The following is a 60,948-nucleotide window of genomic DNA, read 5'->3' as shown; positions in this document are numbered from 1 at the left end:
ACAAACGCAAGTTTCAAAATAATATTTAAAACAATTTTTATAACGTCTCATTTCAAAAGTTTGGCAGTTTGGTGGGAAAGCATCATCGACAGCCTTCCATTCAACAATCCGCGGGTGATATGCGGTTGGAATTCTGGCAAGACCCCGCTGTTCTTTTTAGGTGGGTGTTGGATCACCGTAAAATGACCAAACTACCCTTATTATTATTATTATTATTATTATTAAGGATAGTTTGGTTATTTTACATAAACAAAATTGAAAATTTTAACGGGGTTATCGTGTAAGAACTACGTAATTACAAAATTCATACATCTAGATCACCTTAGTAATAAGCTTATCATATTTGTAATTAGTTAAGTTTAAGAATCAAATGTGCAAAATCTATAAACCACAAGGAACAACTATCAGTTAACTCTTTGAAAAAATGCCTAAGTTTTCTTTTAAGAAAAAAACTCAAGAATGAAAAAAGAAAAATGTTCTTATTTTTTCTTTTTCAAGCCCTTAAATAAAAAACTCAAAAATACAGTGTAAAATTTAATGGTATAGAAATAATAATACTCATCTTATAAAAAAAGACATTAAATAATTTATGTTTGTTGGTGAAAAACAGGCAAATGTGTTACCCATGACTTCCTGAGTAAAATAATATAAGAATCTTCATTAAAATTTACTCAACTAAGTATTCCAACCAACTATATTTAGGATAACATGATATAACTAAATAAAACAAGGTATTAAACTTTGGACTAGTAGACTACCTTTCAGTATTCTCATCAACAATATCATTTGTAATCAATGACAACGACGATGACGCTGAAGCTAGTTCAGACGTTGAACCCTTACAACGTCTGTCAACTTCATCTCCTTCCACCAACATAGTACGTGAATCTTGTACTTCCACTAATATTTCCAACGGTTCATGACCAACGGGGTTTCTACATATAGGACAAGTCGAGTGCGAATGAAACCACATGTCAATGCATTCCATGTGAAACACATGTTCACAATCGGGCAATATTCGAGTTTTCTCTCCTTCCTTCACCTCACATAAACAAACCGCACATTGTAACCCGTCTTTGAACCTTTTAGGATCGAACGGTATGACCCCTATGGTTTCCAAGAATGTATGGTCAAGGCCTCGTGGTTCAACAACATGGATGTTGGTGTCTTGGATTGCTTGTGGACGCGTTTTGGAGAAGAAGTAGACCAATATGAAGAAGAGTACGATGAAGAATATCACTATGATCGACATTATAAAGATGTTCCGGGTTAATTCCATCACACCTTGTCAAAGTTATTGTTTCCCATATTTGATTTGGTAGCTAGCTAGATGATTAATGAGAAGTAGGTGATGGATTTAAGTAAGATGAAGACAGGGCTAGACTAGAACTATAGTCGTGTTATTCACTTTGTTAAAAGACTTTTTTAGGTGATAATGACCGATATGTCCTTTTGACTGGTCAATGTCGACAAAATGTTCATTTGACCAACCAATCCCCATCGTCAACCCGATCACTTTGTAACCATTAGTCGATAGTATTTTTAACAAACCAGATTCTGTCACGCGTTATAAACCGTCCGGTCGCTAGTTTTTAATAAAAAAAAATCGGAGACGACATGATTATTTAGGCGTTCGGCGAAATTATTACTGCTTCCAACAAGATCTATATTGGATTCTGACAAGATTTATTTTGGCATCCGACAAGAATTATTTTGGCTCCCGACGAGATTTATTTTGGCTTCCAACGAGATTTATTATGACTTTTAACGAGATTTATTGGACAAGTGGCAGAATCTGGTCGATTAAAACTCCCGTCAAGTAATGATTAAAAAGTGATAGGGTCGACGAATTTTAAGATGGTTGGTCAAATGAACATTTTGTCGACTTTAACCAGTCAAATAAGCATTTTGGCCATTTTCTCACTTTTTTAGACTTAAAAGTGTAATTGGTACTTATTCTTTGTTTGACTCATTCTTTGGTACAAACTACACGTATATTGACTTAAAATAGCAATGATTCATAATTGAGATCAACCATCCATCTCTCATTTCGATTCAACTAATTTGTTTTGTCAAAGTACCAAGGAAGGAAGGCATTATATCAAATACGACTTTAAGAGTTTAAGTCGTCGTCAACCCTATTATAGAGTATAGACGTATATGTGCATGTATGTCACGTTATCTTTTGTCTTTGGTCCGGACCAATTTTTGTTTGGGTGCAGACGGGTTGTTGTCTGAACCAATGTTGGTCCTGATGGCAAAGCGGGTATTGTTCGGATTTGTGAGTTTAATTGTACGAAACAAATGAAATTTTTTGAAGTTGTGACATCAACTAAATGTTGTTTAGTATGATTTTAGTAACACATGGATATCTAATATGCTCATAAAAATGATAATATCTTGATATTATTAGATTGTTTCTATGATTCATATGTGATGATTTTAGTTATTGCACGGTCGAATATTGGCCACACCAAAGCTAAAAATATCAAGTAATATTAATAGACATTGATAGTGTGATGGTGACATAGAAGTTGGGATGTAATTAACGAGTTAAATAGTTTGTTAGCTACTTAAGTTTGTTATATGAAGAGATTAGGAATTTAAACGAGCTCGAGCCTAAAAAAATCATTCACCCATCAAGATTATTTGTTAGGTTTTGAGCTTATTATTTCTATAAAATTAATAATAGTATATGGTAAAATATGTGTATAAAATTACGGGAACAAACTAAATAATATGTTATACTTTTCATAGTTTAAATAAAAAATGTAAGTGGGAATTCACCGTCGTTTTTATATATAAAAAAAATATAAAAATAGTTGAATATATTTCTTTAGTGGTAATTCACATATTTTCTAGAATAAACTGCAAATGTTACGGTTTATTCGAGACAACCGTCAATCTCCTAAAAACACAAGAGAAGAAGAGAAAATATACTCAAAATAACAATTCTTTCTTATTCTTTTTCTTAAACGAAATTACAACATTTAGGAAAACAAAGACATAAAAATAGAAAAAGATTAACAATAAGGAAACACAATTTAACTATAATAAAGAAACTAAATAAAAGATAAATTTAAATAATAATAAACTTATTAATATAATAGGATCGTATCAATTCCATACCCCTTGAAAACGTCTTTGTCCTCAAGGACGGAATGTCGTTTCAATGGCGGTCGCCACTTGAGTCGTACAACGACAAGTGGGGTGGTCTCAACGTAGCACCACAGTGGCCACCATTCGAGTTTTCCGGTGTTATTTGAGCCAATGTCAGCGGACCACCACAAGGGGCGCAGCACGGGTCGCCTTATTGCACCTTTTAACAGTGTCGGCGTCAACAAGCTAATATTATTGTTGTATATTTGATTGGCATCTTTATCAACCATCAAATTACCATTTTGTTACTTATATTTACCAGTTTCATGTCCACCTAAAGTTATATTTACCGGTTGCATGGTGTGACCATCCCCAAATAACCAATCCAACTTTTTTCTTTTGTTTTTTACTTTTATTTAATATATAATTAAGCTACAACGTGTGAGTTAACATGTGAGTTAGTTAAAGTCTCACTATCTACATAACAGTAAAATAACTTAACTAACTAGTAAACACTTTTTCACCAAAACCAGCCTAAAGGTGGATGGACAACGCTTATTCCACTCCCAATCCTTTAATCTTCTATACTTTAAATTATAATTGGTAAAAATGAAATGTTATTTTTTTTTTCTGAACCGGTAAATAAGGTGTATGGATTTTTAAACTATTATCTTTTGGTTGTTGCTGCTCTCAATTTATGAATTATTTGATAACGATCCAACATTTTATCATATTTGTTCCCAACAGTCTGCGACTAACAGAATGTTAACGTCGTTAATTGCAGGTCACCGGAGAAACGTTTTTTTGTCAGAAAAGTCACTTTTTTTTTGCCAAAAAACATTAGATTTTGAACAAATGAACGCAAATGTTCATTTTTCAAATAAACAGCATGAACATAAATATTCGTTCGATTAAGTGTTTGTGTTCATTCGATTCGTTTACAGACTTTCATTATTCACATTGATGAATACATCAGTCTTAATCTCTAGACTCTGCTGATTTAATTTGCGTTCGTTTGCGTTAGTGAACACATTCATTTCCTTAATGAACGAACATGAACATAAAATCCCGTTCAATAAGTGTCCGTGAACCGTTCGTGAACACATGATTTTCTTAACAAACGAACATGAACAAGGTTATTCGTGTTGGTTCGGTTCGTTTATAGCCCTAATCTTTATGTAGAGTGAATTGCGGTTTTCGTCTAATAGTATCAAATTTGCGATTTTCATCAATGTGGTTTCATTTCACTTACAATTAATCTGACCCCACTAGCCCGTCAAGTCTGGCCGTTAAACCCATTAACATGACCTTCACGTGGGGGGCAATTTTGCCCCCCAACCCCTCACGTAAGGGTGCTTGCAAATTAAAACGGGAGTTTATTTGTGGAGGAAGATAAAACTACCCCTTACGTGAGGGGCACACTGACGGGTTTAGCGATCAAACTTAACGTAGGTTAGTGAGATAAATTAATAAACAAAAACCGCAGTTTACAAATATTTAGACTAAAAACCGTTACTGGACTAAAAACGCATATTTAGACAAACACATAAACAAAAACCGCGGTTTACACCTTTACACAAGAAATCTTAAAAATATTTACAAAAATATGATCAAATTAATAAAATTAAAGTTAAAAAATAAAAATAAAAAATCTTTATCTTCCTGCTTCACCGGTGCGTGTGTGTGTGGCTATATTCCTGTGTCATCTTCCATCTGTAACAACCGAAACCCTAATCCTACTCAACTTTTATGTAGTTTACAGTTTCACACACACACACTCTGAATCCAATTATTAACTGAATGACCTCCTCATGCCTTTACTAGACATTGCTCCTCCACAATACTCAATCGGATTCAACCGAATTCATCATGTTTCATTTCTATCCAGCAATCCAAATACCACCAGATGGAGATATAGATACAGTTTCCACAATCCTACTAATATTCAGATGAACCGTGGCCGGTTAATCGTTAGAGCAGTTGCTACACTAGAACCTGTATCTACTGATAAGGAAAATAATAATAATAATAATAACAATAATAATAATAATAATAATAATAATAATAATAATAATAATGTTAATGCGTCACTGAAGACGGTTTCTAGTGATGAGAAACAACCGGTTCAAGATGAGAAGGAGTTGTTGAGACGGAAGAGGATATCGAAGGCGAATAAAGGCAAAGAAGCTTGGAATAAAGGAGTTAAACACAGTCCAGGTCATATATTGATTTTAAACTCAATTTACATGTTATTAATACTTTAGCCTAAGCAATTAATGCGGAAAAACATAGGTTATCTGTCAAGGACTGATATTTGAGAATTGAGATATCGGTAATTTTAACATAATGTAAGATGCATATATAAAGCAATTTAACACTAATAATTCAGTATACTCTCCTATGATTAACCTTTTGCAATTTCCAAAACACTAGCAATCGTAGCAAGTAGGAACTGATTTAGACTTAGACCAACTTAGACCATATGTAGTGGGGCACTTCCCACCCCCATAGCGCCGGGAACACCGCCCCCGGGGCGCTATGGGCACCATGGAGGGGAGGGGCGCTCCCTACACGACGCGGGGGGGGGGGGTTCTGATTGGTGGGTTTTTTATATGTTATTTTTTTTATAAATAATAATAATAATAATAAAATAGTAATAAGGTAATGATTGTTGGGGCTCCATCCACTACACCCCTTTTAGCCAAAAAAACCCCTATGCTGTCGTGGCGCCACATGTCGCACAACGCCCACAAAGAGGCTCCATCCACTACACCCCTTTTAGCCAAAAAACCCCTATGCTGTCGTGGCGCCACATGTTGCACAATGGCCACAAAGGGGCTCCATCCACTACATCCCTTTTAGCCAAAAACCCCCCTATGCTGACGTGGCGCCACATGTCACACGACGCCCACAAAGGGGCTCCATTCACTACACATGGTCTTAAAAGTTAAAACACTAGCATTGAACATTAAAACCTGATAACTAAGACTTAAAATGGGAATATCGGTGATATATCAGTCAAACATCGGTCAATATCGCCAATATTCTGACCGATATTTTATTAAGGGACCGATAACCAATATATTACCGATATATCGGTGATATCGACTGCATAGCTCTTAGCTAGTACATTTCTCAATTGTGTTGATAATTGTTATTGTGAGAGAAATCAAGTGAAAATTAAGTATAAATCTGTGATGATTATGTTACTGAGATGGCTCTTGGCAACAAAAGTGAAAGTTAGGATTATCATTGGTAAAACTGTGTGTATGGATTATTATTGGCCAGTAGGTCACTTAGGAATTAGGATTATTAAAGTCTATTTTTCTTTGTTTTTCTAATATGAATAATTTTTCAGAAACTCGACAGAAGATACGGGAGAGGACGAGGCTTGCTATGCGTTCTCCGCAGGTAGTTAATATTTTGATTTATGTTTGAATCCGAATGAAGAAGCAATCTGTAAGCTTGCAGTTTGCAGTTTTAATGCCATATATGTGTGAACCTGTGTACATGAACACATGTCTCGTTCGTTCGATCGTTTATGTCCGTTGTTGTTCGTTTATACAAGTTTGTGTATGTTTATCTATGTTTGTTACTTTATGCTTCTTTTTTTTTTTTTATTTCTTTCGTGTATATATTTATTAAAATTTTTTAGGTCCATTACAATTTAGTATAGTTTTATTAAACTTTTAGGCCCATTATGTTGATTTCATGTTTACTTTTATTTGGTCTTCACTCCTTATGTAGTTATGTTTGTTTATGCTCATTCTTATATGTGCAGTTATCTTCATTTATACTGTTAACGGACAAGCATAAACGAACACATACATGTACATTCTCTTAATAAAGGCATGCAAACAGAAAACTCTGTTCGTTTAGTTGTTCATGTTCAATCGTTTGTTCGGTTAAAGTTAAACAAACATAAATCGTTCGTGTTCGTTCTGTTTGTTTACAGGCCTAATTTGAGTTACCAAATGAACCTGTTTGCAAACATTTTTTGTAACCCAAATCAACCTGTTTATTAAAGAATGGGTCATGATTTTCACCCCTAATTACAATCTGTCATTGCAGGTCAAGATGAAACTGCTTAAGGGAATACATAATCAAACGTATGACCTTTTTCCTTATTATTCTTCAACACTATATCTTTAACCTTTTCACGTTAATGTTGATGTTGGCAGTTGAATCATGACTCTATAAAACATTTGAAATATTGTGCAGTCGTGAGACAAGATTAAAGATTGCAGCTGCAGTCAAGCTCACGTGGGACCGGAAGAGGTTCACCCGGAGGATGATAGCACGGTGCCACCGTGAGTGGCTTGACCTAATCGCAGAAGCTTCTAGAAAGGGCCTTTTTGGTGAAGAAGAATTACAGTGGGACTCATATGAGATAATTAACCAACAACTCGGTAAGGAGTTTAGAGAAGGCATCGAATCAAGAAAGAAAAAACGTGGGCCGGGCCCAGGCGGAAGAGCCCCCAAAACCCTTGAACAAAGAAGGAAAATCTCAGAAGCCATTGCTGCCAAATGGGCCGACCCTGTAAGTTTTTGTTACACATAATCGGCTCCATTTTGATTGATAATCTATGTATTATTAAAGTTTTTATTTTTATGTTGTAGGCATATCGCGATCGGGTTTACAGTGGAATAGCTAAGCAACGTGGCAAGAATCTTTCAGAGCCTAGAGATCCCGAATGGGGGACGAAAAAGAAGGAAGCTAAAAGGGTCAGACCCGTGAAGAAGAGCGATGGGTTATATAATAATATCAAGGGTAGAAGTCAACCACCTAAAGTCAAACCCGTAAAAGTGCCACAGGCGAGATTTAAAGATCCACAGGCAAGATACAAGTTAGAGATGATAAAGAGTATTAGAGCACAAAGAGCAGCTTCAGATCCCAAAATAAGTGAAGCTATCTTAAGAGCCAAGTGAGTTAATCTTTCAAATCACACCCTTTTTATTTAATGTTTGATCACTTAAACATGTAACGGGATGTTAAAAATTTATTATTTCTTTCAGTATTTTGATCGGTGAAGCGCAGAGAGCTGCAGAGGCGTTAGAGGCGGCTGCAGCAACGAGTCCAGTGGCTGAAGCGTCTTTGATTGAAACCAGGAAGTTGATTGCTGAAGCTATGAGTTATATTAAGTCTATAGAGACAGGTAATAGCGGAGCTTTAGGGGCCGGTTCTGATGAGGAGATAGCTGAAGGTGTAAACGAAATTGAGCGAGGAGAACGAGTGAACGGGTATCCATCTGTAGAAATTGCAAAGCTTGGCGAGACGGGCCTGCAGGCGAATGTTAATGGATCAGTGCATACTGATCTATCCTCGTCATCATCATTATTATCATCACCATCGTCATCTCCATTATCACCATCATTGTCGTTACGGAGTGATGGTGAGAAACAGGGAAAAGGCGGCAAGGGGAGACGATGGGTTTGTGGGAGGCTGGTTGAAGTTGAAGACGAAGATGAAGACGAAGATGAAGATGAGGACCAGTAGAAGTAGTAATAGTAGTTATTGTAGTTGTTTGTTGTGCAAGTATAATATAATTCTAGACACAAAAGCATATGATACATGTTCTCTTTTAATCCATGCTTCCATCTTTGTGCCATCTCACATTCTTTTCATATGGTGTGTATCTGGTTGTGTTTTATTTCTACATCACTTCACATTATAGGATAATAATATTAGTATAAGTTATGAAAGTGACCCAAATCGAATATTTTTATCGGGTCAAACAAGTCAATTTGAGTAAAACTGTGTCGATCTAGCAGCCTTCTTCCTCAAAGAAATAGATGTAGCATTAAGCGTTGTTAGCGCTTTAGCACCGTCATGTGAAAACGTTGCACATCACCTCCCCTCATGCGCTTTACTCACTAGGGATGTGTGTAGTGAGAACAAAGAGGGGAGTCGCCAACCACAACCAAGTTAGTAGCGTAGGGGTGCCACCCCATTATGTTGTCGCCAAACCTGGTGAGCCAAGGGGCGCCATCTCCCTCTCGCCAGGCTCTTAACGAGCATTTTTTTTGTTTAAGGAACAACCCGAGACATACACCAAAGGATGACCTAACCTTCAAACATCCAAACAGAAAACAAGTTGGGGGTGGGGGTGTAGAGATTTTAACAAACCCACTTTAAAAGTTAAAACCACTAAATCATTGTTAAGTAGTGGGTTAGTAAAGCCTCACTGTCTACGTGACAATGATATAATACTTTAACTTGGCCTTTAACTTGCACCACTACACATGGTCTATCAGAATGTTATCAAAAGTGTATTCTTGAGGTATGTAAACCAACCTCTTAGATAACTTCATTCACATATTTATATTTTTATTATATTTATTTATTTTTTAACAATCTAATTATTATAAAAAAAGGGTGAACTGAATTTTAATAATCTCAACTTAATGCAGTTGGCCGATAATAATCCCAACTTAAAAAACAACAGTCACCAGTCCCAACTTTCACACAATTTGATTTCATTGGACACCTGTTAAAAAAAACTTAACGACGTTACTTTTTTTCTAAATTTCAAATTGATGTTTCAGGGCTTTCGAGCAGAATGAGGATACAAATCAGTTGATGTAAAACTTACCTTCAAACGATGGTCCAAATGACTAAAAGATGCTTCAATTCCGGTGTTTAAACTTTTAATTAACAAAAATCAAGCTGTTTGAAGCGCCTTGAAATGAACGAGTTTTATCTCACCGCACTGTCGTGCCTTCGGGCGAGTGTTCACAGGCATTGGTCTTAGGTGGCAGTTTTCCCGGATTAAAATACGAGTGTATCCCGATATAGTAAATTTAGCCGTTCAAAGAAAACAAAGGGGTGTATTTGAAAACAACAAAATAAAATGGACCAATAATTAAAATACTTGGATTGCACTAAGCAGAAATAATCTCGCCGCTGCTTATACGCTCCCATCTTCACATTCCAATTCATATTCATTTCCTGTGATTCAACTGAATTAACAAACCACCAAATTCAGTTATTATTATTATTATTATTATTATTATTATTATTTCATTCCAATTCCATTCCACCATTGATAACAATCAAATTGACCGTGACGATTAATCAATCATCATGAGAGCTAGGTTATTAGTGTTTCCGATCAAAGGCAGGAGGAACTGGTGCTTCATTCGATCCGTTGACCGGTCAAACACACAATCTCAATCCTCACAGTCTCCAGACACCTTTAAACACCTCTGGGAGAAGATTTCGTCGAATTCGAACAAATCGGCTGCGGCTAATGTCGAGCTCTGTATCGATTTCGCAGCGAATAAGGCACACTGTTATTTTATGTTAATGATAATTTATTATTATTAGTTGTGTATTGATTTTGTTGTATTGAATTCTTATAGTTTTGTGGATTGTGTAGATGAATAAGGCGTGGTCCGGACTCGAGAAGGCGCCTCCGGGGAGTTTTAAGAGTAAAGTTCATAGGTAAAATAATAGCTATTATTATTATTATTATTTGTATTGTTATGTGATGTTGATGTTATTATGTGATGATGTGATATGAGGAAGTGATTGTGTTTTATTTTTGTTTCGAAAACAAAATATTCAAGTCGATTTCAGTATTAAAACTTCATGAAAATTTTAATTCATAGGTATAGTTGTTATTATTATTATTATTATGATTAATATTTTTGTGTTGCTATGTGATAATGTGATATAGGGAATTGATTGTGTTATTTTTGTTGATTGATTCTAACTGGCACAATCGAACTGAAAAACGAAATAATCAAGTTGGTTTCAGTATCAAAGCTTCCTGAAAACTTAAATATATTGGTACAATGATAATTACTATTATTAGTTTGTGTTGGTGTGTGCTGTTGATGTTATTATGTGGTACGGGCATTGAGCAACTGATTGTGTTATTTTTGGTGTTGGTTCTAACCGGCACGATCGAACTCAGAAACAAAATAATCATAGTCGATTTCAGTATCAAAACTTCCTGAAAACTTAAATTCATAGGTATAATTATAATAATAATAATAATAATAATAATTATTATTATTATTATTATTATTATTTTGTGATGTTGATGCTATTATGTGATATGAGGAAGTGATTGTGTTATTTTTGTTGATTCTAGCTGGCACAATAGAACGCGAAAACAAAATAATCAAGTCGATTTCAGTATCAAAACTTCCTGAAAACTTAAATTCATAGGTATAATTGATATTATTATTTTGTGTTGTTGTGTGATGTTGACTTTATGTTATTATGTGATGATGTAATATGAGGAATTGATTGTTTTTATTTTGTTAAGTCTAACCGGCACGATCGAACTCAAAAACAAAAATAATCGAGTCGATTTCAGTATCAAAACTTCTTGAAAACTTATATTCATAGGTATAATAGTTATTATTTTGTGTTCTTATATTATGTTGATGTTATTATGTTATTATGTGATAATGTGATATGAGGAATTGAGTGTGTTTTTTTTTATTTGATTATGATATGTAGTTTGGGATTAAAGCTTTTGTCACGTGTTAAGCCTTCTGAGATATTTTTGAAATTGATTCCGAAGCAGTTAACTGGTGTGGAGGTTGTCTTCCCATCAAGGTTTGTTTTGGTTTATCTTTATCATTATCATATTTTTTAGTACTCATAAGTTTTTGGATGTTTTTAACAAGTTTAAATGATCAAATTCGTATAAAGATAATGCTGGACATGACTAAATGCTGACTCTTTGTGTTTGATTTTGTTTGAAGTTTGAATCCGAGGCTTGTTCGACGAAGATTAAGACATATGGCTTTAAAGTAAGTTTTAGTACTATCGAAAGTTTTTATTGATAATTACAATTTTGTCTTGTTGTATTTGTTCTTGTTAATACAACTAGTCATTACTTGAAAAACATATTTACATGAATAACTATTTGATAGTTTGGTTTGCTATTATGGCAATTTGACGGATATGTCATTTTGTAGGTTTTAACTTATAAATGTATTCGTTAAATTGGCACCTATAATTTTTGTCTTTCTGTAATTAGTTTGTTTAATCCAAGGCATTGATATATTTTGATGTTGAATTTATAGTTTTTTTTTCTTTCTGATCTGCAGGGGGACTACTGTTCATAAGAATTACTTTTATGGATCTGTCACACTGCTCCCTGTTACCTCTGCTTTTGCTGTATGTATATCTATCCACAGCTGGCTCTGAAAATTAACAGCATACATAATTTCTTGTTCTGCAAAATTTGTATCACATAGATTTTAGATTTTCGAGATAAAATAAAGTTCATTTTTCGATATACTATCCATTCACTTTTAATCAGTGTTAAGCTGCTGTAAGGCTTGGTCTGTTTTAGTACTTCCTGCAAAGATTTACCCTCTTTTTTATTAGGTTCTACCATTGCCAAATGTACCCTTCTTTTGGATATTATTTCGCACCTATTCCCACTGGAGAGCTCTCAAGGTTAGTTAAGCTTCTAAAACCCTGTCAACTACTCTACGAGTCATTAGTTGCTTTGTTATGGTTCTTTAATGATCAGTTCCTTTGTTATTTGGTTAACCTATCCGTGATGTCATATTGTTATATCTCATTTCATATTTTTGCACGCTTTTCCAATTTTTTTTATTTATTTGTTTCTTTTTATTTTTATGAATTATGTTGTGATGTATATGTTGTGATGTGTGTACACTCACTTTGTCTATATCTTCAGGGAAGTGAGAAACTTCTTGAGCTGGTATCGGATTCCTCAACGAAACAGAACTCTTCTGGGAAAGACCATGGGGATGAAGCATCAGAAAATGACTCAGATGAGGAAACTCACCCTCCACTGGTAAATTACACCTCATAGTCTTTGTTTACCAAAGCTTTTGATCTATCAGATAGTGTTTGGTATTGTGAATAAAATGTTGGTAGAACTGTGCTGATACGGTAATAAACTGTTTTAAGGGTGTTTGGTATTACCCCAACTGCTTATTTGAGGGTGAAATAAGATGTTTTGGGTAAACTGTTTGAAGTGGCATATTCCAACTGCTTTCTTTTTAAAAGGCAATATGTAAATAAGCAACTTCATATGCCTCACCTCCCCCCCCCCCACCAAGGGGGGGAGTTCCTTCTGTTTACCTCATCTTCAGTTTTGTTTATGTAATCTTCAATAACAGAAATATGTTTAGAAAATCAGAACTTTAACTTATTTTTTCTTCCAACATTAGTTAGGAAATATGCTTCTATAATCCGAGTTACAGTTTTAATGGGCTTAATTATGTTTAATATGCATGATTTATATATAAAAAAGTCAATAACTTCTATTAAATATTGTATGAAGTAGAGATACATTTATACATCTTACATAATGTAAAAAAATACATGAAAAAACATTCTATTCCTTCAACTTAACATGATAATGAAATATAATGATCCATTCCATTGAATTTCTGATTTCATTACCTTGTCCATTCCAGTCAACCGACCAGGTTTTGATAATATGTTATTTGGGCATTTTAATAATATGTTATAGTTTTAATGATTGTATGGTTAAAAAATTTATTTAGTATTTTTATCTGTGATTTATGGACTAGTGTTTGTAGTATTTGGTGTAGAGTTGCATATTCGCTTATTTGACATCCAAGGGTCTTTTATTTGTACTTTTTATGCTTTTATTTTTTCAGTAAGCAAAATTAAAAATTAATATGTTGTATGCAATAATGTAGCGTGACTCCCTATAATTTAATGTTTTTAAGTTTAGATTTGCATATTATTAAATGACTTATTCTATTCATGTATATTTGATATAGTAAATCTGAAATAAAAAACATATTAGTCTTGAATTAAACACAAGAAACCATATGAAATCTGCGTTAACAAACCGGTTAATGAACACAGTGAGAAGCCTGCATTTTTTTTTATCAATTATTTTGTAACCTCCGTTAATGCATTATTATCATTTTACAATGAAATGTAAATGTGTGTGCAGGTAATGCAAGCGTCTAAGGAGCTTGAAAGACTGATCGGAGACGGAAATGATGTAAGCAAGTGTACATTAAAAGACATTAGCAAGGTCTTTGATTTGAATACAACGGATGTTCTAAAATACCATCAACAACAAAACTAGCCGCACTTATTTTAGGAAAAAAAGAATTAGATGGAAAAATTTTGATCTGTTCAGCCATGTACTTACATTGTTCCACAGACAGACATGGATCTCTTTAATTGTTTTGTTTCTCAAATTCATCACATGTTCAAGGATTATCAACGCTTTCGTAATTGCTGCTACTGTTGCTGCTTTATGTCATAAATCATTAGGAGGTTGTTTGGTTTCAACAACCCGAATGTTTAGTCGTGTTTCTGATAATAAATTAGCTGTAACTGAGTTGGGATTTTAGTTGTAGCCGAAAAGTGTGAACTGTCATAAATTTTAACAACTCTTCGGTTTGACAAGCTCGAATGGCGCACTTTTGAAGGGGAGTATCAGGGCCAAAATTAATCGCATATGTTTGCATGATAGATAGTACTCGTCTTGAAGTAAGCAAGTAGCAGAAATCAGCGGCTGGAATGTATAGGACGACGGTGATAGAAAAAGACTTGACTGGCAATACGCGTCAATATTTGGTTAAAATTATCAATCCTTAATATCCTCAAACCAGGTTTTTAATTTATTAAAACTAACGATAATTAACAAAAGTTTTTCAAAATATCATTACATAAGGTAGTCAACAAAAGTATTTTAAATATCAATACAAAAGATAATTCAATTTAAAATCTAATTAAAAAATAAAAAAAGTTAATTATAGTCAACGGTTAAATTGAACTTACTCAAGACAAAAACTTCCTAATCTAATAATCTAAAAATTGAGTTTTAAATTTCATATTTCAGACTGATGATGACTCATGAGTGCCAATAAACTAAAGGCATTATAACTATTCAGTTGCTAATCTGGACATAATTATTGAACGAAATGTGCTTTGTATATATTATGGAATATTTTTTTGAGTGGTTTTTGATCTTAATAGAAGACCCATAAAAAAGCCATAACGCAAAATATAAATAAAAAACATAAAATCTAAAAAAACTAAAATGTTTTCGCCATTATCATTGTTTAAAAAAAAACCTCTTTGATTCGTAGTAACTTGTCAAACGAACACATTAAGAATGTATTTGGATTTCAATTCTTCCCAATTCCAATTCCTATTGGAATGTTCAAATTATAAATCCAATTCATTCAAATTCCAAATCCTATCAAATTCCAATTCAAATTCCATTCCATTTCGTGAAACGAACGCGCCCTTAACTAATTAAATAAGGGGAATGTTAATGTACAAACTGAAAAAGCATGCTAACTATTTACACTACAATGTAATTATACTACGATGTAATAACACTATGTTGTATATATAATTACACTATTTAATATGCATATTTAACAGGTTAATTTAATGTGTATTTAGGTTCTGTTTGTTTTTACTTATAAGATCTGCAATGGACTTATGCCTGCGGGAGCGCAGACATAAGCCTCTAAAGACAGTTTTTTTTATATAAGATCTGAAAATTGTTTTTATAGTCTTAAAAAATAAGCTAATATCCACCATATTCACATTTCTTAGCATCCTACCAACACCTAATTTCCAACACCTCCATCATCACCACCCACCGTCCACCGACGCCGCCGCCACCACCACCCACCGTTCGCCGCCACCACCACCACCCACCGTCCGCCACCACCCACGATCACCACCGTCCATCACCACCACCACAACCACCGTCCACTACCACCATCCACCACCACCACCCACCGTCCGCTGCCACCACCGTCCACCACCCACTTCCATAGCTCGTACATCACCAAAAATTATTTTAGTAGTCTATAGACGTTAAATAACTTTTATCTTCTATGATATGTATAATAAGTAACTAATTTTCAGCTTATGTAGAAGATATCCAATTTATAAAACAAACAGTATTATATTTTCAGATTACAGACCTTCAGACCATATCTTCAGTTGCAGACATGAAATCATATTAGAGACAGTTTTTGTCTTAAAAAAATCAAACAACACCTAATAGAATAAATATATTCATACTTAATGCGTGCACGTCTCTATATTCATATATCCAAATTCCAAACACGATGTAATTATACGATTAGAGTCAACTCAAGTTGATGTCAAATATGTACCTAACCTTGATTTAATGTCATATATCCGATCAGTTTAAGTTGCCATTATCTTTTGCTGTTTCATACTTTACATATTATGACTTCCCTTCCAAAAGCAGATCACATCATGAATATCCCACTTGAGGACATAAAATTTGCCACCAACAACTTTGATGAAGAATATTTACTCGCAGAAGGTGGATTTGGGTCGGTCTACAAAGGTCAACTCCATTTGTTCGCCGGATCAAGTGAGCCAGGTACAACTGTCGCTGTAAAGCGGTTAGATGTGAAGCGCGGGCAAGGACAACGTGAGTTCAACACGGAGATTCTTATGCTTTCTCATTACAAACATGAAAACGTTGTTTCTCTACTTGGATTCTCTGACGAAGGTAATGAGAAAGTTCTTGTCTACAAATACGAGGATAATGGAAGCCTTGACAACCATCTGGCCCCAGAAAAACTTACATGTGAGCAACGCTTGCGTATTTGTGTTGGTGTGGCACGAGGACTCAATTATCTTCATTGTGGCGTGGGAAAAGAGCACAGGGTGATTCATCGTGATATAAAAAGTTCAAATATTTTGCTAGATGCCAATTGGGATGCTGCTAAGATTTCAGATTTTGGATTGTCTAAAATAAGTCCTGCTAATCCACAATTCACTAATGTTTGTGGCACACCTGGCTAAATTGATCCACAGTATTTGACTACAGGGATACTTACAAAAGAATCCGACGTATATTCTTTTGGAGTAGCATTATTTGAAGTTTTGTGCGGGAGAGTTGCGTTCATCAAGCATGACGAGCATAAACTTCTATCTAAGTCAGTGCAGGATCGTCAAAAGGAGGGTACATTACATGACATCATAATCCCTAATATGCTAGAGCAAATGAAGCCGTGTTCAAGAAAAGTATTCATCAACATTGCTCTCCAATGCCTGGCAGAGAACCGCAAAGACCGCCCAAGGATTGGTGTAATTGTCAAAGATTTAGACATCGCTTTAGAGCATCAACTTGTAAGTTATCATGATATTTTTAAACTTAGATTGCAAATAAGTTTCGATCTTGTTGGAATTTGAACTTTAAATCGCACACTTTGTGTATTGAATATTAGGATACACGGATAATCGATTCAGTCTCAGAAGTTGTAAGTTATCGCTCGTTTCCTTAATTTTTTATTGTAATTTTGCTGTGATAAAAATCACTAACTATGTTGTTGACATTGCCAGGGTCTACGTACCAAGTTATGGGGATCAATGACGGGTGGGTTTTTATTTTACTTTCGGCTTGAGAGCAATCAAAAGCTGAGGAAAATAAAGATAAATCATGGTGAATGGATTCATTCACTAACTTTTGAAGCGGAAGATTCCAATTGTTTGTTGCATGCTTCTAGACGATATGGTGGGCCCCATGACGGCACCGACAAGACTCAAATGACTCCGGTGATCAACTCTTGTCCCTTGCTTGTTTTTTAATGAAAGTTATCGTTTAAAAATAATCTGGTTTAGAAATCATTAGAGTTATCTCGCTATTAAAATATTTTGGTTAATGCCTCTCAAGGGTCACCCCAAAAAATTAACGGATTAAAATGGTTATTTAGGTCAAGCCATGTAGACTATAACATACTTAACTCTTTATTCAAGTACACATATGAAACGCCCCAATTAATTAAAATATATAATTAAACATATTGCGGAAAACAGGCTCACTTTTCTTTTTTATTGTTAAATAAAGAATTTCATTCACAATACCACCAAATATAATATTACCTAACATACAACTAATATAATACTCTTGACACACTTCAATTTTTTTTTATAAAATTTCAGCATGATCTGTTGGTAAAATAAACAACCCTTACGATACGTAAACCTGTTTAGACACCCAACAAAACCAATACAAAAGTGACCCAAACATACGTGGACACTCCGACTTTTATTAAACCAATATGAAGCTTATACTCCAAAACATCGATACAACTGCAATGTAATAGAAATACTTTACAAAATGACTATGCGAAATCATGCTTACACCAACTCCATGTCCCCATCCTGTTGACCCGGTACATTGACTTGATCACCAAAGCCTTTCACCATCCAAAACTATCACATGACATCACCCAACGATTAGTTGTTTCACAATCTAATATTTCGAAGGTATAATCACCATACATATACACATAAATATGTGGTTACCATCCAAACCAAATGAATGGATATGGCTTATTTATTCACTTATCTTTTTAGTCGGGTTAAGCCACTTCTTTGACCTTCTGTTACTCTAGCATCCCAGTTTAAAAAAATATAGAGGTTTACCTAAATTATACATATATGTATAATACTTATTTTTTAATTTTAAACATGGATGTACATATATGTAGACACATGTTATTTTTATACACATATATACAATTAAGATAAATGATAATGTACATATGCGTTTATTTTGTAACCGGAGATTAAATGATAATATACACGTGTAGATTTAAAGATTTTTTATGTTTTATTGTTTTTTTTCCTTGAAATTAAGAAGCTAGATAAACGTTATGATATTTTTCCTTTTTAATATTTTGTTGTTTCATTTTATAATTTTATTAAAACATATATAAGGATTAAATGATAATATAAACATATGTATACTTAAGGATTTTTTGAACCAGAAGGCTAGATAAACATTTTGATTTTATTTTTACTTTTTGTTTTTTTTATATATTTTTTTAAATTTTATTGAAGGAAAAGTTTTCAATTTAAAAAAATTCTCTTGAAATTCTCACCCTATTATATGTAGGGGTGTTAATCGGGTCAACCCGATCGGGTTTCGGGTTAATCGGGTCGGGTTAGTCGTTTTTTTCTTAAAAAATATCTAACCCGAAACCCGGCCCTATTAAGGTTCGGGTTAGTCGGGTTCGGGTTATTCGGGTTAGTCGGGTTGACCATGTTACTTCATAATTTTAAGTTGATTTTTATGTTTGTAACTCATGGGTTGCAAAATTTCTCACTCCACTCAATTTTCAATTTATTTCATAAGTAATTATCTTATTATTACATATATATTTGTAAACGAACCGAACAGACATGAACAAAGGCATGCCCGTGTTTGTTCGTTTAACTTTAAATGGATACGATCACGAACACTTAATCAAACAAATATTTGTGCCCATGTTCGTTCGTTAAAAAATGAACATGTTCGTGTTTTTTTAATGATCGTTCGTTTTAAATTTAAACGAATAGTTCACGAACATTAATGAACACAATTAAACAAGGATAAACGAACTTGGAGGAACATGTACATACATTAACGAACGCAAACATACATAAACGAACATAAATGAACGCATTTAAATAAACAAAAATATAAACATATTATGGTGATATAATTTCTAAATACAAATAATATTTAATAATTTTTTATTGATATGTGGACGAACATGAAAGAATGTAAACAAACTTAATGAATGATCATAAACGAGTATACACGAACATAGATGAATGAGTGAAACATTTGTTCATGTTCGTTCGTTTATTTTAAAGAACTTCCGGTCTAACGGTTCATGAACAAGTAAAATAATTAACTCATCCATAAAACTTTCAATATTGACTTTTTAGTGCTTATTTCACACTTTTATTATTGTATTTTAAGTAAAATATCACCACTAATCGGGTTATTCGGGTTAACCCGAAACCCGATTATTTTTCAAAAATAAACCCGAAACCCGACCCTATTATCAATTTCTGTTATTCGGTCAACCCGAATAACCCGATTAATACTTTTTGACCCTATTTAACCCGACCCTAATTAGCTTATTCGGGTTCGGGTCGGGTCGGGTCGGGTTAATCGGGTTCGGGTATTTTGGACACCCCTAAATTATATGTATGTATATAATTAAATACTCTTTCTAATACTTAATTTTTTAAATGTTTTTACATTTTGTTTTTTCTTAACCCAATACATTTTTTGTTCTTTTTAAATATAAGAAACCTAACAAAGTTGTGTTACCAAACTTTTGATTTAATAACATCTAGATTTAAGGTAAAACATAAATAAATTTAAAATAGTTATGACATCATCAAGTTATTATATCTTGTCGAGCTGGTCTAATAGTGAACCGATAAGACATTTGGTTCACTATTCGGTCTAGTTATAAACATTAGTAAAAAGTTAACGTGTTTATGTAAGTTAGAATATTGACGTGTAAGCTATGCAGTTAGTGCCATAAAATAGCGGATATCGGTTATTACAGTGGGATAAGGTGTATATAATATATATATATATATATGGTATGATTAATGTAAAAAACAATATTTTTGTGAGAAGAATAAGAATAGATCTAGGCCATTGAATCTATGATCTAGTGATTGAGATTGGTAGTTTCTAAATAATTGTAGTGTTTCATATTTACCTTGTATAGTGTCATATTTAGGTGGTTTATTTTATTTTAAAGCTTTTCTCACACTTCTCACAAAACAATTGTTTTTTATTTAAACTATTTTCTCTCTCTCTCTCTCTCTCTCTCTCTCTCTCTATATATATATATATATATATATATATATATTGAAAAGATCCAATACACTAATGCTTATCGTACAAATACGTACGCGAATTCCGTTTTTCACGAATCGATCCATGAAATAACATCAAAACATCTCAGAATCGTCAATACATATCCAATCAATCATTGCTTCACCGAAAAAAACAGTTTTGGATGGTTAATCGATCAATTTTTCACTTTTTTTCACAAAGACGGTTTTTGATCGTTTAACGAGCGTTTAATAAGCGTTTAAGGTTTTGTGAGCGTTTTAGGTTTTTGCCTTTGTTTTTTGCATTTGAGCGTCTCGCGTACCTACCGTACGTTAAGCATTAGCGTACAGTAACTGCACCCTATCTATCTATTCTAATAAATAACTACCTATTTTTGCCATTTGTCACTCTAATAGCTCTCTTCCTTTTTTTTCAACATTTCAATATTGATCCTTATATTTTAAGTCATTTCAATATATGAATTAAAGTTTATTTTTCTTGAATGTAAATCCTATTGGATTCATTCATTAACATTAATGGTGAAATATAATATAATAAGGAAATATCATAATTGAAGTTGCAGACCTATTAGAATAAAATTTTAAAATCATTGGTAATTAAAATCAAGGTAAACAATAACTTGTTTTTAAACTGTGATTTGAGCAACAATGCATAATTGTTTATATAATATTGGCTTTTGGATTTAAAATTTTCTCATATGTATTTGAACTCAGAAAAATGTGTGTTTTCTTAATTTTCTCCAACCATTTTATATAAATATTGCAAACATGAAGAATACATTTTATATATATCTCAGTGTTTAGCACTAAATCATTGAAGTTGAATATTATAATTATAATCCATATGAATAACGATTTACTATATGAACTATCTATCATTTATGTATATGATTTTTTTGTACAGTTAAAAGGTTTGCAACAAGAACATCAAGATTTAGTTTTCAATATTTTCTTTCATAACTCATGACAAAAATGCTCCAGAAACATATATTTTATGACTTGATTTATACTTTTTTTATACATTCAAATATATAAAATTTAATATGTCTTATAAGAAAAATTACTTAATTAAAAGAATTCAAATTTTTAAACAAAAAAAAATATGTTCCAATCCCTTTCCACTATTTTCGTTTTCCAAAAATCATTCAGGATATGAAAATCTAGAATATCGTTTTCATCAGTTATTCATTTAAATCATTTCAATATTATATTACTTAGTAACTTTATTTTTAGACAAATACAATGATTTGAGGTTATGTTAGTGTTACCTGTTGGGTAGTACATAATTAAAGTGTCTATTATAGTTTATTCAAAATAATAAAGCTACACACCAATTTTTTTTTTTAAAAAAGAGAATTTACTGTTATTTGAACATGACTTTAAAGTTAGTATGTTCTTGTCATTTACCATTCATGTGAAATGAAACAAATCATTTTTTTATATATAAATTTTTGGTTTATAATTATCTTGATTATACAATTGTTAATTTTAATATATAAAATTAATTAAAATTTGTCATATGCATAATATTAATAACAACAAATAATTTATCATGATCAATCAATTTCATAATCGAAAGAATCTAAGGATGATTATATCATCAAAGTTCAGGTAATCTGTTTTTTGGGATAATCATGTTTTTTTTTTGGATAAACATGAGCAAATGATCAAAAAGTATGCTATTTTATGTGTATGAATATTTTTTTGTTAGTTTCATGGATATATATTATAATTTATCTAGGGTCGCGATATGTACTTGAATAACCTTATTTGTCACACAGACAACTATACATGGCTATATCAAGAGTTATAAACAGACATATATGTTACCTTATAAAGAGTTAAAAGCAAAAAAGGACTAAAGATTTTGATTTTTGATAAACAATATATACCCACCAATACAATCACAAATGTAGTGTACAAGGAAGGTTAGTACTTATTTATAACATATTTGTATAATCTTAGTTATGTAATTTCTGTAACTTTCATATAAATTGTAATTGTATTAACAATATATGATCATTTTGTTGACTGTAATTCACTTAATGACTAAAGTTTAAAATTTTCTTCAATTACCAGTGTAATACACAGGGCTCAATCTAGTATATATATATAACACCATAAGTTATCTAATATTAATACTTAAGTCTTAATACCATAACAATAAAAGTCAACAGTTCAAAACACAAAATAACAATATTTTTAATTTAAGATATGATTTAATCAGTTAATCGAAAGCCATGAAATCATCCTCAGATTTAGGGCTTAAGGTTAAATCAAATGGAATTGGGCTCTGGGCAAAAAGAGGTAACGAGAATCATCTTTGGGCCAAAAGTCTAACAAATTTGGGTCAAAAATTTTGAACTGATAAACTCGCCGATAAATCCAATATATCGGTAGTCAAATAACAGCAAAATACCGGTAAATAGCGCTGCAAATATCGGAACCGATATTTGGGCCGCTATTTCGACCACTATTTTACAGACGGACCAATAACCGCTAGAGCACCGATATTGATAGCATAGCGTGTAAGTTAACGAGTGAGTTACAAATTAGAGTCCAATAGACTAACATACTAACATAAGGGTCAAGATTTTATAAATGTTTTGACATAGAAAATTGTTGTTTCCCACAGATTGACTTTGATGCCGAAGAAGAGATAATTAAGATCTACGGAACTGTGGGGAGCCGTGAAAACCTTTATTTAGTCACCACATTGTGTTTTGTGACAAACAAAAATGAGTATGGTCCTTTCGGTGAGAAGTGTGATGATGACACTCATTTTTCAGAATCATGGAAAATGGGTTTATTTGATGGGTTCTATGGGCGTTATGGATGGTACTTGGATGCTTTGGGTTGTTGTTTAAAGACCAACTAGTATTTTTGTCTTTGCGTGTTGCGGTAGAAACATGACTGGTTTGACTTTTGACAAGTTCGTTGAAGAATTTAATTTAAAATAAACTCGCGTTAAGACAATGCGCGTGTAACTTAAGAATAAGTATTAGTATTTTTATTATTTATATTTATATTCAACCATGAAGTTTCTTATGAAAGTTGAAAACCATTCCGTTTACAAATTTTATACATCATTGTTGTCATGTATTTACATATTCTACAATACCTTCAATGTTTGATTTGTTATTTATTTATCTTGTTTATGTATGTATTTTACTTATTCTTATTAGGGATGGCCGTGAAACCTAAATTTGATGGAAAACTCAAAACACAACATAATTTGGACGGGTAAATTTACCCATCAGGGTTTGTAATTAGTTTTGAAATTTGAGTCGGTTTGGAACGGTTTTGGATTTGTAATATAGCCGATTACCCGGCCCAATTGATTATACACCCGATGTACCCAACATACCTTATATATATATATATAATTTCTTTTAGAAACCGCTTTGAGTTTTAAAAAACTCGAAAGAACTCAACGTAACAAAAAAAAATTGATTTTTTTTGTTTACATATATGTAATACATAGGTTACATATATGTAAAAGAATTACAGTATTTTTTTACACACCAGAACGACATTTAATGTGTAACCAATGATATAGTTATTCCATACCCAGTTAAATTTTATGTTTCATAAGCGTGACGCCTAACCCGATCATCTAGGCAGGGCTGGTTAAAAGATTTTTAAAATAATTTAAAGGCATTATAACTATAAAGTTGTTAATCTGAACATAAAAAGTAAACGATCGAACATAAATATAGAATGAAATTGATATAATTATTCCATGCCAGATTGCCAGCTTGCCTATAAAATAATTTCATTGAATTCAAATAAGCTTTGTAATAAAATAGTTATATTCATATTTAATGCACACGTCTCTACATTCATATTTCATATATCCAAACAAGATGTATTATATTTAGAGTCAACACAATTTGCTGTCAAATAATTGATTTAAATCATTTAATGTCAAATTTATTTATTTATTTATAAGTTGCCATTTTCTTTCCCCTTAAGATTTTGGCTGTTTCATTTCATTTTTGAAAAACAAAATTTACATATCATGACTCTCCTTCAAGAACTAGATCACTTGAGAATCCCATTTGAGGATATCAAATATGCCACCAACAACTTTGCTGACCAAAATTTACTAGGAAAAGGTGGATTCGTGCCGGTCTACAAAGGTCAACTCCCCTCTTACGCCGGATCAAGCGAGCTAGGTACAACTGTCGCTGTAAAGGGGCTAGATGTGAAGGGCGGGCAAGGAGAACGTGAGTTCCTAATGGAGATTGTTATGCTTGCGAGTTACAAACATGACAACCTTGTTTCTCTCATTGGATTCTCTGACGAAGGTAATGAGAAAGTTCTTGTCTACAAATACGAGGATAATGGAAGCCTTGAAAACCATCTAGACTCCAAAAACCTCACATGGGAGCAACGCCTGCGTATTTGTGTTAGTGCGGCACGAGGACTCAGTTATCTTCATGGTGATGTGGGAATAGGGCACAGGGTGATCCATCGTGACATAAAAAGTTCAAATATTTTGCTAGATGCCCACTGGAAAGCTAAGATTTCGGATTTTGGATTGTCTAAAGTAGGTCCTGCTAATCAACAATTCACTTTTCTTGTCACTAAGGCTTGTGGCACGTTTGGCTATGTTGATCCACAATATTATAGTAGTGGGATACTCACAAAATAATCTGACATATATTCTTTTGGAGTGGTATTATTTGAAGTCTTGTGCGGGAGAGTTGCATGTATTATGCAATATGAAGACGAGCGTAAATTTCTATCTGGGTTAGTGAAGTTTCATCAAAATAAGGGGACGCTACACAGCATCATAGTCCCTAATATGCTAGAGCAAATGGAGCCACGTTCGTTAGAAGTATTCGTCAACATTGCTTTCCGATGCCTGAATTACGATCGCAACCAACGCCCAACGATGGATGAAATTGTCAAAGAACTAAAAATCGCTTTGGAACATCAACTTGTAAGTTATCATGATATCTTTTTTAAATTAGATTGTTATATCAGTTTCGATCTTATTTGAATTTGAACTTACAATCTCAAACTTTGTGTATTGAATACTAGGATACACTGATCAGTTCACTCTCAGAAGTTGTAAGTAATCATTTCCTGAATTTTTTTATTGTACTTTTGCGGTGATAAAAATAACTCAGATTAGAAATAATTAATCACAACTTTTGTATGTTGTCCGATAATAATCACAACTTTAAAAATCACTTCCAGTTGTCCCAACTTTCAAATTTTTTTCTCAATGGACATCCGTTAAAAAAGCTTAACATCGTTAAGCTTTTTCCCGAGTTGCAAACCGATGTTTTAGGGATTCTGATTGGAAGAACGATGCGATTCGACTGATGTAAAACTTATCTCGAAACGGTGATTCAAATGACTTGATTTTTGTTAACTGGAAACCGTTTCGAGATAAGTTTTACATCAGTCGAATCACATCGTTCTACCAATCAGAATCCCTAAAACATCGGTTTGAAACTTGGGGAAAACTCAAGGGGCGTTAAGTATATTTTAACGGAGGTTCATTGAGACAAAAATATAAGTTGAAAGTTTGGACCGCTGATAATGATTTTTATTTTGGGATTATTATCGGCCAATACACAAAAGTTAGGATTATTTATTTCCAATTTATCTTAAAATAAATATCTCTTAACTGTGTTGCATGATGCTAGGGTCCACGAACCACGTTATTGGGATCAAAGACGGATGGGCCTTTATTTTACTTTCGTCTTGCGAGCAATCAAAAATTGAGGAAGATAAAGATAACTTGCAGTTTATGGATTCACTCACTTACTTTTGAGGTGGAAGATTCCAATGGTTTTTTGCATTCTTCTAGACGATATGGCGGGGATTATGACCGCGCCCACACTATTCCACCTAGTCAAACGAAAGCGGTGATTAACTCTTATCCCTCGTTAGTTTTACGCTATGTTTCTGAGTTCACTTAAATGAGAGAAAAGAAAAAAAATGGATTTTGTATTTTCATTTCTTTCCTCCTTTTCTATTTCTTATTTTCTTTCCATCTCTTTCCAAATTGAAAAGAAAACATTTTCTTTCATATGTTTTCTTTTACTTCCTTTAATGAAACCCATAAAGATAAGGTTATAAGGTATACTCTAACCCATCTTAACTAGGACTGTTCAAAGGGTAAGACCCAACCCTTTTATCTAATACCCTACCCGGACCCTTTACCCTTTTAGGAAGAAACGTGGACCCCAGACCCTACCCTCTAACCAATAAAAGGGTCGGGTATAAATAACGGTTTCAAGGGTCTAACCCTTTACCCTTTAAGACAATAATCATATCTCATTTTCTGCATTACTAGTTGCATATCTCATAAATGACTTTAATATATGAATCCTAGAACAAATATACTTTCATTTAATAACATAGTAAAGTCTAACTTCGAAAGTTTATCAATCATTTAAACTGATGCAAACAATATTCACATTCACAAATTACTTATATAGAACAATTCAGTGATTTCTTTATATATGTTCTCATTCAATAGTATGACCCTTTATTTTTATTTTTCTTAGTAGTTGGGAAATTCTTGATGAATCATATATGAAATATAAACCTCTCATAAATTTCAGATTAATCGTGAATTTGATGTATATCTATCTAGTAAACGGGTCAAGGGTTTGAAAAAGGGTCGGACCCTTGAAACCCTTTTACCCTTTTAGGTGAAATTTAAATACCCTTTACCTGACCCATATTATTTATTCGGGTCTAATTAAGGGTTGTAAGAGTCGGGTAACCGGTTTTCAAGGGTCCGACCCTTATCTTGCTCACCCCTAATCTTAACTTCACATAAGCACAACATCACTTATTTTTCTCTCTTTCACTCTATCTCACCCAAAGGAAATGGTTTAATCCTTTTAACCTCGTCGCACACCTATTAATTGTTAATTTAATGTGTTGGTATTTACCTTTTAACCCGTTAAAAGCATAATCCAATGCCCCTTTTTAACAATAACACAAGTGTGGAGTGGATTAATCCATCTTTAAAGTGTCATGTCATTTTAACCTATGTTGGGGTTAGAATATACCCCATGACCTAACTTTCTCTAATTTCATTTATTTTCCTTCCTTTAAAAACCTTTGAAACACAATTATTTTTTTCTTTCCTTTCAATTTTTTCCATCCTTAAATGAACTCAGAACACAATGTTAGTTTTTGAATGAAAACTAGTATTTACACCCCCGCGTTGCGGTGGAGGTGTAAAACCTTGTATTTATCCACTCACTCTAAAGCATGAAGTTATCACCACCACCGCCTTCGTTCGCCATCCCTTCTCCCGCAGTAAGTAACTTACGTTAACCATTAAGAAAACTGGACAAAAAGTAGATGTAAAAACCTTGAACCACACACGCTTATTGCATCGTGTTAACACACAAAAATTAGGCCGAAACAAAAAAAATAAAAAAAATATAACTAAGTCAACTTAACATCTACGCGTTGCGACGGGGCTGCTAAACGGGAAAATAGACATAACGTTCAACCACACACATGTGTTGCAACACCTTAACTCGTTAAATTCAAACGTAAACGTTAAACAAAAAATGTAAAAGATGAAAAGTATAGGGCACCAAAGTTGAAATTGGAAAAATATATTTTATGACATACTTGTAAACTATGAAAAAATATAGGGACCAAAAGTAAAAATATAAAAGTTATATAAAACTGAATATTACATAGTACAAAATTGGATGCATAATATACAAAACAATAATGCATGTTTCTCCCACTTTTATTATTATATAAATTGTCATTAAAAATAAAATCTCTTAAAAAAATCAGTAAGTTTTGACACATCAGCAAGTTATAACCTATTCATCCACTACCTCCATCCTAAAAGTTATTGGACTAAAATGGTCATAATCTGGGTCAAGACATATATAAACTATAACCTATTTACCACTTTAATCCAACAAATATTTTTTACCCGTGCGTTGCATCGAATCGGGTTAAATTCATTACATGTTCTAAAACTACCATGTATTGGGATGAGTTTGTGGCGGGAAGTCAGTTGGTATTGGTCCAATTCATTATGTCATAGGTTTTGAGCTAAAAGCCTCATTACTAAAGTTGAGGAGACAAAAAGTAAATAATTGAAACCAAAGTTAATGAGCCAAAAAATATGTACACAAAACTTTGGTGGAAAAAGTCTAATGAACAAACATCTGCAACTAAAGTTGCCAAACATTGTAGGGCAGTAAACGAACCAAACGTTCAATGAACAGTTCGTGAACTGTTCAATGGTAAGTTCGCTTATGTTCGTTCACTTAATAAATGAACGAACATGAACAAAGCCCTCGTTCGTTCAGTTGTGTTTGTGAACGTTTGATAATGTGTTCGTAAACTTTCATTATGTTCATTTGCATACGTTGTTCATGAAAGTATTTTGTACATTTATTTATTCTATCTAAACATTTTACATTCTTTAATTTATTACCCCTAAATAAAATAGAAAACAATATTCTCACATTGTTTTTGCAGTGCTTTCATTTCCTTTCTCATTTTCACATTAATGAATACATCCATCTTAACCTTTAGTACTCTCTGCTGATTTTACTTGTGTTCGTGAATACATTCATTTCCTTAACGAACGAACGCGAATATAAAATCTCGTTCGGTAAGTGTTCGTGAACCATTTGTGAACAAATTATTTTCTTAACAAATGAACATGAACAATGCCTTATTCTTGTTTGTTTGGTTCGTTTACAGTCCAACAAAGAATATACATTAAACTTCGATGACAAAAGTCTTATAAACCAATCTTTGAAAGTTGGTATTTAATATATATATATATATGATTGAGATCATGTGAGAATCATTTTGAAATTGAGAACTTTGTGAACTATTTTGGACTATAAAAAAACTTTTTTTAAGAAAAATAAAAAAAAATTATAAAACAAAAAAAACACGAAAATAAAAAATGTAAAAAAACCAAAAAATTGTATCTTTCATCCCGGTGTCATAAAAAATAAAAAAAAATCGGTTTAGCAAAATTATACATATATGTATAATACTTATTTTTTTAATTTTATGCATGTCATTCTTTATACACATATGCATAATTAAGATAAATGATAATGTACATAGATGTACATTATGTAAATGGAGATTTAATAAAAATATACATATGTGTATGGTTAGTATTTTTATGAAACCGGGATAAATAATAATTTTTTTTGGTTTTTTTACTTTTTTATTTTCGTTTTTTTTTTTTGTCCAAAATGATTCTCGAAATTCTCAATTTCAAAATGTCTAGTAGGATAATCATCATCATCATCATATATATATATATATATATATATATATATATATATATGTGTGTGTGTGTGTGTGTGTGTGTGTTTTTGTGTGTATGTGTAATATCTTGTCCTAAAATACTTGGGCATCTTTTGTACCTATTTATACCTATTGATTAATGAGTGATCATTAGGTAAATCATTCTATTATGGTATCAGAGTCATCTTCTCTAAAAAAAACAAAACCTAATTGGTTATTGCTCTTACTGCCGCCACCATACTTCTCAACCAACATACCCTATTCTCAATGATAGTTTGTTTTTCGGTCTATATTCTAAATGGTGCAAAGCATCCACCCCGCTATAACTATAACCATATTCACAACTTTACCCCGATAAAGTTGGAGATGGAAAGCAACCAATAGTCTAACACACATCTTTGTCTCAGTTATTAAAGAGTCGTTATACGCCTTCGAAGTCATTGGAATGCAATCCTAAGGGTTGGGTTATTCGCCCTTTAAAGCGATATGTAAGTTGGGTTCGGAACAAACATCTTACAAGACTGTCGTAACTCTCATGCGGCTTGTCTTGATCACAAATTCAAGTACTCTCAATGGGTGTGTTCTCGAAAGTTTAATAAAAATCTCACTTTATACTCTCTAATAAAATGTAAGGCCATTAAACCGTTAAAAAGAGTTTCATTCATTTCAACGAAAGAACATTGAAACATTAATTACATAAACCAAACGTTAACTTGTCTTAAAAACATAACGTAAACATTCTAATAAGAATTCCAATCGATTATTTCGATAGCCGACAATAACTCCAAGTTTAGCCCAGTCCTCTTGCACTAACCTATAGGTGCATACTAAAAGTTAGCTACACGGAGTGAGTTCTAGTTTAACGTAATTATTATGTTACTATTACTCATATTTTACCATTGACTCGACATAACTTATCATCTTAATAATGTGCACATTATAGCCTAACGCTACACACTCAATCATTACACATTAAACATTTGTATCATAAACATTCCATTTGTCTCATAAGACCATCAGCCTTGTCGGGGAGATGACTGTCATCATAATCATCATTCCACATCTATCATATAAGCCATTACATAATATAAGCACATGCAAGCTAAGGGTCACATACCTTCCTACGTTTACGTTATCTATTCCACATCTTGTGTATGAGCCATTACGCACTATAAACACATATCGGGTTCGCAGTCCTTTCTTATGTTCATAGCAAACATCACACATATTCATTCCATAACAGTCAAGTGTATTACCTTAGCTACTTGTTATTTAATCATTACATAGAACAATATCATCCATTAACCATTACTCATTCGTTCATTTTCATTTAGGCAAGAAGCCAAAACTGTTATATCTTTTAAAGTCTTTATATATGTGAGTATGCATACAACCCCAAAATGTAACATGTAAAGGGTTTTAGAAACTCACCTGGTTTGCTTTAACACCTTAATCGAGTACCGATGTGATCGTACTCCTGAATTACCATACAAGGTTTGAATGTTAGAAGTATCTTAACATACTAAACATAATTCTAGGCACCTCGCATTCACATGGGATCACATTCGCAAACTGATGTGCGTGAAGTATATATATTTTTAATAATGATTTTTCAAGCAATTGGGTTTTAAATTTATATAAATGATTTTCATCTTAGAACTAAATCACGCAAACATAGGCAAGTCTCCCTATCATATATGTAGTATAGTATCAGTAAGAACAATGTATCAATCTATGGACACGAAAGCTCCTTATATAAAATCTTTGCTAATGTCTAACCGGCTAAAATCGCAAGTTGGTTGGTTTTAACTATATATCATGTAAAATATAACACAAAGGCAAACCATAAAGGAAGAATATCACTTTAATCTTGAATCCATTTAGCTCATAAATGACAACAATTATGGATACATCGCAAGATCATAAAACACAACTAGAATCTCGCTAAAGTTATCTAATCATGTGACTTGTTGGAAAGCTAGAAAGGAAAGATACAAACTAACCGCCTAAAGCCATGTTTTATGAAGATATGTGATTAATACAACTCTTTGGAAACATAACATGAAAAATACATAATCCACCTAAAGTTGATTAAAATAATCATGCACTTCTTCAACTTATGATGTTCATGTCAAGATTATGTAAATTAGAGGTTCGTGTTAACAACCCCTAGATTTGCATAGCACTTAACATGATAAATCATAACAAATACTTTGTCTTTCCAAACATAAGCATAAGAATGCACATTCAAGAGTTTATCATAAAGAATCAAGTCTTCATTAACCATTTCTAGCTCAAAAACCATAGGCTAACATAAACATATACAAATCTATGAATGGATGCTTAAATAATGAGTTTTCCAACATTACCTAATCAAACACCTACAAGTATTGGATATCATAATAAACCTTTGAATACACAAAACCATTGAAGAACAATCATTAAGTTAGTATAACATTAACATGATCATTGCCAATAATCCATATTATCACCAAAATGTTAGCACAACCTCATCTAAATCAAAGCGATAACCGAGAGTTTTAGCTCATCATGAGCCCAAGAACAACATAAAAGCTTGAAAAGATAACAAAATTCATGGAAAAATTAAGAAGAATCAAACCAAGAATCCAAGCTAGATGATGCTTCTCTTGATGTTGGAATCCTTCAAAGTTACCTACAAATGGATGGAAATCACCAAGGTTTGGAAGTTAAATAGTGGGTTCAAAACTAAGCATGGTCATGTGTGGTGTGTGGCATGGTCATGTTTAAGCAATCTAGAACGCTATTCCTTGTTGATTGAAAGTTACTAGACATGGAAATACAACTGATATAAGCTAGGTTAGGTAAGCACGAAACTCTGTGTTGTCGCTGAAGCTGGCGTGTGAATTCATCCAATCATATTGTGTTATCTCTGACGCTAACTGGGCCCAACCCTTCAACCCATGTCGGTCACGCCACCGATGAATTCACCCTATTGTCATTTGCGCCCATTGAATTCATCCATTCGCGAGCCAACCCATCAATCTTCTTCCTTTAGCCCAAACGACCACGCTTGCGGCGAGTGGTGAAGCGAGGGTACTGTTGTGGTGTCCGTGGCCGACGTGGCTCGCGCCACTCGCTGAAGCCGGTTCTCGCTTTGCGACAACGCATAGTCTTAGGGCATGGTTCAGGTTAAATTAGATCTAAAGAAAGGAGTGACATTATTATGTCATTACAAAGACACAGTCATGCGTGAATAGATGTGCTAGTAGGGTACTTTGTTAGAGCATCCACAACAGGCACTATTTCCCGAGGTTTGGATGAGGTGGCACTGCGGCAAACATCAACATCACAAACTTCATCGTTGTGGAGCCAAGTTTGTCTTAAGAAGTTTGTTGCTGCAAACATGCAACAAACGGATGATGTGGCAACCTCCCACACACACACACACACACACACACATATATATATATACACGTTTAATATTATTTATTGGGTTTGTGGAGGTTTGTTAATATGAAAGAAAGTTGGTTTTTAAGAAAAGTTTGGAATGTGATGCGGCTATGATGTGGCAGTTTGTGTTAGTTTATTGTTGTAAATGCTCTTATAAGCGTGATCATGTTTTGCTAAAGTGTAGCAAACACCACTTTTCCTCATTTTTTCCTAAAACATTCTCATAATTCAGCAACAAAACCTGAAAATTCACAAATCAATAAATAAGTATATAATATTGTGATATCTACGGTAAACATGCATGATATGGGGGTAAAATCAAGCAATAAATATGTGTAATTTTAAGCACATCACAAACTACACTGGATCGCAAACTATCTTGGCTCGCAAACAGTGGCGAAGTATAGTGAGGGCCCGGGCCCCTGTTTTTTGCGTAATAGTGTAAATTTACCTGTTTTTCATTCGAAATTTGTTATACATAGTGTAAATTAAGTCGTTTTCGACTGAAAATTTAGGCCGGACCCCCTTTTTTGCGCGGTAGTGTAAATTTACCCGTTTTTCATCCGAAATTTGTTATACGTAGTGTAAATTAAGCTGTTTTCGGCCGAAAATTTGAGCCCGGCCCCGCGCTTATAGTTTTTTAAAATACATTTTGAGTCCCCCCCCGGTGTCTTAGTCCAAGCTTCGCCACTGCTCGCAAACCAAACTGTTTTGCGAGCTAGAGCTAGAGCATTTTGCAAGCTAAGACAATTTTCAAGTTAGTATATTGTGCGAGCTAACATATTTTACGAAACTTTTTCTACCAATTTGATAACAAAACGTGGACCTTTCTGTGAAGAACGTACCTTGTGCGATTTCCTAATAAGAACCGATTGATTCAAGATAGTCCCTTGATGATTTCTAGATGGACGTGTCTATATCAATTTTTATAATAATGTTGATTTAATATAACATTTAAATTTTCTAATAATTTTTTTTTAGAATGTATAGTATATTAATCTAACATTAGTTCACTGTCCAATCCAGTTATAAACATTAGTTAAAAAGTTAACATGTTTATGTAAGTTAAAACAAATGTTTAACATGAAAATTATTGATTCCCACAGATAGACTTAGATGTTGAAGAAGAGATTACCGCCATTGGCGGAAGTTACGGGAGAGGCTTAGATATCTTCTTCACATTAGCTTTTTGGACAAACAAAAAAAAAGTGTATGGTCCTTTCGGTGATAAGACGAGGTCTGATACACTTAATAGCTTTAAAAGATCATGGGATGCGGGTTCGTTTGATGGGTTCTATGGACGTTGTGGCCAGTACTTGGAAGCTTTGGGTTGCTGTTTGAAGGAGAGGTAATCCCCTCGCTTTCCACATTGGACGAAATTGCTTTATTAAATTTTCGGGCAGCTGGAAGAAAGAGTCGAGGAGATTACAAGAAGATGATGATGATGAAGAAGAAAATTAATATTTTAATGGGTGTATTTTCATATATTTTTTTTCAATGTTACTTTCTCCTTTTCTTTTACAACTATTGCATAAATCTTAAGTAAACACTTTCTTTTAAAACTTAGACTTAAGTGCAAAATGCATACGTGTGGTTAACAGTCAACACCCGCTCGCTAAGGTAGATTTTTGCATGGTGAAACACATGCAGTATGCATTGTTTTTGCAATGTGAACTGGTCGTTTCCCCAACGTTAAAAGTGACCATTAAACTTCGTTTGACCCAGGGGTAAAATAGTAACTTCACCTTCACGTTGCAAAAATAAAAACCCACCATGGTCGATGGGGGTTCATGCATAGCTAAACCCTATTCATCCACACTATCATCAACAACATGAAGCAATTACACAAACAATCAATCGCAAATCAACGAAGAGACAGAAGAATCACAAGGGTTACGACGACGACCAGCTCCTCGTCCATCACCATACCATCACCCCACCAGCTCTATAACCACTGCAGGTTAAGTTCACTAAACTTTGTAACATGTTTGGTGTGCAAATTACTACTTTGTGTTATTTCAAACTTAACTAAAAATCTAAGTTTTCCGCATTGATAAACTAACATATGTGTATAAGTATACCGTAGAGCGTTCATTATCACTAGTTTCAAACAAAAATATCGTGAAAAACAATTTTGAAATGCATGTGCTTACAATTAAACAAGGAACATAAATGTGATTTAACTGCAGTGACATAAAGAAAATAAAATAATTAAAAGGAAATAACTACAGAAAGCAAAAGCAAAAGCAAGTTGACTTTTTATTTCTAATTTTTTTAGCCGAGATCCGGAAATGTATTTTGGTTCGACTTCACTTGTCGATCCAATCATTGAAAAGCAACATTACATAAATAGGCACATTGACCGCAGCAACAACCGAAAGCACTTGAAAAGCCCGTACCAACCTCCTAACCACCAGTCTTACCTTTGACTTACCGGTTTTAACCAAGCCCAACCTTGCAGCAGCATCTTGACCGAGTTGACCACTTACATCTTGTGGCATTACAACACTAATCTCTTGTGTTATCTGTTTCTTGGCTGCTGATCGCATTGTGGCGGTCCCCCCTAATGCACAAAAGAAAAATCGAACATGACATAGCTACAAATTAACACTGGGATATCCTTTTTGTAAGTAAATTACCTTTCTACCCTCTCGGTTGACCGTAAAGGAGCAATCTTTAACGGTTTCTTGATTAAATGCATTGACCCTTCTGCATCCCAAACCATCTCATACTCACAGCTTTCATCTTCATCTTTTTCTTTGGTGTTATTTTTAAAAACGCTTAACATATGACTCATGTTTTCACTAATATGTACACGAATGTTCAACCCGTTTGCTGGCCATAGGAGAGTCACAAGAAGAGTAACCACAAATAACAAGATATACCTGAATTATCACCAAATTAGTAAATATTAACTACTATGAATTTCATATATACCCCTACTAATGTCCAACCCAAGCATAAAATATCATATATACCCTTAAAAGTAGTTAAAATATCAAATTTACCTATTTCATTAAAAAAAATTAAAGAAAGGACCGTTTTAATAATTATATCACAAAATAAAAGATAATATATGTAAATAGGTTCGCGCGGTTTTGAAATAAATCTACATAAAGGGAATTAAATAGTTGAGTTAAAGTTGCTAAAAGTTTATGTCGGCTTGGAAAAGAATTTGTTGTTTTAATATTATTATGTTTCAAATATTATAAAGAAAATGAGAAAGTTAGTAAATCTCACATTTTGAGAAAAATATAGTTAATGAGTAAATATAGAACTAATGTTAAAATGGGAAAATATGAAAATTTAAAGTTTTAGCAAAATAAGGGTAGAAGGGTCATTACTTGAATTGTTTTAAGGAAATGGACATATATGATATATTAAGTTTCGGTTGGGTATATATGATATTTCATAAGTTTTGTAGGGCTATACATAAAATTCTAAGAAAATATATGGTTACCATATGTATATGAAGGTCTGTGCAGGAAGTAAACACAGACGAGTTGACACAGAATTCGATGCATTTAGAAATCTAATTTTACTCGCGGTTAGTAACATGAAATACGGGTACAAGTTCTCGCGTCGCCAACTAATCGTTCCTAGAGTTTGCTACACAAAGTCACATAAATAAATAAATAAATAAATAAATAAATAAATAAATAAATAATTTAATTTCATAACATCCAGGGAAACAATAAACACACATACCTCTACTACAGCCCCATGCTGAGCTTTGTGAGTAACAGTACACTGATCATGATCATGACCCGACAAAACAAATACCTGTTGATTTACATTTATACCCTCAGCTGTTTCATTTGACATTATCTTCATCAATCATGATTAATAGGTTTCATGGGAATGAAGAGAGAATCAGAGAACATACGGGTTTGATGGAATCCAGTATTTTATTTGCTGTTTCTTCTGTAAGAAAAGTTTGATACCTGCATTGGTGGCATTTTATTAATATTGCATCCTTAGTAAAAAGAAGATAAAATAAGGAGATAGTATTAAGAAATTACACTATGTCATGATCATCGGTTGCACGAGAAACTATCTAAACATGAAAAAAGAAAGGGTGAATACGAGTTAACAACACACACACAGAAAGTGAGAATCTGATAAGAAACAAAATTATAACCTGATTTGTGACAGAGGTAGAACATTTGGAACCACATGAAGTCGAGTTAGGTCGATAGAGTGGTATGTGAGTTAATAAAACCCTTGGAGGTGAAACAGAATCTATAAAAGACACAAGTGATGTTACTACTAGTCTACTACTACTACTACTAGTATTATTATTATTATTATTAAATTGATATTTACGAATCAGATTAACATGTATTCGAGTGTTACATACCCCTGGAAAAATTGCTAACAAAACTCCATGAAGCAGAGGTCTGGTTTTGTTGTGGATGACCTGAGGATAACACATTATCACTAATAATATATCACATTTTAATGTTTCATAAATTAATATAAATAATTGAATAGCTTATTTACCATCCAGTGTTTGGGCATCAACAGCAACAAATTCCATTTCACCTGCTGTGAAGTGATAGTTCCTTAAACCAAATACCTTTTCATAGCGCTTAATTACCTTTTAATTTAAAAAAAAAAGTCAAGAAAAACATGTTATGAACCATGATACACAATAATATGATGCAACAATCGTCTGTATATGAAAACATATAACGGTTACCTCGGGATTGTGAGAGTGAAATGCTGCATAACCAATATCACGGTTTCCTGGCAGAAAGTACACTTGATTATTTGTAACTCTTTCAAGAGTTTTAAGATTAAAAACATGCCTAAAACGGTTCAAAGAACCCTGCCATCTGGAACACCAAAAAGATTATGAACTTCAATGTCAGAAAGTTAAAATATTTACAACAAAAAAAAAGTGTACTTTAATCTTACTCTTCATCAGAAAGAACATGACCGCCATCAAAATAATCGCCCAAGAACAAAACCATATCAGGTTTAAAAGGCATGATGGAAGTCAACATCGCTCGGCGCATGAAGATGTCAGTATAGAATTGCATAATCTCCAGTTTTAGTGATTTAGAAGCTATATTAAGAGATGTTCTATCCACGAGCTGTTAAGAAAACATGGATATTGTGTAAAAAACTGGAGAAAAATGTAAATTACAGATAAAATATACAAATGATGAATACCTGTGGATCAGTTACTACAGCAATCTTCACATAATCACCAGGATTATTGGCTGCATCCATCTAGAAATAACATGAGAAAATGAGTCCCCTAAAATAATAAAAACGTACACACCATGTTGTAAGCAGTTTATAAAAGAAGATAAAAAGTAACTTATTTGATGTATAGTTATCGTAAGTTTCTTGTGGATTCAAAATCAATAGACTAGCTACTCTATATTAGGCGTGTAAACAAGCCGAGCCCGAGCTCGGCTCGATTCGAGCACTTTTGTATGGATCGAGCTTGGCTCGTGAGTCATTTTTTCAAACTCGTGCTCAGCTTGTTTATTATTTATTAATTAATATATATACACATTTAATTATTTTTATAGGTTGAGAAAAACCTTACACTAGCCAAAACTCGGTTCAAGCTCGTGTGCAGTACCTTAAACGAGCCTAAGCTCGGCTATGCAGTGTGAAATTAATACATAGAAATACATAAGAGTTCAAAGTTAAAAATACACAAAGGCTCGTTAAGGCTCGACGATCCTAAATGATCTGCCCATACAAGGCTCGAGCTAAGGCTCGAATCTCGATAACTAAACGAGCTTCATTTGAGACTCAGTCTCAATACGGCAAGGCTCGGCTCCGCTCGTTTCAAGCTTTATCAATCCAATCTCAAGTAGCTCGGCTCGTTTACACTCGTAGAGTACACAAGTAACGTAGATTGGTGACTTTTTGTTTTAGTTGCTGGCTTGTTGGTAACTATAACTATATGCAATAATAAGACCTACAATTTGGGGCTTTTTGTTAGGTTAATTGAACTAATAAGCATCCTCTAATATCAAATTCATAATTTGTTATGTAATCTGTTGCAATTGAATGTATTTGAATTCAAACTATCAACATGCAGAATTATGTTTACAACAATATTGCATTTGATAAACAAATATTATTAATTAATAATTAGTACCGGCCATGAGCAGGTGAAGTAAGATGGCACCATAAAAGCGAACTTCTCGCCGTAGAGAAGTGTGATCGTCCAGAGGACACAGAAGAAGACTGTTATATGTGATATCATCTTCTCTTATTATTATTATTATTATTATTATTATTATTATTATTATTCTCAGAATCGATTGTCTGTTTGTTTGATTTGAAGCATTCTGTTTTCATGGTTTCCTTGCATTTCGGCGGCACACTGGTTAGTTTCCTTTTTCCACTATAAAGGTCCACTTTGCGTAGAATTTTATTTTTTTGTTTTTTACCACGATTGGACCCGAGTATTTGAGTGAGTCTTCCTGAAAAAGTAGGGATGGGCACGGTTCGGTCCAGTTCGGCTATTAGGAAAAACCGATACCGAAACCAAAGTCATCGTTTTTTTGAATATACAAACTGATCGGTTTACGATTTTTTTCGATTTCGGTTCGGTTATGGTCGAGCTTTTTCTTTTCCCGATTCTGTGTAGAATTGTAAGAAAATTTTAAAAAATGAAAATGATGATTTTAAGCTTGTAAGAACGTATTAGAGTATTACATATATATTGAAGTCAAAAAACAAAAATAGGCGAGTGTTACGTGGAACCATACGAATACAATGTTTGCTAGAGTAGTATAGTTAAAAATTCAACAAAGTTTTTAATAAAAAAAATACTAAAAATTTAGTCACAATTTTCATTCATCATCTTGTTCATCTTCAAATTATAGTCTCAGTCTTCATCACCATCAATTGGTTTTTTTAAAAATGGATAACCGATCGAAACCGAAAATTATATTTGTCAAAAAGAAAATAATAATAATAACCATCGGTTAATACTTCGGTTCGGTTTTTTGGTTAAATCGGCTTCGGTTTGGTTAACTCAGTTTCGGTTCGATAAATTCGGGTTTCTGCTCACCCCAATGAGACAAAATGTCAACCGTCCATACTGATTTATACTCTTCCCGCCTGACTCAACCAAAAACACTATCAAAGAGAAAATCCGTCAATGGAAGAAAGCACCCTAGAGTCAAGTTTTGAACTTGTGACCTTACTTTGCGTAGCATTCTTATTTTCTTTTTCTTTTTTTTCATATAACTAAAAGGTAACTTTTGTATTGAAATGTTATTTATTGGTCTAGACTTTTATCAGCTTTAGGCTATGTGCGGCGTGTTAAAGTGACACGTCATTACCATATTAGCAACATTAGCAGTGAGATTCGAACTTGATAACCATTTCATAATGTTGAAGTAGTTTTAGCCAATAAATTAAATTAACAAAAAAAACTAATATGTTTACATGTTATTGGTGGAAGGTGATGGACCACTTTCAATTCCATCTTCACCCTCGTTAAACAGTGTTACTCTCTAGATTTGGATTGATATTTGGACACAAAATGCCTCGAGCGACCGTAGCATCAACCAAAGTCGTCATTTCTTTACGTTATAGACAATTTTGAATAGGTCGTTTATATACTACTCACGATTGATTCGTCAATTGACCGTGGGGCTTTTGTACACTTTGATTGTGGGCCATTCCTTTTGCCATCTTCGGTATGAGTTTTTGCTTTCGTCGTGACAAGGATATATTGTGAACACATGGTCATTTGTAAAAGGACATTTATATCACATATTATTATTTTTGTAATAATAAATATGATGCATTTCTAATAGTGATCCATGTATTAAACAAGCTTTTAGTGATCTTATCTCAAATAGCTCATGAACGGCTTCGTTGATTTACAACCTCTTATCATTAATCATATCCTTAACTCTAAAGTTGCATGCCTTGTTAGGGCCATGAGTCTTAGAACTATAAGCAAGGTTCTGTTTTAAAGAATGTTTATTTTTTTGTTCAGAATGTTCATGCTAATAAAAACGTAAATTGAATCCTTTTAGCAAAAGAACGATTATGAAATAAGGTTCATAGATAGATACCTTCGGGCAGAATAGTCATGGACTGGCGTTTAAAAGACGGACCTTCAAGCAAAAACTTATTGAATGGGACGAGGTACATACTAGGTTTGGGGCTGTGGATGTTAGGTGACCAGAGATATTTTGGCAAGTCAACTAGGGATGAGCTACGGTACCCGGTACCATTTGCTCATCCCTAAATCAACCTTCATCACCTATTTTTGTCATCAACCGAAACAAACGTATGTCACAAATAGGGTAGACCATCACTTTTCTAGGATCCAAACTTAGATAAGATGGGTTTTATATGGTTGGTAAGCCTTTCGGAGTCCTCAACAACACATGTTTTTTTAGCATAATTCCAATTCTAATTTTCGTATATTTCACAAAACAACGAGACCTTAAAGTATCTGTACAAAATGTTTGTGAAGTTAAACCATAAACCCACTTTTCCTTTTCTACCAAATTCTACATTTGTCTTTACATTACACAAAAAAAAAAGATATAGGCCCATAATCTCACATTTATAAGAGGATGCTATACCATTAGAACAATAGGTCATGAGTTGTATAAAAAAAAATCTAATGGCATAGAGCCTATAGTGAGAATTGGGGCATTTATTAATGATTGCTTATGTTAGAAGTGATCATACGTAATTCAGCAAACTAATGACAAATTACATTTCATTAACATTTCATTGTGTTTTAAACAATGTTAAGTAGGATTACAAGGCCGAGTATTCTCCGAGTACTAGCTACAAGGTATGTCGCCGTCAGCAAGTTTCTGTAAATCCGTCAGGTTACTAAGAATCGGTCAAATGTGGTCAACCTCAGTTAGAACCACATCTTATCGGTGAACTTGGACCGATCTTGACTAAAAAAAAAATCAAACATAATTCGTATTTCATTAATATTAAAGAACAAATATCATTTTTTAAAACTAATGATCGGTAATTTTTAGAATACTTTATTATTTAAAAATGTTTTTCTTTTATTTATATTGATATTCACCTATTTTGTTATAAATATTAGTAAACTTATGATATTTGACATATATATAATATCCAAAAATTAATTTTCTTTATATTTGTGACATTCGTAAAATTCGGGTCTCGTTGTATTCGTTTTATGATCCGTTTATCATGTAAACCGACCCGTTTTGTAAGCCGAGACTTATGATATAATCAAAATGATGGTTTTTATGTTACAATATTGTTACACTTGTTGGGTCTTGAAAACATCCTTTACGGGCCTTAAAGTGCGTTAAAAACACTAAAACGAACTTCGGGGGCCAAACTGTCATTTTTGAAACTTTGTAAAGTATCACTAGACCAAAATGTTTCTTATGTTTCTTGTGTTCCGTTGTTTGTTTTATCGTCCAACGAATTCGAGTTTTAACCATTAAACCTCTTGTTTAACCAAATTTAACTCTTCCTATAAATACAAGGCCATCTCTAACATAAATCCTTGCTCATAAACTTCTTTCTCTCTCAAATTCAAAGATTCTACAAGGTTATTTTCATGTTATTGTTGGTTTTGACTTCCAAAGTCAAACTTATGTTATTCTTGCATTTTAACTAACTTACTAACTCTAACTCAATACTTGAAGTATATGGTGGTACAACATATATATAATACACACCACTTGTTTCCTTTATTCGTTACTTCACCGACTCCGGTTGGTTAAGTTTCGAATGTCATAAGGCAAGGCTTCATGGAGGACTTCGTGTTCTTGATATATATATACACACACATAACTTATTATACATATCATTTATGCCTAACTTCTGCTCATTTTAGTTTGTTAGTCACATTTACAAGTCTTGGGTATGTGGAATCCATCTATGAACTCATTGTGAGATGGAAACCGAACTTTTGTTAAAAAAACTTGTTGTTGACCTTTTAGTTGTAGAACTTAAATATTTCTCATTTATAAACTATTATACAAGATCTATGATATTTGGGCATGTGGAGACCATCAAGGAACATATTGTGAGATGGAAACCGAACCAACCCGATTTTACTCGCTTAAGACACACAAGTGTGTTTTTAGCTATCAAGACTTGTATATTTCTCTAAAAATAGTTTACAAAATGAGTTTTATTACTTTCTTAAGTACTTGGAATTGTTGGGTCCAACTTGATCTCATAACATAGTTTGGACCGACAAAACCGAACACTCGCTTAACGTACGTTGTTAATTCTAAAACAATAGATCTACATACTTGCTTAAGTCTTATAAAGTTTTATTGAGTTATCTCATAACATTCATTATTTTGGAAAGTTGACTTTGGGTTTGACCAATTATCAAGACCCGATTTTACTCGCTTAAGACACACAAGTGTGTTTTTAGCTATCAAGACTTGTATATTTCTCTAAAAATAGTTTACAAAATGATTTTTATTACTTTCTTAAGTACTTGGAATTGTTGGCTCCAACTTGATCTCATAACATAGTTTGGACCGACAAAACCGAACACTCGCTTAACGTACGTTGTTAGTTTTAAAACAATAGATATACATACTTGCTTAAGTCTTATAAAGTTTTATTGAGTTATCTCATAACATTCATTATTTTGGAAAGTTGACTTTGGGTTTGACCAATTATCAAGACCCGAACCGACAACCCGAACACTCATTAAAAACCCGTTTTAGTATCTTTGTCCCAATGAAACTTGCATTTTAGCATTTTTCCCACCTTATTACTTAACATTGGTTAAGTAAATATTAAGGTTAGATACTTTAACCCGGTTTTGAGCAAACTCACATTTTTAAAGAGTTATTATTATAAATTCTTAAATAGTTACATTTTAAACCTCGAACTTTAAATTGTTTACTTATTGTAACAATTATTTTATTTAAAGATCTTCAAGGCAACCTTTCTAAATCCAAGACTTCTTTTATTTTAGGCTTCATACGTTAACTCGTCGTTCCGGCAAATCTCCAAATAATCAAACTTTCAAGTTTATTACTTGAACGTGAGTAACTTCATACCCCGTTTTCTACCTTTTATTTTGGGGGTGACATTTCATCTTATCTAAACTAAATGTTTTATACTTGTGTCTTAAACCACAAACGTTGTTGTATACTTTACTTGAATAATTGCTCGATTTGGTGTTCTATGCTTATTTGCATATGTGTTTATCGCTTTTGGATGGTGGAACTATAAATCCTAGACCATTTGGCAACCCTTCATGGCAAGGTGTCATTAACGTAATGCAATTAACGATAACTATAAAATCCTAAACTATTTAGCAACCCCTTATAGTTGGGTGTCGCTAACTTGTTAGCGATAACTATTTTATCCAAGTTTATAGCTATTATTTATGGTTTTGTATACTAGCTTTATGGCTTTTCATACTAAATATCTATTGTTCAAACTTATGAATTGCTCACCAACCTTTGTGTTGACAAACTTTATTTTATGAAATGTTACAGGTTTGCATCTAGGTTGATTATAGAGTTCGGTGAAGAAAACGTCACAAATACCGTTAGGATATTAGCAAAAATGAACAATATTTGATTTGCTATATTTTGTGATATTTTGTTGTATTTGACTTTTGAATATTTGGTTATGTGACATTTTCGATGTTGTGAAATGAAATGAGTTTGTTAAATATTGTCGCTTTAAATAGTGTCATGTGCTTATGGGCAATCGTTGCATCCCGGCATGTTCCGCTGCCTTTGGTCGGGGTGTGACAATATTTACCATTTCCGAGTACTCCCTGAGTACACCCAACTCCCCAGTCGGCCGCCTAGGGTCCGTCTAACAACTTTTGCAATCTTGGTTTTAAATGGATAAATGTCGTGACAACCACTACCGGTATCTAAGACGTCATTCGAGGAGGTGCGTTAAAGTCTTGCTTTAAAAAATAGGGATATTGGTTTTTAATACTCCCAACTTTCCCTCATTTGTAGATAACACTCCCAACTTTTGATTTGTCACCGACCACTCCCAACTTTCACCCTATTTTCCTGTACCACTCTCCGTCTAAATGAACATTAACCTCGTTAATGTTTTGGACTAAAAATGTCATTCAAATTAGTTGAGTGGGTAAAACATAAATTTTATTTTTAACACACAACCTCCATTTCCTTCGACTCATTTTTCCGGCGAATTTGAGTTTTCCGGCTATCTCGTCTTTCAGAACACCATATCTATCATTTCACCGAGCTTCACATATGAATTTGAGTTTCCGGCGAGTTGCAGATTTCCGGCGAACACCATATCCATCATTTCACCGCCCACCGCCCCAAAACCGCAACCCCCATCCCCCGCCACCACCAGTGTCTCACCCAGCCACCTTCCGGGATCGCCTGCGTGCCGGAAAACGAGTTGCAGGTTTCCGACGAGCACCATCTTCATCATATCTCCACCGGTGCACAATCTTCATGATCTCCATCACCTTTTTACACCTCTGAACCATCTCCATTTTCTGAAAGACGAAATAGTCGGAAAACTCAAATTCGCCGGAAAAACGAGGTCACCGGAAATGGAGGTTGTGTGTTAAAAATAAAATTTCTGTTTTACCCCCTCAACTAATTTGAATGACAATTTTAGTCCAAAACATTAACGAGGTTAGTGTTCATTTAGTCGGGGAGTGGTACAGAAAAATAGGGTGAAAGTTGTGAGTGGTGGGTGACAAATCGAAAGTTGGGAGTGTTATCTACCAATGAGAGAAAGTTGTGAGTATTAAAAACCAATATCCCTAAAAAATATAGGTGAATTAGAGTCTCACTTTAAAAAAATATCGACTTAACCGTTTATGATTATCAACAAAGGTAATATATAAAATAATATAGGTGAATTAAAGTCTCGCTTTAAAAAAATATCGACTCAACCATTTATGATTATCTACAAAGGTAAACTATAAAAAATATAGGTGAATTAAAGTCTCGCTTTTAAAAAATATCGACTTAACCGTTTATGATTATCTACAAAGGTAAATTAATCAATGACATCTTTAAATTTCACTTTTACGGAAAATAACAATATCACTCTATCGTAGAAGTAACTTTGTCTACCTTGATGACATGGCATCCATCGGTAAAAAAAATATCTAATAGATGCCATGTCATTTAAGGTAGATAAATAAATTTCTTATCAGATCAAATTAACGAAAGTGAAAGTGCATACTGTCATTTGTTAAACTGCCAATATGAATTATTATCATCCATACATATCAAAAGACCATGTTAAATAAAGATGGATGTGACCATTTCCATCAAGTTGCCTATACATGACTCAACATAGATATGGCCCAAGAGTCAAGTTTGTCAAATTACAAGATAGTCTAAAAAGAACTTACCAAATACCAACCATCAAACATGTCACATATAAAAACCTTTATGCATGTCCTATTAAAGTATGAGTTGGCTACCTTTTATTATCATTATTGGTAAAGCAACAATGCAATGTTGCTATAAAGATAGGATGTGAAAGATCCATCTTTCTCACCCACTCCACTATTGATTACAACACACCCACTATAGATGACTAGATGTAGGTAAGATCTTTATAAAGTTACTTCCATCATCATATATCACATAACATAAATCATACATCATTAAAGCATATTCTACTTTGTATCTTCTCTAATTATCATCATAGATCATAGAACTTGTTTTGAGATTTTAATTTTCTTTAAATGGCCATCAACGTTATAACAATAAACATATCAAGATCATAGTACTTGTTTTGAGATTTTAATATATGCAAATTCCGTGCCCCAGGCCGAGAGTCTAACTCGCCCTCTAAGCAGTTAATATGGAAAAATATCGAATATCGATCGAGGATCGATATTTGAGATATCGATTATCGCGATGAGACATCGGTTATTTTAATATCATGCAAAAATTATATATATAGCCCTTTAACACTAACAATTCAGTAAACTATACTATTAACAAATTATCATGTTGCAACTATCAAAACACTAACAATTGTAGCAAATAGGAACTGATTAAGACTCAAAACACCAACATTAAATACTAAAAGTTGAAAATTAAGACTTAAAACACTGATATCGGGAATATTGGTGAAATATCAGTCCATATCGTCGCTATTATCGGTACCGATATTTTGACTGATATTTCACATGAGGACCGATAACCGAGATACCACCAAGATTGACTGCATAACTCGCCCTTGCCTAAACAAAATTTGCCGAATAACTCATGTTATGATCCAAACCGAAATCAAATTTATGATCCTTCCATTCAAATCATCGTCCGATAATACTTTTAACACATGTAAATTAACGAAAAAGTTACAATAAAATGAAAAACATCACGACGACGAAGAGAAATGCGTACGAGGCGGCGGAGGAAGCAATTGATTCGCCTGATTCACCTGATTACCACTCGTATGCATACCCATACCCGACGAGCCAGTAACAAACGAATGCCTTAACAACTGCGCAGCAGTCCACCTCCTAGCCGGATCCCGTTGCAAGCAACACGAAATAAAGTCCCGAAACTCACGAGACGCGGTTACTGGAGCCTCCGGAGGCTGCGACATACAAATCGCACACATCAAACTCGCCCAATCCCCCTGTCTCCCAACCGCAAACGGAAACCTCCCTAAATAAAACTCCAAAATACTCACACCGAAACTCCAAATATCGCCAGCGTACCCGTCATACTTCCCGTGGTTCAAATCAGTATTAATACGTTCCGGACTCATATACGCAATCGTACCGACAGACGAGTTACACGGATCCATCGTCTGCGCGAGTATCCTCGACACGCCGAAATCGGCTATCTTAACTTGTTTTTTGGAATTAATTAACAGATTCGACGGCTTAATATCTCTATGAACGATTTTACGACGGTGAAGATAATAAATACCTGATAATACCTGACGAGTTAAATCAGCTAACGAAGGCTCATGAGATATATGTGTGCCTTCAAGTGAACCACCGTCCATATACTCCAACAACACCTGGATCTCACCGGCACGATCAAACATATCATGACACTTCACAATATTGAGATTATCCACGTCACGTAAGATCTCGATTTCGCGGCAGATCTGACGGCGGACGTCGTCTTCGTGGTTACCGTAGATGACTTTCAGCGCGAAGGTACGGCCGGTGGGACGGTGGATGACTTTGTAGACAGTGCCGCCGCTGCCGCTGCCGATGCGGTTGATCCGGTCGAGTTCGGATAAGGTAGGGTTAGGGTTTGTGGTGGTGGTGGTGGTGGTGGTGGTAATAGGTGGTGCGGATGACGGTGGGAGAGGTAGTGGTACGGCGAGGTGTGGCTCGCGGTGGGGTAACGGTAGGGTTAGGTCCGGACGGCGGCGTGGACGGACGGTGTTACGGTTGGGTGGTGGGAGAATTGGTTTCATGATTGAGTGTTTCCGGTTTTGCCCCTGTATTGAATTGTTTGTGTGTGTGTGTGAAATGAAGTTATAAAGGATTTATTGGAAGGAAGATGAGGGTTTGGATTTGGATTTGGGTGTGGAAATTGACTTCATGATAATAATCGATTGACTTATTATTATTATTAATATTATTATTATTAGTAATGGTTTAATTGGAATATAGATATGAGAGAGAGAGAAGGTTCTGGGGGAAATAATAAAGGAGGAAGACGATGGATGAATACGCGAATTATTATATATGTATATATTATTATATTATTATAATAATAAAAACAAGTGACAATGGTAGGGACGAGTTTGGTACCGGTACCTGTACAAACTGGTTTAAAAGACAATGGTTATTCACACACCCTTTTTTGATTATTCACACACCATCTTAACACACATATTATCTTTATATACACCCTATAAAGGGTGTATGAATAACACATCCCGTTTAAAATTCAAAATTGGTTTGAGTTGAAACCGGTTTGGTTTAGTCAAGAAAAGTCAACCAGTTTATGATCGGTTTCGGTTTGGATTTTAACCGTTTTGGCCGGTTTCGTTTTGGTTAACCGGTTTGAAACCGGTTTTGGGGGAGAACATTGCAAAATGGTTCCAAATCGAGGGTTTCAATCGGTTCCAAACTGGTTTATACATAATCGGTTTCAAACCGGTTCGGTTTCGGTTAAGTTTTCGGGTCGGTTCGGTTAATCGGTTTATATGTCCACCTCTACAGGGACCTGTATTGAAAAAAACAGTATCGAATATACTAATATCGAAAATTCTTAGAAAAAGGTATTTGTATCGTAATGATTGCGAAATCTAAAAAATTGAGTACTTAATTGATATTGTCAGTATCTGATTTGGTACTTGTATGATGGCTAGTACCATTTTTTTGTGATGACGATTTTTTGTGTTTAGGTCACTGCACCTCTCAAATTGGAAAGTCTCGTTGACATACTCTGGCTAAATTATGTTGTTTTAAAAGGGTTCACGTTGGCTTTAAGGTTTGCCTTGGGCGTTTGTCCGGTTAACATTACTGCAGGTTGCCACTAGACAGTCGTGCTACCACAAGAACATAACTCTCTAGCGTAGCAAACGGTGGAATGACAACCCGGGTGTGCTCGGGATTTGAACTGACAATGTTGCCCAAGGTCCAGCTCAAATCATTTTTACCTTAATTCACTAAAAACAATACAAGTTGAAAACGAACTAGAGTCTTCACCGAAAAACCAAGGTTCCAAACACTTATACCAATTGCTTATCACGGGCCACAAGTAATATATGGAATAATATTAAGAAAAGTTGATTTGAGTCGCCTTCAGTGTGTAATTATTAGAAAAGTATTTGTGTACCAATGATATTATTTGGTGATAACGTTATTTAAATATGTTTTACAACTATACATAATTAATTGTACATGAATACGCATTTAATTGTACAGATATTTTTTGATAGTGTTTAAGGTAATGTACAGATAAAAAAGAGATGGTTAAACCATATTTTGATATAGGGTGCTACTAAATAAATCATTTTTATTAAACTTACATTTTCTTTCAAAATTTATATTAATATCATTTAAACCTTTGTTTTTGTTGTTTTTGTCATTTCGTTATTTATTTTTCAAAACACATTTTTTTATATTTTTTTAAATAACAAAAAACATTTTTTATTATTTAAAAATAAGTTTCTTTTTTCTATAATTATTTTATTTTTTAGAGAGTATTTTTTAAGTGATAGTTTGCATTTCTTAAAATAAATTCCATATTGTTTGTTAATTAAAAAAATAGTGTTAGAGGTGGTGGTATGTCAAATATTTTTAAGAATTAAAAGTTTAACGAAGAAAGTATAACAAGTAAGAGAGAGAAAGACGTTTAGTCCAACCCTTTGATATATAAGATTAAATCAATAGGTATATGTATTTATAAAAAAATGGCAATTCTCTACTAAAAGATGCATAAAGGATTGAAGGAAGAAGCGTATCATGTTAACTCTGTCCAGCGTACTATGAATCGGTTTGCATGTGTCTACGTCTAAACTCGTATGTCCTAGCTAGATTATGTAATACGCTGGAGATAAAGAGGCGGTTGTACCATATGCCAACTGAAGATAAAGAGGTGGTTGTACCAAATGGCGACCGACATGTGATAAGCCAGTTTGATACTTTTTTTTGTGATTTGCTTTGTTTTATATATGCCTACATATTTGATTATTCTGGGTACATTCTCACCTAGTTTTATGCTAATATATGTTTGTATGCATACTTTTATGTAAATCTTATTCAGAAGATTTTATGGTCCAAGTTTTGGGTGGAATTTAAGCCCTTAAGGTTTTGAAATATATTAGTCTTCTATACGACCATGTGTACAAAGTTTTAGAAAATATGATGACACCCAAATCACCCTTCCGTCCGAATGACATAATATGGTGACATGGGTCACTTATTTAGCATGAAACCCATAACTTGGAAAACTTTCTGGCTCAATCCAGAACAAATGTTCCAGATGAGACTCTAACCCAAGAGGAAAATCATGTGACTATCGCTAGACCAATTGGTATTTGGTGCCATCAATTTCTTTTTTAAGTAAGCGTTAACAAAAGCAAATGTAAAATGAAGATATATTAGCAATGACCTTTTAGCTTTTGATTTGGACAACAAAGCAAAAGTTTGCCAAAACTTGCAATTTCTTCTTTCTTGCATGTTCATGAGTTCTATTCCATAAATATGGTATTGGTGTAGTGTTGTATTTTATTTTAATAATAAGTTCTATAAATGTCTATTAAATCAATTACATCATTTGTAAAATTTTATAAGATTTTTTTATTGGTGTAATGAGTTTTGATGTGCATGTTGTAATAGCGCGTCAAAACTAATCATACTTATCGGATCAACAAATAGTCAATGCATATAATTATATGTCATAGGGCATTATGGGGGTGCATAAGCACCTACACCAACTCGTGTTAACTACAACCCTTTTTTAACATTTAAAATGACAATTAAACCAATTAAAAGGATAACTAAACTTAGAAAATATACAAATGACATGATTGTCGCGGCTTAAATCCGTCTTTTATCCATTGGTCGAAGTTAACTACTTATATTAATTATAATAAACTAAATTGATTAAGTAGGATTAGTTAATGTTGATTGTAGTGATGTGATGTGTGGGAAATAGTTATTGTAGCAGCCAAGTGAGAGTAGCCCGGATTCAATCTTTCCCGGTCCCAACTTCATTTATAATATATTTATTATAACATAAATGAAAAATTGACAAACTATACAACTTCAGAAAAAAGATTATGTCTATTATTGGTTTTAACTCAAATGTCTTAGAAATAGGATCGTTCAGAGAGGAAATTCGCTACGTAATCTCCCTGGTTGATCCTATATGCATCGCTTTCGTTTGAACCAGTGCATCGAACCAGATAGTTCACTAGATTTTAAAATTTTATTTTATTTTGTTTAAATTTCATTATTAATTGATTCATTTATTACTATAATGCAACAATTTATTTATTTTATACTTCATATTTTGTTAACTTTGCAAATACACAAAATATGAATGAGTTATATATTTGTTTTGATACATTAACCTATCATGTTATAAAAACATTAGTTTGTTTACTTTTGCCATCATCGTATAACCAGAATATATTATGTATGTAATTAATGGCAAATGTGTCAAAACAAAATATTAATAACAGACACTAGTAGAATATATTTATCTATTTAGAAAAGTTAACTATTAATTAAATCTTTCATGGATTAGACATAACGTACTATTCTATTTGTTCATGTGTCATGACTGAGTTTACCATACTAAAAAGTAATAATAAACAATAACCGACAAAATAAAAAGTATTAATAATTTAGTATAATACGTATTTGTAACAAAAATAAATAAAAATAATAATTATTTTTGTTACAAATACGTATTATACTAAATTATTAATACTTTCTATTTTGTCGGTTATTGTTTATTATTAATATATATGAGATATAGTGAGGTTGAATATATACCAATTTGGAGTAGGTCAATAAAAAAGTGAGTTGACTAAAGCAATCGAAAGTCAACTGTGTATATTTTCCCATATATATCATAACTAGTTTTTATCCCCCGTATTACGGGGGTTGTATTTTTTTTTGTCTAATATTCATATTTTTTTGCATTTTAATTTTATTTATTAACAAAAAAGCTAATAATATACTTAGGGTTTGGTGATGAAAATAGTTTCACAAATAACTGACATGTTATAACCCGTTTAAAAACTATGGGTTTGATGAGACCTGTGACCCACCTTTTTTTTTTACTATAAAATTGTTTGTTATTCTAAATCTTATATTTTTCTTAAAAATTGAATATTAATATTTAGTATATTCATATTTTATAGGATTTTTTTATATAAAATACTTGGTGAGATTTACTCACCCCGTGAATTCGGGTAAAATGCTCATTTACAAATAAAACAATATGATGGCTTGAGTAAATGTAAGAAACAACCATAGAGCTTTTAAATGTTTTATTTGTTTACCAGGGTTGTTTTATATTATTTGTTTCTAATATTTATTTATTTTTTGAATTTTATTTTTTTTATTATATGAAAGTTAATAATATATATATGATTTGATGATAAATTGTTTCACAAATAAATGAGATGTTATAACCCGGTTTAAAAGCTATATGAGTTTGATGAGACCCAAAACCCGTTTATTTTTTTACTATAAAATTGGTTTTTTAATATAAATAATATATATTTTTAAATAAATAATATATTAATTTTTAGTATATCCCTGCATTTTAGGATTTTTATATTAGATATTTTGGTGAGATTAATTTTTAATTTAATGAGATGTTATAACCCGTTTAAGAAATATATGGGTTTGATTAGACCCATACTCATGCATTCGGGTCAAATGCATGAGAAGCCTCCATTTAAAAATCAAGGAAATCTGGTGACTCCAAAAGAAGGGGAAGCGACCAGATCGCAACACATAGGATTTTTAGGTTTTCGTTTATATATATTATAGATTTCGTTCTAGATAATTCCTTTTAAAGGGTAAATAAATTAAAAAATTGTATTTAACACCAATGTTATAACATTTTTATTCCGTACATGACCAATTGTTTATGTTAAGACATAGCTTATGATTGGTTTAAAAATATATATCATTAACTTTTGTACTCGTGTATTATACGGGATTTGTCAAATAATAAAAATAAAAAGATCCATTATCTAAAAGAAATGAACAGAATTATAAGTAAAAAGAGGATAAAATATACAGTATAAACAATAAGAAGTCTAAAATCTCAAATATACAAATTTGATTTTTTTATATACAACATTTGCAAAAATTGTTTTGACCAATTACCCGTGGATAACTATGATAAATGAGATGAGAGATTAGAGAATTAAAAAAGAAATTATAACTCATTTCTCAAAACTGTTTTGTCTCATGACCAATGAATACGTAGGATAAATAAGATAAGAAATTAGAGAATTGAAAATGAAATTATAACCCATTTGCCAAAATTATTTGGCCCATGACCAATGGATAGTTGAGATGAATGAGATGATAAATTGGAGAATTAGAAAGAAAATTATAACCCATTTGTTAATATGGTTTTGCTCCATAACCCATGAATAGGTAGGATGAATGAGAAGAGAGATTATGTCTAGAATGAATGTGAGATTATCAAATCATTCTCATTATTTTCTTTTATTAGACTAGTTAGATGAAGAAGAAGTGATACAAACTTTAGCACCGCCTATAAAATCAAAATCCATATAATGCATCTCAAAGAAATCCTTTATCGAGTTTCGTTTACTTTCTTAATCAAAGGTAGAAAAAACCCCGAGGAATGGGTCGATAGAACTATCATCATAGTAAACTTGACGTATGAATTAAAAATTCTTTAACTTGGCATACATTAAATATAATTGGTTTATCGGTTAATATACCCCGATAAATATGTAGCCTATTACATATATATCAAAAACCATGTTTTGCTCGTCACTCTAAATTCACTATTCATGAAATGGTGAAATTTGGACCATGTATTATTAGAACTCAAATATATTTTAATTGATACAAATATTGCATAGGACTTGGTTTTTGTATCAATAGTTATACATACTCATTTAAATAACTGAAGTGATTATTATTTTTTGTTCAATTTTATTAATATAGTATATTTCTTTTATCATCTTTTCGACATAAATTATAATTTTACTTCAATATTAATTAGAGTATATATCTTTTGTCATTTCTCTTCCGTATATCGACTAAATGTAAATACAAAAACACATTAACGCGCTGCAACGCGCGGGTATAAATCTTGTTGGTATTAAAATTTAAGCAAATCCACTGATATTATAATTGCATCCCAACCCAATATTGGAAAGCTTATAACCTTGCCTTAGCGGCAAGACCATTGCCATCATGGAACAACTCTGAAGTTGATCTTTGTCGAATTGCGCCACTAAACATTCTTCACATCACATTCCACCTATTAGGTGTGTCTCAATTCAGAAGTAAAAAAATGGACTCTGCATCACGACACAATACATTATAACTTGTATAACCTTTTACCATTTCTAAAACACCGCATAACATATTTTCATCATGTCGTAACTAAATGTGTTTCAAAATTGACATATTTGAGCACCACTAGCCCCTACTAACATGCTTTTATACAAGTGTACACAAATTTTCTCCATCTTTTTACTCTTTAGGATATATGTAAAACCATAACCCGTATTAACACATGTTCATTTGATGTGGCAGTGTGACACCTTCTTTTTAACGGCTAACGAATCATCCAAATGAGCTACTGACTAAATTCACCACATTAGGATACACCCGTCTTTCTATCCGGGAAAAACCCACACCTAAAGCCAACATCCATAAACACTCGCCCGAAGTCACAACAGTACGATGAGCTAAAATTCGTTCACTTTCATCATCACCTTGATGCCTCTGAAGCTAAATGCCAGGTGCGAGAATCGAACAATTATCACATAAACACCAAGTCTTTATCTTACATTCTTACTACTCCATCACTAGCTCATTAACAACTAAACTTGCGGTTCGAATCCACGTTGGCCTTTTTACATTTTTACATCTTACAGAGTTACAGTAACAAATAAAATTTAAAAAAGAAAAAGAAAACACTAACTGATTTTCCCACCAAAAACTTAATTTTAACGTCTTCTTAACCCCAATTTTGACTTCCGTCAACTTTCTTTTCGTTTTCAGATTCAAACACTTCTTAATTGCAGAGATTCGCCATTAATGGCGTCAGTCTTCATCATCATCCTCTGCTTGTTCTTCTCTCTAATTTCATCCTCCTTATCTCAAAGTAAGCACCTTATTATTATTATTATCATCATCATCTTCATTATTATTATTATTACAACTAATTAACATATTACCAAACCCTAGGTCCACCGTACATGCAATTCACCGTGAACGCAACCGACCTACCACTAACAGACACCTACGACTACATAATAATCGGCGGCGGAACCACCGGCTGTCCATTAGCCGCGACATTATCCTCCACCTACCGCGTCTTACTCCTCGAACGCGGCGGCGTACCTCACACAAACCCTAACATCATGCACGAAGAAGGCTTCATCACTACTCTCCGTCAACTCGACTCACCACACTCTCCCGTCGAATCCTTCACCTCCGACGAACACGTCCCCAACGCACGCGGCCGTGTCCTCGGCGGCAGCTCCGCCATCAACGCCGGCTTCTACAGCCGAGCCGACGACGAGTTTTATAACCGCTCAGGTATTGCTTTCGACACGAGCTTAATCACTCAGTCGTATCAATGGATTGAGAAGTTGATAGTCTTTCAACCGGAGTTACAGCCGTGGCAGGTGTCCGTACGTGACGGTTTGTTACAGTCCGGTGTACGGCCGTTTAACGGTTACAGTTTACTTCACGCTGTTGGCACCAAAATCGGCGGTTCGACTTTTAACTCGACCGGTCACCGGTTCAGTGCTGCGGATTTGTTAAACGACGCCGTATTTGGAAACATTCAAGTCGGTGTTTACGCCACCGTGGAAAAGATATTATTCACTGATGATGATGATAATAATAATAATAATAATAATAATAATAATAATAATAATAATAATAATAATAATAATAATAATAATGCAAACGGCGTCGTTTTCGTTGACACTAACGGGCGTTACCATTATGTGACAGTAAGACTTAATGGAGAGGTTATACTTTCTGCTGGTGCTATAGGTAGTCCTCAGTTACTTCTGTTAAGTGGACTTGGTCAACGGTCGTATCTTTCGTCATGGGGTATTCCGGTGATGTGTCATTCTCCGTTTGTAGGACAGTTTTTGTATGATAATCCACGTAACGGAATATCCTTTTTGTCTCCAACTTTATTGCATCATTCTCTGATACAAGTGGTGGGGATTACCGACTCCGGCGCGTATCTCGAGGCGTCGTCGGATGTGCGCCCGTATCGATCGCGCCGGGGATCGCGTTATTTCAGTGTCGCGAATATTATGGAAAAGATTATCGGCCCGTTGTCGGCGGGTTCGCTTCGTTTGGGGTCGACGGATATCGCGACGCCGCCGGTTGTGCGGTTTAATTTGATAACCCGGTTGATTTGGCGAGGTGTGTGAATGGGACGAGGAAGATTGGGGAGATGTTGAGGACTCGGGCGATGTCGGGGTTTCGGTTTTGGAACCGGAGGCGTCGGGCGGAGTTTAGGTTTGTTGGGGCGAGGCTGCCGGCTAACCGGTCGAGTGATGAGGCGATGGGTGAGTTTTGTAGGCGGACGGTGAATACGATATGGCATTATCATGGTGGGTGTTTAGTTGGGGCGGTTGTGGATTCGGATTTGAAGGTGATGGGCGTTGGTTCGCTTCGGGTGATTGATGGCTCGGTTTTTAAGGTTTCGCCTGGGACGAATCCGCAGGCTACTGTTTTGATGCTTGGCAGGCATATGGGATTGAAGATTTTGAGGGAGAGATTGGAAAAGGTTAGAGCTTGATTGATTTCTTTCTGATGTTAATTTTTTTTGTTACAGCTTCATAATTCGAAGGTTAATCAGCAGTAAATGTTGTCTGTTGGAAATAACAAATTACAGTCTTCTTATAGCATATAGCTATATTTGGTTGAATTTAGTATATATTTGAGGCTCATGGTGAATGTTGCAGCATATGTTAGGATAGGTCGTTATATCATGTTAAGATCGGTCGTTATATCATATGCTGAGGTCGAAACATACTGCCACAAATAGTGTAAAAAATGATGGAGCTAGTAACGGTAAGTCACCAGCGAGGATCAAACAATAATGTAAACGCGTGATACTTTGAACTTATATATCATTCTGCATAATGAGTGTGCGTACGAAACGTGCGTGCTATTCGTCTTCAACCAATTGCTCTTATGATCCAAAAGAAGTCCAATATTACTTTAGTGCTTTTAATGTCCTATATTGATTCATTAGGCTCTCTTAACAAACTTCTTAGACATCACAATCTTTGTATATATGTTTATGATGCATATGGGTCATTACTAACACTGGTACATGACTAGTGGATGATACACTATAAACGAACAGACGGTTTCTAAAGCTATACAAGTCACATGCGCATATAACAGCGTATGCAGTACCTATAGAAAAGTAGTGCAAGCAGAAGTAATACAGAACTTTCAATTCAGGTTAAATGGAAAGTTTTGTTGATAGAACCTGTCCTTAAATGTAGTTAAAACTATGTACTGGAACTACAATGTGACACAGCATGATAATATGAAGGCAAAAGTTAATGTTTAAGGTCAATCCAACCCACCCACCAGGCATTCTATACTTGCTTTTGTATCAGAACACCATTTCATGGCTCTGTGCCTTGTTCTCATGGTAAAGATTTTATGCAAAAATAATGGTTTTAACTTTCAAATAAGATTTGCTCATATAGTAACACATTAGAGTTGGGTGCTCACAACCTAAAAACATCAACATAAGTTGGATCAATTCTCACGAAAGTCCCTAACTAGCACTCATCAAAACAAATACCAACACAAGTTGCAAATCTTCTTTTTAGCATCCATCTTCCTCGTACAAATGCCTTCTGCTTACTTACCCCTGAACATAATGAGAAACAAAAAAAATGTTACATTGAAAACTAAAATAGACATTAGTTCAAAGTGAGTAGTATAGAACAAGTCACATACGCGTTCATCATGAGGGTAATGTTGTCCCCTTTCAGCAGAATCCTGCCTGAAAATATACAAAACTTCAACTTAGAAAAACATCCAACATACACATGAAAATACGAACACAAGAATTCAAGATAATAGAAAAGTGACAAACCTAGAGGCTTTCGGGTCTTTTTCTTTATGCTGACTTCCTCAGCCTCATCAAGAACCAAATTCATGTACTCATCAAACCCCTACATCAAACAATAACACAAATAACTCTCATTATATCATTTAAATTTAAAGAGAGGATAATATGCATATTATGTATTTCTATAAACACTCTTTGCATCTTTTGTTTCGTTAAAAAAACACATTTCTACAATATTATTTAGATAAAACATGATAAATTAAAGAGATGCAAGTCAGCTAGAGCAAACGCAACTTTACATCAACATTTAACATCCAAATCACTAGGTGTCGTGTATCCAATCCTAAAAGTGGAAAAACATAACATAGATAGAATTTAAGGCATACTATGATTGTTAATGTCGTGGTTTCAAAAGGGGGCCATCAGAAGCGCGGGGCAATTAAAAATAAACCTCAAGGCCTTATACACTTCATGTACATATGAGTCAAATTTGGTCAAAGATAGTGCTTGAAGAAGGCCAAAGGACGTTTACGTAAAAATGCCCAAATGAATGACAAGATTATCAACGGTTTACTTGATTAAAAAGCTTGATATGTAACAGATCATAAAAAGAAACGACTTTTTGTTGTACATAAAGTTTATATGGCTGCACATAGAGCAACGACTAGACCTAAACACACTCTTTTTAAAACCAAGGTTGACGTCAATCGAGTCATCCAGAAACTAATTTGGATGGTAGTTGCATAATTGTATCCATTTTACTCAACTCCTAATATCAGATATAAAGCAAAAATGTAGTTAAGACGTTTCAAAGGCACATTAATTTCAAAGAAACAAACCTGTACCATCCTAAAATTTATAATGTTGAATAAAGAAAGTTATGTTTTGTGATTTCGCGTTATTAATTAATTAATATCGAGTAAAGAACGGATCATGGACTTAGATTAATTGAGATGGGTTAAATGAGAATGGGCCTTAGGTCCATGGGCTTTAAGGGATATAAATATCCCCTAAACCCTAAACCATCATTCATTTCCATCTTATTCTCTAACACACTCCAAAACACACGACCCGAACCAAGATCCAAAGACGAGGACCCGAGCTTGTTGGTGCTAGATCGTCGTGACGAACCAAAGCAGCAAGACCAGCTCGTGTTCGTAGTTCGACTCATTTACGGTACGTTTATATCGAGAACTTGTTCGTTTAGGTTCGGATTAGTATAGAAATGATAGATCTGTGTTTGTATGGTAAAAACGAATCCAACAAGGCTAAACTTACTGAAAATGGTTATGATTTGATGGGTTAATCGATTGATAAAAGAACCCGTAACCTATATGCCTAAATCGCACCCTTTAAACATCGATGTTAGGTCGATTTGATGGTTGGGGTTTGTAGGTGCTGGTCAGACGATTCCGTGGATACCTAAATCGAGTTATATGGTTAAGAAACGAAGGATTTAAGAACGAACAGTAGCTGCAGCCGACAACTTCGCCTGCAAGCTAAGTTCGCCTGATGAACTTCGCCTGCAAAGCTAAGTTCGCCTGATGACAACTTCGCCTAAAGCTAAGTTCGCCTAAGGTTAACTTCGCCTAAAGCTAAGTTCGCCTGATGACAACTTCGCCTAAAGCTAAGTTCGCCTAAGGTTAACTTCGCCTAAAGCTAAGTTCGCCTGATGACAACTTCGCCTAAAGCTAAGTTCGCCTAAGGTTAACTTCGCCTAATACTAAGTTCGCCTGATGACAACTTCGC

At 33.7% G+C, this 60,948-nt stretch overlaps 7 protein-coding genes and 4 pseudogenes across 8 annotated transcripts in view; 7 read left to right on the top strand and 4 right to left on the bottom strand.

The window, feature by feature from the left end:
- Positions 1–754: 754 nt before the first annotated feature.
- Positions 755–1,252, bottom strand: LOC143572471 (RING-H2 finger protein ATL13-like). Its single transcript, XM_077057627.1, has one exon. It carries the CDS (start codon positions 1,250–1,252, stop codon positions 755–757), a length of 498 nt encoding a protein of 165 aa, XP_076913742.1.
- Positions 1,253–4,871: 3,619 nt separating this feature from the next.
- Positions 4,872–8,747, top strand: LOC143572445 (uncharacterized). Its single transcript, XM_077057609.1, has 6 exons — positions 4,872–5,316; positions 6,458–6,510; positions 7,171–7,208; positions 7,321–7,639; positions 7,720–8,024; positions 8,116–8,747. Exons 1-6 carry the CDS (start codon positions 4,911–4,913, stop codon positions 8,594–8,596), a joined length of 1,602 nt encoding a protein of 533 aa, XP_076913724.1. The 5' UTR covers positions 4,872–4,910; the 3' UTR covers positions 8,597–8,747.
- A 1,436-nt stretch (positions 8,748–10,183) lies between these two features.
- Positions 10,184–14,311, top strand: LOC143572470 (uncharacterized). The gene is made up of 8 exons (XM_077057626.1): positions 10,184–10,384; positions 10,479–10,543; positions 11,573–11,671; positions 11,821–11,868; positions 12,169–12,238; positions 12,452–12,523; positions 12,771–12,890; positions 14,031–14,311. The coding sequence occupies exons 1-8, from the start codon at positions 10,184–10,186 to the stop codon at positions 14,166–14,168; spliced, it is 813 nt and encodes a 270-aa protein (XP_076913741.1). The 3' UTR covers positions 14,169–14,311.
- A 1,995-nt stretch (positions 14,312–16,306) lies between these two features.
- On the top strand, positions 16,307–16,894 carry LOC143572468 (putative receptor-like protein kinase At5g59700 pseudogene; annotated as a pseudogene).
- A 189-nt stretch (positions 16,895–17,083) lies between these two features.
- Positions 17,084–23,621, top strand: LOC143572467 (agglutinin alpha chain-like). The gene is made up of 4 exons (XM_077057625.1): positions 17,084–17,221; positions 17,320–17,352; positions 17,435–17,647; positions 23,379–23,621. Exons 1-4 carry the CDS (start codon positions 17,084–17,086, stop codon positions 23,619–23,621), a joined length of 627 nt encoding a protein of 208 aa, XP_076913740.1.
- A 1,143-nt stretch (positions 23,622–24,764) lies between these two features.
- Positions 24,765–25,400, top strand: LOC143572466 (putative serine/threonine-protein kinase PBL28 pseudogene; annotated as a pseudogene).
- A 165-nt stretch (positions 25,401–25,565) lies between these two features.
- On the top strand, positions 25,566–34,815 carry LOC143572465 (agglutinin-like). Its single transcript, XM_077057624.1, has 4 exons — positions 25,566–25,691; positions 25,793–25,822; positions 26,407–26,628; positions 34,570–34,815. The coding sequence occupies exons 1-4, from the start codon at positions 25,566–25,568 to the stop codon at positions 34,813–34,815; spliced, it is 624 nt and encodes a 207-aa protein (XP_076913739.1).
- A 1,248-nt stretch (positions 34,816–36,063) lies between these two features.
- LOC143572444 (uncharacterized protein C630.12-like) lies at positions 36,064–39,795 on the bottom strand. The gene is made up of 12 exons (XM_077057608.1): positions 39,591–39,795; positions 38,642–38,701; positions 38,384–38,562; positions 38,166–38,301; positions 37,967–38,063; positions 37,824–37,883; positions 37,605–37,705; positions 37,486–37,520; positions 37,350–37,407; positions 37,172–37,246; positions 36,924–37,072; positions 36,064–36,348 (listed from the first exon to the last, which is right to left on the bottom strand). Exons 1-12 carry the CDS (start codon positions 39,696–39,698, stop codon positions 36,099–36,101), a joined length of 1,308 nt encoding a protein of 435 aa, XP_076913723.1. The 5' UTR covers positions 39,699–39,795; the 3' UTR covers positions 36,064–36,098.
- A 7,897-nt stretch (positions 39,796–47,692) lies between these two features.
- LOC143572443 (mitogen-activated protein kinase kinase 5 pseudogene) lies at positions 47,693–49,062 on the bottom strand (annotated as a pseudogene).
- Positions 49,063–56,156: 7,094 nt separating this feature from the next.
- Positions 56,157–57,900, top strand: LOC143572442 ((R)-mandelonitrile lyase-like; annotated as a pseudogene). The gene is made up of 2 exons (XR_013142256.1): positions 56,157–56,235; positions 56,319–57,900. The product of XR_013142256.1 is annotated as a (R)-mandelonitrile lyase-like (transcript).
- Positions 57,901–59,031: 1,131 nt separating this feature from the next.
- LOC143572441 (uncharacterized) overlaps positions 59,032–60,948 on the bottom strand; it is a 4,185-nt gene continuing 2,268 nt past the window's right edge. Inside the window, exons 4-5 of the mRNA XM_077057607.1 lie at positions 59,224–59,302; positions 59,032–59,130 (exon numbers count right to left, since the gene is read on the bottom strand). Coding sequence (XP_076913722.1) covers positions 59,048–59,130; positions 59,224–59,302 — 162 coding nt within the window. The 3' untranslated portion in view covers positions 59,032–59,047. The remainder of the gene's footprint in view (positions 59,131–59,223; positions 59,303–60,948) is intronic.

The sequence above is a fragment of the Bidens hawaiensis genome, unplaced genomic scaffold (genome assembly GCF_021521415.1).
Source record: "Bidens hawaiensis isolate Kalapana, Puna unplaced genomic scaffold, B.hawaiensis_p1.1 tig00025860_1, whole genome shotgun sequence".
Taxonomy (NCBI): Eukaryota; Viridiplantae; Streptophyta; class Magnoliopsida; order Asterales; family Asteraceae; genus Bidens; species Bidens hawaiensis.
This window is presented reverse-complemented; position numbering and strand designations above follow the sequence as displayed.

Bases quoted from the DNA above. Each gene is read 5' to 3' on its own strand.
- LOC143572444 (XM_077057608.1), bottom strand. From the start codon at position 39,698: ATGATATCACATATAACAGTCTTCTTCTGTGTCCTCTGGACGATCACA. The intron at 37,408-37,485 runs GTAATTTCTTAA...CCACCAATGCAG, and splicing joins ACCGATGATCATGACATAGT to GTATCAAACTTTTCTTACAG. The intron at 37,073-37,171 runs GTATGTGTGTTT...GACTTTGTGTAG, and splicing joins AGCATGGGGCTGTAGTAGAG to CAAACTCTAGGAACGATTAG.
- LOC143572470 (XM_077057626.1), top strand. From the start codon at position 10,184: ATGAGAGCTAGGTTATTAGTGTTTCCGATCAAAGGCAGGAGGAACTGG. The intron at 10,385-10,478 runs GCACACTGTTAT...TGGATTGTGTAG, and splicing joins TCGATTTCGCAGCGAATAAG to ATGAATAAGGCGTGGTCCGG. The intron at 11,869-12,168 runs GTAAGTTTTAGT...TCTGATCTGCAG, and splicing joins TTAAGACATATGGCTTTAAA to GGGGACTACTGTTCATAAGA.
- LOC143572471 (XM_077057627.1), bottom strand. From the start codon at position 1,252: ATGTCGATCATAGTGATATTCTTCATCGTACTCTTCTTCATATTGGTC.
- LOC143572467 (XM_077057625.1), top strand. From the start codon at position 17,084: ATGCTAGAGCAAATGAAGCCGTGTTCAAGAAAAGTATTCATCAACATT. The intron at 17,222-17,319 runs GTAAGTTATCAT...ATTGAATATTAG, and splicing joins TCGCTTTAGAGCATCAACTT to GATACACGGATAATCGATTC. The intron at 17,648-23,378 runs GTGATCAACTCT...TGTTTCCCACAG, and splicing joins ACAAGACTCAAATGACTCCG to ATTGACTTTGATGCCGAAGA.
- LOC143572465 (XM_077057624.1), top strand. From the start codon at position 25,566: ATGGAGCCACGTTCGTTAGAAGTATTCGTCAACATTGCTTTCCGATGC. The intron at 25,692-25,792 runs GTAAGTTATCAT...ATTGAATACTAG, and splicing joins TCGCTTTGGAACATCAACTT to GATACACTGATCAGTTCACT. The intron at 26,629-34,569 runs GTGATTAACTCT...TGATTCCCACAG, and splicing joins CACCTAGTCAAACGAAAGCG to ATAGACTTAGATGTTGAAGA.
- LOC143572445 (XM_077057609.1), top strand. From the start codon at position 4,911: ATGCCTTTACTAGACATTGCTCCTCCACAATACTCAATCGGATTCAAC. The intron at 5,317-6,457 runs GTCATATATTGA...ATAATTTTTCAG, and splicing joins AGGAGTTAAACACAGTCCAG to AAACTCGACAGAAGATACGG. The intron at 7,209-7,320 runs GTATGACCTTTT...AATATTGTGCAG, and splicing joins AAGGGAATACATAATCAAAC to TCGTGAGACAAGATTAAAGA.